General features: G+C 45.2%; 1 protein-coding gene across 2 annotated transcripts; it reads left to right on the plus strand.

The window, feature by feature from the left end:
* Positions 1-16,955: 16,955 nt before the first annotated feature.
* Positions 16,956-51,446, plus strand: SMAD4 (SMAD family member 4). Of its 2 annotated transcripts, none has more exons than XM_066602495.1 (12): positions 16,956-17,122; positions 31,326-31,619; positions 34,505-34,679; positions 39,770-39,799; positions 40,151-40,369; positions 41,631-41,750; positions 42,087-42,203; positions 43,750-43,800; positions 44,084-44,267; positions 45,759-45,927; positions 48,351-48,489; positions 48,572-51,446. In XM_066602495.1, exons 2-12 carry the CDS (start codon positions 31,380-31,382, stop codon positions 48,781-48,783), a joined length of 1,656 nt encoding a protein of 551 aa, XP_066458592.1. In that variant the 5' UTR covers positions 16,956-17,122; positions 31,326-31,379; the 3' UTR covers positions 48,784-51,446. The 2 variants fall into 2 exon arrangements, with proteins under 2 accessions (XP_066458592.1, XP_066458593.1); XM_066602496.1 differs by having other exon boundaries at positions 42,090-42,203.
* Positions 51,447-72,089: the final 20,643 nt, after the last annotated feature.

The following is a 72,089-nucleotide window of genomic DNA, read 5'->3' on the forward strand; positions in this document are numbered from 1 at the left end:
ACAAACCACTTCACGGTTCCTTGCGTTGTAGTGGGTCCCTACACTAATATAAATGCATCACAGAAGGGGAAATAAAAAATTAAAAACAATCACAGAAAATGGCCGTTACTTACTGAATGAAGAGTGCATATAGATGCATCCTCCTCTCACCATGCAGGTAGCTGACTACCAAATGGAGGAGCAAATAACACCTGTGCAGGACACCGATAAGACAACCACTTACACTGATAATGAGTGGGGTGGCTGCTTGGCGTATACTCCCACACATAGTGGATACAGGGTGCCAGACCATTCTGATATATATAGTTCACCATGCAGACCAGCAACCTATTAATGACGCCATGATAATTCGGCGGGTTGCCCTGCATTTTCATCAGTGAACCATTTGGTAGTCAGCTACCTGCATGGTGAGAGGATGCATCTATATGCACTCCTCAGTCAGTAACGGCCATTTTCGGTGATTGTTTTTAATTTTTTATTTCCCCTTCTGTGATGCATGAACGATTATAATCGTTTACTACGAACACGCGCCAATGACCGAACGATAATTGTTCACTTGTAGAGATGAGCGAGCATACTCGTCCGAGCTTGATGCTCGTTCGAATGTTAGGGTGTTCGAGATGCTCGTTACTTGAGACGAGCACCACGCGGTGTTCGAGTCAATTACATTTCCTTCCCCGAAAAATTTGCGCCATTTTCTGGCCAATAGAAACGCAGGGAAGGCATTACAACTTCCTCCTGTGACGTTCAAGCCCTATCCCACCCCCCTGCAGTGAGTGAGTGGCTGGCGAGATCAAGTGACCACCGAGTATATAAAGTGGTGCCGCCCACGGCTCGCCACAGACGCATCCTGGCAGACATTAGGGACAGTGCTGCTGCTGCTATTATAGGGAGAGTGTTAGCGTCTACAAGAACCGCAACGGTCCTTCTTAGGGCCACAGCTCACCTAGTGCACTACTGTTGTGGTTGCTGGGAGCAGTTGTGCATTTTCTTTTTGGTATATCGGGCGTACAGCCCCATTACAGCTATAGCGTTCTCAGGCTGCAGTCTGTACTATGTAGTATAGGGGAAGTATTGGTGAGGCAGGGACAGTGGTAGTGTGGAATCCTGTCTACAACAATCCCAACGCTCCTTCTTAGGGCTACCTGTGCATTTAACTCCGTGGTTGCTGGGAGTTGTAGTACCTCAGCATTGCACAGCAAGGCCTGAGTTCAGCCTTCAGTGTCATTTTTTTGCTGGGGGCAGTTAGTGTAACGTAAGCGCTCTCTGCCTCCAAGTGCACATTTAGAAAGCACTAATATTTTTCTCCGCTCTGTGTTACTAGTCAGCTGCCGGCGCGGTGTACGGTGCTAGACAGCCATAGAGGGAGAGTCCAATACACGCTCCATTGCCTGCGTTGCATTGGAAAAAAACAAATTTTAAAAAAGGAATCCTTTTTTACGGCTGCTTGTAACCCAGTGCATATTACTGCGTGGCCTGTGGGACTTGAGGTGAATCTCAACTGCATAGTGCACAGCAAGTCCTGAGTTCTGCCTTCAGTGTCATTTTTTTGCTGGGGGCAGTTAGTGTAACGTAAACGCTCTCTGCCTCCAAGTGCACGTTTAGAAAGCACTAATATTTTTCTCTGCTCTGTGTTACCAGTCAGCTGCCAGCGCAGTGTACGGTGCTAGACAGCCATAGAGGGAGAGTCCAATACACGCTCCATTGCCTGCATTGCATTGGAAAAAAACAAATTTTAAAAAAGGAATCCTTTTTTACGGCTGCTTGTAACCCAGTGCATATTACTGCGTGGCCTGTGGGACTTTTTTTCTGTGGCCCAAAAGACTCATATAACTTTTCTAAACAATATTTATACGTTTCAATTCTCATTAAAGCATTGAAACTTCCACCTGAACCAATTTTTATTTTGACTGGGCTGCCTCCAGGCCCAGTTACAAATTAAGCCACAGTAAGCTAAGCGATTAATGGGTTTCACCTGCCCTCTGTGTTGGGCATGGGCAATTTGTCTGGGGCACATTTGTACTCTCGGTACACCAATTCTTCGGGCCCTCACCTACAATGTAATCCAAGTAATTTTTTATGGGCTGCGCCTGCACGCATGGTACACCACTGTGTCTGGGGTGGGCCTACACTTTTGCTACAGAAATGTAACTCTGTTCTGTCTACCTATACTTCTGCCACAGTAATGCTAGAGGGGTCTGACTATGCTTCTGCAACAGAAATGTAACTTCGGTCTGCCGATACTTCTGCTCCTGAAATGTTACCTTGGTTTGTGTATACTGTTACTACTGTAATGTTACTGATACTGGGCTCTGCCCATACTGCTTCAACGGAAATGTTACTGGGGCAGGTCTATACTGCTATAACTGAAATGTTACAAAAGCTGTACTCTCCCTACCCTGCTGCAAGGGAAATGTGAATCTGCTGCTTTGCCCGTACTGTTTCTACATAAATGTTACTGGGGCCTGTCTATACTGCTACTACTGAAATGTTACAAATGCTGTACTCTCCCTACACTGCTGCAAGGGAAATGTGAATCTGCTGCTTTTCCCATACTGCTTTTATGTAAATGTTACTGGGGTCTGACTATACTGCTACTACTGAAATGTTACAAATGCTGTGTTCTCCCTATACTGCTGCAAGGGAAATGCGAATCTGTTGCTTTGCCCATACTGCTTCTACGTAAATGTTACTGGGGTCTGTCTATCCTGTTACTACAATAGAAAAGTTACTGCACTCTGTCAATACTGCTGCAAATGAAATGTTACTGGGGTCAGCCTACACTGCTGCAACGGAAATGTTAAAGGGGTGTGTCTATAATGTTACTACTACTGAAATATTACTGCGGTCTGTCTGCACTGCTGGAACTGAAATGTTACTGGGGCCTGTCCCTACTGATACTACTGAAATGTTACTGGGGTCTGTATACACTGCTGGAACTGAAATGTTACTGGGGTCTGTCTATACTGTTGCTACTGAAATGTTACTGGGGCCTGTCCCTAATGATACTACTGAAATGTTACTGGGGTCAGCCTATACTGCTGCAATGGAAATGGTAAAGGGGTGTGTCTATACTGTTACTACTACTGAAATGTAACTGGGGTCTGTCTGCACTGCTGGAACTGAAATGTTACTGAGGCCTGTCCCTACTGATACTACTGAAATGTTACTGGGGTCTGTCTGCAATGCTGGAACTGAAATGTTACTGGGGCCTGTCTGCAATGCTGGAACTGAAATGTTACTGGGGCCTGTCTATACTGTTGCTACAATAGAAAAGTTACTGCACTCTGTCAATACTGCTGCAAATGAAATGTTACTGGGGTCAGCCTACACTGCTGCAACGGAAATGTTAAAGGGGTGTGTCTATAATGTTACTACTACTGAAATATTACTGCGGTCTGTCTGCACTGCTGGAACTGAAATGTTACTGGGGCCTGTCCCTACTGATACTACTGAAATGTTACTGGGGTCTGTATACACTGCTGGAACTGAAATGTTACTGGGGTCTGTCTATACTGTTGCTACTGAAATGTTACTGGGGCCTGTCCCTAATGATACTACTGAAATGTTACTGGGGTCAGCCTATACTGCTGCAATGGAAATGTTAAAGGGGTGTGTCTATACTGTTACTACTACTGAAATGTAACTGGGGTCTGTCTGCACTGCTGGAACTGAAATGTTACTGAGGCCTGTCCCTACTGATACTACTGAAATGTTACTGGGGTCTGTCTGCAATGCTGGAACTGAAATGTTACTGGGGCCTGTCTGCAATGCTGGAACTGAAATGTTACTGGGGCCTGTCTATACTGTTGCTACTGAAATGTTACTGGGGCCTGTCTATACTGTTGCTACTGAAATGTTACTGGGGCCTGTCTATACTGTTGCTACTGAAATGTTACTGGGGCCTGTCTATACTGTTGCTACTGAAATGTTACTGGGGCCTGTCTATACTGTTGCTACTGAAATGTTACTGGGGCCTGTCTATACTGTTGCTACTGAAATGTTACTGGGGCCTGTCCCTACTGATACTACTGAAGTGTTACTGGGGCCTGTCCATACTGTTGCTACTGAAATGTTACTGGGGCCTGTCCCTACTGATACTACTGAAGTGTTACTGGGGTCTGTATACACTGCTGGAACTGAAATGTTACTGGGGTCTGTCAATACTGCTCTAAATGAAATGTTACTGGGGTCCATCTATACTGTTGCTACTGAAATGTTACTGGGGCCTGTCCCTAATGATACTACTGAAAAGTTACTGTGGTCTGTCTGCACTGCTGGAACTGAAATGTTACTGGGGCCTGTCCCTACTGATACTACTGAAATGTTAGTTACTGGGGTCTGTCTGCACTGCTGGAACTGAAATGTTACTGGGGTCTGTCTGCACTGCTGGAACTGAAATGTTACTGGGGCAGGTCGCAACTGATACTACTGAAATGTAACTGGGGTCTGTCTGCACTGCTGGAACTGAAATGTTACTGGGGCAGGTCGCAACTGATACTACTGAAATGTTACTGGGGTCTGTCCCTACTGAAATGTTACTGGGGTCTGTCCAGACTTATACTACTGAAATGTTACTGGGGTCTGTCCAGACTTATACTACTGAAATGTTACTGGGGTCTGTCCAGACTTATACTACTGAAATGTTACTGGGGTCTGTCCATACTCTTACCACTGAAATGTTACTAATTCTCGGCTCTGCCTATACTGCTGCTACTGCTATGTTACAGGGTTGTGGAAACGGAGGCTTCCCAAAGACATGATGGCGGCGAGGCCGTGCTACAAGGTCCCCAGGCGCGATAGCTTTTCAGCGACGCGGTTAGTGGGAAGGTGCATATAACCACGGACACGTGGACAGGACACCTACTGCCTCAAAAACCTCCCCCTCCTCCTCCTCCAACAATGAAAACATTCTTGGCAAATGCTTTCGCAGTGGTCCGTCTGGCGGCAGTCCAAGAATTTCATCTTAAACGACACAATAAGAAAGCCCCCCGCCACGGCCCACTTAATCCTGGCCACATTCCGAAAACCAACAAAATAAAACCGCGCTAATAGGTCCACTGTCGCGACCACTTTCCCACCAACGCGGTTACTGGTAAGGTGCATATAACCACGGACAAGTGGACAAGACACGTACTGCCTCAAAAACATCCCCCTCCTCCTCCTACCAAAAATGAAAACATTCTTGGCAAATGCTTTCGCAGTGGTCCGTCTGGCGGCAGTCCAAGAATTTCACCTTAAATGGCACAATAAGAAAGCCCCCCACCACCCTCCCGCCACGGCCCACTTAATCCTGGCAACATCCTGAAAACCAACTAAATACAACCACGGTAGTATTCCGTTATCCCTAGCTGAAGCTTTCAGCCGACTGGTAGAGCAATGGTGGCTTCCAACTTATTGGTACTGCTAAGTCCAAAGATAAGCGTACAGCTGAGGTCGGAATACAGGTGACTATAGAACACAGCATCCCTGCAGGGCAAGGGACAGAGTTGCAGCAGGTACCGACCCTAAATGGAAGCAAGCCAGCTGAGAAGCACATACTCCCTGAATGATTTTGGACTGACCGATGATGAGGCCTTAACTTGTGATCATCTTTGGTAATTCCTAAGAAAGATGCTTGCGTGGTAGTAGCCGGAAACTTGGATTGCTATTTGCTAACACTTTGAAATGGACAACTGAAACCATAGGAATGAAGCCTTTCCATTTTTCAGCCTGAGATGAGGAGGAGTGCAGACTTTCAGTACCTTGAGTATCCTTTTCATTGCAATCAAATGCCCCTCTCTTGTCTTAGAAAATACTAGCTTTTCCACATAGGTGTTTTCAATCTGTCTATACTGTTACTACTGAAATCCCACTAATACTGGGCTATGCCTATCCTGCTCTTACGGAAATGTTACAGGGGTCTGTCGATACCGTTACTACTAAAATGTAACTGATACTGTGCTCTGCCTATACTGCAGCTACTGAAATGTTACTGGGGTCCGTCTATACTGTTACTACAGAAGTGTTAATAGGGTCTCCCTAGACTTCTGCAACATAACTGTTAGTGGGGTGTGCGTATACCTTAGCTACAGGAGTATTACAGGAGTCGGTGCATACTATGGGTGCACTAAGTGTTCCCATCGCGGTGTTCCACGCACATGGCCCAAAACAAAATTACCCAGACTGACTAGGGCATGCAGTGTGGGCCGAAGCCGAACTGTATGTAATCAGACGTTAGCTCTGCTGTCCAGAGCACTGCAATGGGATATATTTATGTACCGCCGGTGGGTTCCAGGGAGCCACTCATGCTGTCGGTTCACACGGACTTCACATTAGGGAGTTGTACCTGCCTGTGTTTATGTATAAAAAACCTCAGTCTGACTGGGGCATGCAGTGTGGGCCAAAGCCCACCTGTATTTTATCTGACGTTACCTCAGCTGTGCTGGGCAATGCAATGGGATTTATTTATGTACCGCCGGTGGCTTCCTGGGACCCACCCATGCTGTCGGTCCACACGGACTTCACATTAGGGAGTTGTACCTGCCTGTGTACACTTATAAAAAAACCCAGTCTGACTGGGGCATGCAGTGTGGGCCGAAGCCCACCTGTATTTAATCTTACGTTAGCTCTGCTGTCCTGGGCACTGCAATGGGATACATTTATGTACCACCGGTGGGTTCCAGGGAGCCACCCATGCTGTCGGTCCACAGGGACTTCACATAGGGGAGTTGTACCTGCCTGTGTCTATGTATTAAAAACCCCAGTCTGACTGGGGCATGCAGTGTGGGCCAAAGCCCACCTGTATTTTATCTGACGTTAGCTCAGCTGTGCAGGGCACTGCAATGGGATTTATTTATGTACCGCCGGTGGCTTCCTGGGACCCACCCATGCTGTGGGTGCACACGCAATTCACATAGGGGAGTTGTACCTGCCTGTGTCTACTTATACAAACCCCAGTCTGACTGGGGCATGCAGTGTGGGCCGAAGCCCACCTGTATTTCATCTGACGTTAGCTCTACTATCCGGGGCACTGCATTGGGACAAACTACAGGAGCAATACAGCGCTAATGAGACGTGCACAGCTACGCTAGCATTGGAGTCCGCTGTAGGTCTGCGATTGCTGAGGGTTTGTGCAGAGGCCTATATCCTGGGTGCAGTGAAAGTACGCTTCCTGCCTACGATTGCTGAAGCTGTGGGCCGAGGCCTATGTCGTGGGCGCGGTGCAAGTCTGCCATGTTTGGCCGCTCAGATTTAATTTTTGTTCATGTCTTGGGTTGCCTAGGACCCACCTATGCTGCTGGTGCCCACTTAGTTCCCATCGTGGTGTTTGACCTGTGTGGCACAAAGACACTGACTGACTTGGGTAGGGGGCATAGTGCAGATGGCTTTCCCCTTGCGGTGTCAATTGAGCTATGCGACACCTTGGCAGAATGAATACTGTGTGGGCACATGGATTCCCCATTGCTATGCCCACGTTTGCAGCTCCTGACAGAGGTGGCACAGGATTGGATTTCTCATTGCTTCTGTACAGCATTGTGGGCTATCGTCCCGCCCCTTTTAACCCCTTCATGACATGGCCTATTTTGGGCTTAAGGACGCAACAATTTTTGGCGGATTTTCTTCTCCGTTTATCAAAAGCCATAACTTTTTTATTTTTCCGTCGACGCGGCCGTATGAGGGCTTGTTTTTTGCGTGGCGAACTGTAGTTTTTATCGATGCCAATTTTGGGTACATAGACTATATTGTAAAATTTTTTTTTTTTTTTAATGATAGCAGAGAGAGAAAACGCATCAATTCTGCCATAGATTTTTTTATTTTTTTTTTACACCGTTAATCATGCAGCATAAATCAGACTTTCCATTTTTTCTGCAGACCGGTACGGTTACAACGATACCAAAATTCTAACATTTTTTTTAGGTTTTCCCACTTTTCTGCAATAAAAACCCTTTTTTTTGGAAATCTTTTTCTATTCTAAATTGCTGCATTCAAAGTCACGTAACTTTTTTATTTTTTGATGTACAGAGCTCTATGAGGGCTTATTTTTTGCGAGACGAGTTGTAGATTTTATTGGTACCATTTTGGCGTACATACGGCTTTTTTGATCACTTTTATTGCATTTTTAGTGAGGCAAAATGCTAAAAATGAGCATTTTGCCTCAGTTTTTTAGCTTTTTTTTTAGCGTTTTTTTCCGTGCACAGTCAAAAGCATGTGCAACTTATTGTACGCATCATTACGGACGCGACAATACCAAATATGTGGGGTTTTATTATTTTTTTTACCTTTTTTTATGCTAATCTGAGAAAAAGCATAAAAAATGGGTTTTTTACTCTTTTTTTTTTACTTTTTTTAATTCATTTTTTAAATCTTTCTTTTTTTTACACTGCTTGTGTCCCTCTGAGGGACTTTAACCACTGCCCTGATGATCGCTGTCATAAGGCATGGCAGAGCTACTGCTCTCCCATGCCTTATCGCTCATACAGTGATCTCAGGCATAGGCAATACAGGACGCCAGTGTCTGGCGTCCTGTTGCCATGGTGACAGGCCGGGCTCTCGCGATGACATCGCGAGTTCCGGCCGGAGACACAGAGGGAGCCGCGCTCCCGCTGTGAACTCTTTCCCTGCCGCGATCTACTTAGATCGCGGCAGGGAAGGGGTTAACAGTGGCGGGCGCATCTCTGATGCCCCCCCGCTGTTGCAGCGAGACGCCGGCTGTGAGTGACAGCCGGCTCCCGCTGCGGGATAGCGCTGGATCATATGTGATCCCGCGCTATCTCCAGGACGTAAGTTTACGCCCTGTTGCGGGAAGTACCCCGCTCCCAGGACGTAAACTTACGTCCTGCAGCGGGAATGGGTTAAAGAGGGTCGCTGCCTGGCCCTGCCAACGCTCTGCAGTGTGTGCCTCCGGTTCCTCCTCATCGGAGATGTACTGAGAAATAGACATGAGGGTGGTGTGGCTATGCAGCCAGCGTGTGACATGAGGGTAGCTGAAGGCTGCGCAGGGACACTTCTGTGGACGCAGGGTCATGCGGGGGGGGGGGTTGGGCAGCATGTAACCCAGGAGAAGAGGCAGCGGTGTGTCCCGCCGGCAGTGATTGTGCTTAGTTGGAAGTAGTGTGGTGCTTAGCTAAGGTGTGCCTTGCTAATGAGGGTTTGTCCGAAGTAAAAATTGTTAGGGGGGGGGGGCACTCTTGCCGCTATTGTGGCTTACTAGTGGGACCTGGGAACCTGAAATGCAGCCCAGCATGTTGCCCCTCGTCTGCCCTATCCGTCTCTGTGTCGTTTCCATCACTTTCTTGGGTTTTCCAGACTTTCACCAATGAAAACCTTAGCGGAGCATGGGTCATATACAAAAATGTTCGAGTTGCCCATTGACTTCAATGGGGTTCGTTACTCGAAACGAACCCTCGAGCATCGCGGAAAGTTCGACTCGAGCAACGAGCACCCGAGCATTTTGGTGCTCGCTCATCTCTATTCACTTGTCATTTTATGCAGGCATAAAAATCATTGTTGGCTTATTCACTTATCGTTCGGTTTAACCCCTTAGTGACCATGCCTGTTTGCGCCTTAATGACCAGGCCAAATTTTGGAAATCTGACATGTCGCTTTAACATAGCATAACTCCGTAAAGGTTTTGCATATCCAAGTGATTCTAACATTGTTTTTTCGCCACATGTTGTACTTCATTTAGGTGGTGAAAATAGTCCGATATAATTTGTGTGTGTATAATATATATATATTAGTGTCAATATTGGGAAAATATTGAAAAAAATTATTTTTTCACATTTTCAATTGTAATATATCAAATATGTGCCATCATACTGTACAAACTTTTGCTAAGATATATATTTCCATCTATTTACTTTATTCGGAATGCACATTTTAAAAACTTTTTTTTTTTTTAACCATTTAGGAGACATACAAATTTAACATTACTTTTCAGCATTTTGAGGAACACTGTTTTCCTACACCAAGCCAAGATTGCAAAGGCTCATAGGTGTCAGAATGATAGATACCCCCATAAATGACCCCATTTTAAAAACTACACCCCTTAATGTATTCACTGGGGGGGGGGGGGCATAAGTATTTTGACCCCACGTTTTTTTTTTCACGAAGTACTTCAATTTAGAGGAGAAAAAGTTAAATTTCATATTTTTGCAAATATGTCATTTTAAAGACATATTTTTTCCCTATAGTTTACATGAAAATGAGGATTTACACACCAAAATGGATCCCCCTGTTTGTCGTGTGTTCAGAAATATTCCCATTGTGGCCCTAATCTTATATCTGGATGAACAACGGGGCCCAAAATGAAAGTAGTCAGTATCCTTCAGAACAGAAATTTTGCTTGAAGGCGTTTTAGACCCCATAGCACACTTGTAGAGTTCTTGAGCGCCCAAAACCATAGAAGACCCCCACAAATTACCCCATTTTGAAAACTAGAGCCCTTAACGAATTTATCTAGGGGTGAACTGTGTATTTTGATCCCACAGTTTTTGAATGAATTCAAATATAAATAAAGACTTTCACCCCAAAATGGATACCCCTGTTTGTGCCATGTTCAGAACACATACCCATTGTGGCCCTAATCTACTTACAGGACACATGGCTAGGCCTATAATGGAAGGAGCACCCGTTGATTTCAGGGTACAACTGAATAAATTCCAGGCCCCATTGCCCACTTGTAGAGCCATTGAGCGTCCAAAACGATAAAGAACCCCCACAAATGACCCCATTTTGAAAACTAGACCCCTTAACAAAATTCCTCTAGCAGTGTACTGCATATTTTGACCCCACAGTATTTGAATGAATCTAAGCAAAGCAGAAGGAAAAAATTACGATTTTCATTTTTTGGGCAATTTTGTCAATTTAAAAACAGTTTTTTTGTACAGTGTACATAGGAATGAAGACGTTCACCCCAAGATGGATACCCCCGTTTGTCCTGTGTTCAGAAACATACCCATTGTGGCCCTAATCTACTTACAGGACACATGGCTAGGCCTATAAAGGAGGGAACACCCGTTGGATTTCAGGGCAGAACTGAATAAATTCCAGGCCCCATTGCTCACTTCTACCGAATAAAAATCGACTCCCTGAAAATCCCTGCGCGCGCCCTTTTCGGCGTTCCCTAAATAAAAGTAATAATGTGAACTGTGTGGTATTTCCGAAGACACGGGTAATTACGGGGTCCTGGTTGGGATGGGTACATGGGGCAATAAAACCAGGTATCCCCCCCCCTCCTCTCATGCTTTTTGCGGGGTATTTTTTTTATCTCAGTGGCGGGTATGGGGTGTAAAAAGTGGCGCTCTGAGTCCTCATAAGCTTGCTGAGGTGCGGCGGTCTCACACAGAAGGCGCTCAACAAGCTGCTCCTGGAACTGCAGGAAGGCGAGCGTTCCCGGGGCTTCTTGTAAATTCCAAATTACAGGTAGCGGTCTGAATAACACCGGGCTTACGCAGCCGTAGGTAGAATCCGCTTGCGGAGGACCGCAGCGGATCACAGCTGTGAGGCCTGCGTACGGCCTACTCACACAAGCGGTCATGCGCAGTACACTTTTTTTATTTGTATTTCCTGCACCGTCGCTTAGCGATGACACGGGTACCCGCAGCCCGTATACAATGTAGTTGCGTATGGGCTGCGGGTATATCCACGACCATGGAGCACAATGGGCTCTATGTCGCGAATATCCGCAGTAAAATAGAACCTGCTGTGTTCTCTTTTCTGCAAGTGGATTACGCAATTCCGACCCACTAATGTGAGCGGAATTGTGTAATCCAATGCGATTGATCTGCCTATTACCGCGGATCAGACGAATGTGGAATCCGTAATTTCTATCCCGTCATGTGAGACCGGCCTAAGGTAGATCGCTACCTTTTTATTACATGACCGGGGACCGCTCAACAAGGTCACTGCTCCAGGCTCACAATGACTGTTGGTCGCTGGGAGCAAGGAGATTTTAAGTTTCTTAGACTCCCCGACACCTGCACATGTGTCCTAGCCAGGAGCAGAGGGATTTTGAATTTCCCAGGGCCTGAGCCCCTCTGTGCACGCGCCGGATGATTGACGTCAGGCGTGCATGCGCGGAAGGGGACTTCGGGTCCCGGAACACCGGGACATCGAGGAGGACCTGAGGTGAGTATTTTCACCTCCCCTCATGGATCCAATCCATGAGGGGAGGTGAAACTTGTCCTTTTTTAAACTTTTCAAAACTTTTTCGTGATCGCTGCTATCCATTGGATAGCAGCGATCACGGGCCCAGGGACCGCTCACCATGGTCCCCAGTGACATCTTCTGGTTCCCGGCTACCTTCAGGAGCCGGGAGATTTTACATTTGCTTCTGCGCATGCACGTGAAACCATCTATCTAGCGCGCATGTGCAGAAGAGCGGTGGTGGGTCGGGAGGACCAGATCTTCGGGGCACAACATGGGGGACGTGGGTAATTTCAGCTGCCCCCATGGATCCGATCCGTAAGGGCAGCTGAATCTTTAACTTTTAAAAAACTTTTTTGCACTTTAATGCGATTGGCGCAATCGCATTGCCGAGGGGGAGGGGGGGGGGACGACTGCCTGCAGCCCAGGATGACAGCTCCAAGCTACCTGCGGGCACCGACAGCATGGAACTGTCACGTGCAGAGCCCACGTGGCTTTATTCCCTGCAGGACACCTTTTTTTTACGTCCTCAGGGAATAAAGCCCACTTTGGCATGACGTAAAAACACTATGGGCTGGTCACTGGGGGGTTAAACAGTGCTTGTTCAAATTCTCAGTCAGTTATACTGCAAATGTGAATGACTGAACGATTTCTCGTCTGAACAAGCTGGCTATGCATCTGCCTGTATAAACAGGCTGCAAGAGAGCAACGAACTATCAGTGAGATTACGTCATTCGCTCGTTCAAAGGATAAAACTGCTCGTCTAAAAGTCTAAGGCCTCATGTCCACGGGCAAAATATGATTTAAGATCCGCAGCGGATCTCCCGCACGCGGATCCGCATCCCATAGGGATGCATTGACCACCCGCGGGTAGATAAATACCCGCGGATGGTCAATAAAAGGGATTTTAAAAAAAATGCAGCATGAAAAAATCTGGACCATGCTCCATTTTCGTGCGGGTCTCCCGCGGGCTTCTATTGAAGCCAATGGAAGCCGTCCGGATCCGCGGGAGACCTAAAATAGGAATTTAAAAGAATTACTCATCCGGCGCGGGCGGGGAAAGCCTTCTCTTCCTCACGGCTGGATCTTTCTTGCTTCGGCTCGGCGGATGTGCCCGGCACGTTGCCGACGTGCCGCCGGCGTGACGAATTCATCCGCCGGCCGGAAAAGAAGATCCGGCCGTGAGGAAGAGAAGGCTTTCCCCGCCCGCTACGGATAGGTAAATGCTTTTAAATTCTTATTTTCAGCGCTCATGTCCGCGGGGCAGGAGGGACCCGCTGCAGATTCTACATGGGGAATCTGCAGCGGATCTTATTTTCCCCGTGGACATGAGGCCTAAGACCTCATGTCCATAGGCAAAAGAAGAACTAAAATCCGCAGCGGATTTTAACTCTTCTCCTGCCCGTGGATCCGCATCCCATAGGGATGCATTGACCACTCGCGGGTAGATAAATACCCGCGGATGGTCAATAAAAGTGATTAAAAAAAAAATGGAGCATGAAAAAATCTGGACCATGCTCCATTTTCGTGCGGGTCTCCTGCGGGCTTCTATTGAAGCCGTCCGGATCCGCGGGAGACCAAAATCGGTATTTACTCACCTGCTCCAGATCTTCCCGTCGCCGCGGCTTCATCTTCTCTCCGTCGCGGCCGGATCTTTTTTCTTCGGGCCGGCGCATGCGCGGGGCACTTAACCGACGTGCCCTGCGCATCCGCCGAGCCGAAGAAAGAAGATCCGGCCGCGACGGAGAGAAGATGAAGCCGCGGCGAAGGGAAGATCCGGAGCTGGCGAGAGGTACATTTATTCTTATTTTTATGCCTCATGTCCGCGGGGCAGGAGGGACCTGCTACAGATTCTCCATGGAGAATCCGTAGCGGGCCTGATTTTCCCCGTGGACATGAGGCCTAAAACTTTTCTTCTCTCCTGGAATATCTAGAAAAGCATGACTGGCACTCTTCAGGGATATAGGCCACGATGCCTCCTGCTATTCTGCAGGCTGCTACGGTGTCACTCACGACTTGCAGTATGTCTTACTACACCCTCACTAACTACACAGGAACAGAACTGGATATTTAAGTCCCCTGGTACATGTTGGCAGTGTGACCTAGCATCTCCAGTGCCCCGATGTTTCCATGTGATGGCGTTCCTAAAGCAACCTGGCCATAATCCACCTAATCTGACAATTGTTAGCTATGCAATATTTACCAGATACATACTGTAATCACATTCATGCGTGTATTAACCCCTTAGTGACGAAGCCTGTTTGCGCCCTAGTGACGGAGCCAAATTTTGGAAATCTGACACGTTTCACTTAACATGGAATAACTCTGTAAAGGTTTTGCATATCCAAGTGATTCTGACATTTTTTCGCCACATATTGTACTTCATTTAGGTGGTAAAAATAGACCAATAGAATTTGTGTATATTTATTAAAAGTACCAAAAGTGGGAAAACTTAAAAAACTTTTTTCACATTTTCAACTGTAATATCTCAAATATGTGCAAACATACTGTACAAATTTTGATGAGGTATATTTTTCCACCCATTTACTTTATTTTGGAAGCACATTTGAAAAACTTTCGTTTTTTTAACCATTTAGGAGACGTACAAATTTAACATTAATTATTATCAACATTTTTTTTACTACACTAAGCCATAATTGCAAAGACTCATAGGTGTCAGAATGATAGATACCCCCACAAATGGCCCCTATTTTAAAAACTACACCCCTTAATGTATTCACTGAGGGGGTCATGAGTATTTTGACCCCACCATTTTTTTTTTCAAGAGTTAATGCAATTTATAGGACAAAAAATAAAATTTCATATTTTTGCAAATATGTCATTTCAAAGACATTTTTTTCTATATTGCACAGGAAGATGAGGATTTACACCCCAAAACGGACACCCGTTTGTCATGTGTTCAGAAATATAACCATTGTGGCCCTAATATGTCTGGATGCAAAACGGGGCCAAACTGAAACGATCCGCCGGTGGCTTTCAGAAGAGACATTTTGCTTGAAGGTGATTCAAGCCCCATTGCCCCCTTGTAGAGCTCCTGAGCGGCCAAAACAATAGAGAACCCACCACAAATGACCTCATTTTGAAAACTAGACCCTTTAATGAATTAATCTAGGGGTGTACTGTGTATTTTTTGCCAATTGTGTCACTTAAAGTTTTTTTGTACAGTACACATACAAATGAAGACTTGCGTCCCAAAATGGATCGCCGTTTGCCCCATGTTTAGACACATAGCTGTTGTGGCCCTAATCTTATGTCTGTGGGCACAACGGGGCTCAAACCGAAAAGAGCATTCAACTTCAGCTTTTTTTAAACTTTTATCTGATCGCCATTATCCGTTGGCTCACCGCCGCCTGCGGTCACTGCTCCAGGCTCTTGGCTCCCTTTAGTAGCCAGATTTTTAATTTCCATTGACTTTCAAGAATGCTACCTTCCAATAGGTGGCGCTGCAGAGGTATTGTTCCATCTACCTTATTTGCATATTTCCCAGAGGCGTATGGACAGCCTTATAAGTCTCCTCACCTTCTAGGCGCTCTCCCTAAGGGCTCATGTCCACGGGCAAAATAAGAATTAAAATCCGCAGCGGATTTTAACTCTTCTCCTGCCCGCGGATCCGCACCCCATAGGGATGCATTGACCACCCGCGGGTAGATCAATACCCGCGGATCGTCAATAAAAGGGATTTTAAAAAAAATGGAGCATGGAAAAATCTGGACCATGCTCCATTTTCGTGCGGGTCTCCCGCGGGGACGGCTCCCGCGGGCTTCTATTGAAGCCTATGGAAGCCGTCCGGATCCGCGGGAGACAAAAATCGGATTTTACTCACCCGCTCCGGTTCTTCTCTTCGCTGCGGCGCCATCTTCTCTCCGTCGCGGCCGGATCTTTTTTTCTTCGGACCGGCGCATGCGCGGGGCACGTCACCGACGTCATCCTGCGCATCCGCCGAGCCGAAGAAAGAAGATCCGGCCGCGACGCAGAGAAGATGACGCCACGGCGAAGAGAAGAAACGGAGCGGGTGGGAGGTAAGTTTATTCTCATTTATTCTTCTTTTCAGCGCTCATGTCCGCGGGGCAGGAGGGACCCGCTCCGGATTCTCCATGGAGAATCCGGAGCGGGCCTGATTTTCCCCCGTGGACATGAGGCCTAAGGCCTATTGCCCACGGCTGGATATATGCCGCGTTCCCCGCAGGTTCTATTGAACCTAATGGCTCAGTCCTCACATGCGGGATTTTGGCACGGAAAACAAAAATCATGCCATGCTTTATTTTACCACATTTTTCCAGGATCATCAGCGGGGACTTTTTTGTTTATCCCGGTGGGATTCCCGTGGCTTAAGACCACGGCCGTATCCTGCTCCGTCCGTGGGCAGGAGGCCTTCAGATAGCATTCTTGACCCAGTAGCCAGAGACAGGATAACATTTTTGTGCCCGTTTACTTCATCCAGTCTCAAAATCTCCCTGTTATTTCTCAAAAGCACACAACTATATTATGAATACTTTCTCTTACAGCTCCGAATAGAAATTGAGATACAAGTCAGATTCTATGAAGTGGCTTCCGAGGCAGGAGAGGCCGAGCGGTCCGGTAATCCCCACAATGAGCGACTCGTCCTCTGAGGTAAACTCTCAGCGCGTTTTTTCCCGCCCATCTCCCAGCTGGACACTCCCGTCAATCACTGCTCCTGTTGCCATGGAGATCGCAGCTCCCCGCCCTCCCTCGCATAGTCCTCACTTTTCGATTTCTAGCTGACCACATCCCCTGCTTCCCGCTAGCTCCTGGCCCCGCCTACCGTCCTGCTCAGTGTCCCGGATGTAGCCGCTGCTGGAACACTTGCGCACGCTCGGCCCGGGAGGGTTTGTTGTCTGCGGCCTCCGCCGCTCGGAGAATCTCGGGAGGCGAAGCGGACGTTCCGGCCTTCCCGGTGCGGCTTGGGGGCGCAGTAGCCTCCTGAAGAATCCGGTCTGCGGCACTGAAGAGGGTAACTGGGGAAGGGGTCGGGTCAGCGGGGCCTCAGCGCTCGGCCGCTATTACCTTGTATGATTGGCTGAGATCTGGTTGTGTGACGACCACATTGCTAGGAGATCTGCAGGGGGGCCTGGATTGGCTCTAGTCTAAGTGCCCCCTCTTGTGAGCACGCAGGACCCCTCATTATGTGGTGCACATGTAATGACTGCTCCTCGGAAAGCTGGGTGGCAGTGTGTGCAGCCCCAGGTCATCTCACAGGATTCTGCACTATTATTGCCCCAGGATAGTGAATGGCTCCACTCCTCCTACCCATAACATGCCCGCTGCCGACACAAAGTCTGTCTTGTACCACCGCTGGGCGCAGTATTGCCCACGTAAAAGGCGGGGGGGGGGGGGGGGGGGTCATCGTTTTTATATAGCGAAAAGTTCTCTAACTTTCGAATACTTTCCATTCATTGCTGTTTTCAGGATCTCTGCTTCCTGTCAGTGAATAGAATTGTTTACAGCTGAAGCCTTTTGTATACTCTTAGAATGTTTCTATGGCGCATACACATTCCACAGCGCAGTCCAGAGGCTGTCGTTAGCATCACCCTAAATGAACCATAGTGGAGTGTTGGAGAACCCCACACTGACGTGAGGAGGTCATACAAGCTCCATCTGGTTGTTGCTCTTGGTCAGATTTGAACTTAGAACCGCGGTGCTGCAAGGTGACCGTGCTGACCACCAAACTACTTAGGCCCCCTGCACACGGGTGGAAATTCTGCGGCGGGATTTCCTGCGGCATTTCCGCCCGTGCCTGCCTGCATAGGATTGCATTACAAAACGCAATCCTATGCAGATGGCCGCGATTTGTCCGAATGAAAATACACGCGGAAAACAAAATCGCGGCATGTTCTATTTCTGTGCGGATCTCGGAAAGGCTCGCACAGAAATGTCACTCCTGGCACCCCAGCTCCACTCCGTGCATGGGCCGGCCGGCAGATGGCAGATCACAGAGCCGGGGGAGCGGGTGAGAGCCGCACTGGCCACTGCATGGGGCGCGGGTCGGATCCCGCTGTGAGAATTCTTCCAGGGGATCCGACCCGGCCGTCTGCAGGCGGCCTTAGGCAGATTTTAGAGGGGTATTCCAGGCGTGTAAACCCCCCCCCCCACCTCAGGATAGGTAGTCAATAGTTGATCAGCGGGGTCCTCTGCTCAGGATCCGCTGATCTCGGCCCCCCGCACTTACTGTAGCAGGCTATGAGGTTTGCACATATAGGGCTGGCTGTCCACGGGTGATTTGTCATAGCGTGACCTGCAGCGATAAATCTCATGTTGAGCATCCATTATCTGCTTTCCATAGGATAACTATGGAACGTGCAGCCCAATGTACATGAAAAGAAAATCGATCGCGATTTTCCGCTCGCATCTAGAAATCGTGGCATGCCGCCATTCTGCGTGATAAACCTATCTTTAAGATAGGTTAATCGCAGAAAATCGCTGTGGCATTAGTGCTTAGCTGTCACTACTTGGCAACTTTGATTACAGTGTTGCCTAGCAACATCACATCTGATTATTCCCGGGGTCACGACCTAACTCAATAGACACACAAAATGCACAGCTGTAGAATTATTAGTTGCGAGTCATAAGTGACTTGGCATCATAAACTGCAGTGATCGTCCAAGTGATTGCAAGAGAAGCTGCCACGTGCCTAAAGCACCATAAACTCACTTTTGGTGCTATTGGGGCAAGAAGCCGGGTGCTGTATTTTTCGTACACGCCTGGTTCTAGTGGTGCCCGCTGCTGAAGTCCGTTCACTGGCTAAAAACCCAACTCTTAGGCGCTGTGCACCGCGGGAACCAGGAAGCTGGCGAGTATAAAAAAAAACCCAGCACCTGGATCCCTGTTACTGGCCCAGCAGCACAATAAGTTAGTAAGGCAGGTGACAGGTTCCCTTTAAGGGTGTGTTCCAATGTAACAGAAAAAGCATTCAGCTGAGACTTCGCTCAGCGGTGGCTGCCAACTGGCAAGATCGTGCTTCCATTGGCTGCTGTGGCTGGGCGGAGTCTCAGCTGCATGTGGCTTTTGTTACGTGGGAACGCACTTTTAACAAGTACGCCCTCCAGCATCGGGGTTTGTATGGAGCGGGATTGCGAGCCGATCTCGCTACATGCAGGGCGGGTGCAGGCTGTTTTTGACAGCTGAGACCTATGACCGACGCTCATGCTGAACACAGCTGTTAACCCTTTAAAGGCCGCTGCCAATTCTAACAAGGTCACACGGTGCAGTTCAATTGCTATGGCAGTCGGAGGCCTTCCGAAAGATGCCCTAATTGAATGCCATGGTTGCCATAAATGAATCGCATTATACCGCAATTTGCACAGGAAAGATTACCTGTGTCAAATGACGTATAATTTACTGCTTTGGTGTTACATTATGCATGAGCGATTAAATGATTGCAAGTTCAAGTCCCCTATGGAAACAAAAAAAAAATTAAAAAATAATAGAAAAACGGTTTTATTAATTATTAGAAAAAAATAAAGTTGCAGAAGTTGACCCCCAACCCCCTTTCCATTTTTATAAAAAAAACAACATATTTGGTATCGCCGCATCCGTGAAAGTCTGATCTATCAAAGTAACATTTTATTTTTCCCTCCTAGAAAATGTCAAAAAGAAAGATATGCCATTCCCGAATTGCACGCCCTGTTTCCTAGAAAAAGCTATGAAAAGGTTTTAAATGTAATCCAAAATAGAAGCCACAGGTTGTCCCACAAAACGAGACCTAATACATAGATGGAAATATATAAAATATATATAATATATAGATGGAAAATTATGGTGGTCAGAAGATGGCGACAGGAAAAAAGCTTTTTTTTTTCCAAAATGTATTTTATTTTTTAAAAGTAGTACAGGAAAAACGTATATAAATTTAGTATCCCCGTAATGGTACTGATGCACAAAATAAAGTTATGTCCTTTTTGCCACAGTGTGTATGCTGTAAAAATAATACCTCCGCAAAGATGGCAAAATTGCATTTTTCCCCCAAATCATTCCTCTGAGATTTTTAAAAGGTACTTTAAATAGTTGAAAAATACAACTTGTCCTGCAAAAAAAACAAGCCCTCAGACATCTACGTTTACAGAAAAATTAAGTTCTGTCTTTTTGAAAGTGGGAAAGTTGGAAACGAAAAAAAAAGTTACTACTTTGAAGGGTCACGTGACAACAATTTGCATACATTTTCTTGGTTGTGTGACTTTCCGAGACTTGATGTCTTGCTGTAATGTCTCACAGATGTTCACTACAATGTAGGTAAAATGTATTAGTTCAAAATCCAGCTGCAGAAGTTGGATACATTGTAGCAAATTCTTCAAATATTAGATCTGTCCAAGCTTTCTAGGTATTCAGACATAAAGAAGGAACATTCTGTTGTACAAAGGTTGGGCTAAATCTATGAAAAGTCAATTTATGGACCCATGTAGCCCCTCCACCTATGGGACCTGCACCTAGGTTAGGTTGTGTCCTCCCAGCAGTCAGGAGATACGGAAAAATCATTAAACAACTGAACAATTTTCAGTTAAACCAAAAGAAAAGCAAACTGCCAAACGATGGATTTAAAGCGGACTCAAAGACAATGATGAACGAATTACTAACGAAAAGTGCACGATGACGGATATTGCTCACTTTCACACTTTTAACCAATTTTGAGCGATAATTGTTGTGTCTAAATTGGCCTTTATGCTGTTTCTTTAACGCCCAACCACCCCAGTGGAGAATTTTCATGGCATCCAGTAATAGTGAACAACCTAAGAGATTGCGGTGTCTGCTAGACATTTATAGGAGGTATTTATATCTGTGTTGCACTGATAACCGTTGGATGGATGAGCATCTCTTGCTGGTAATGGGGTTTGAAGACCACGCCTCCAGCAAGAGATTGCTCTGATTGGCTGAGCCGCGAGCCATTCATTCACTGAATGGCTGTGATTGGTGCATCCAGTGCTGGCTGTGATTGGCACTGGATTAGCCAATCGGAGCAATCTCTTGTTGGAGGCAACTAGCAAGAAATCCTCTGAAAAGTGCCCAGTGCCCCGGAAAGCAGTACCAGGGACCCAGACAGCGCTAGCATCGGTGAGTATAACTTTTTTTTTTGGTAGTGCAGCTAGCGCAGCATTTAGCGCTGCCCAAAACGTGGGACCAAAATGTGCCGCATTTTCAACAGCGCTGCTGACGCTGCCCATTCATTTCAATGGGTGACGTAGGGCTGAAAACCGCCGAAGATAGGACATGCATTGCTGTCAAAGCACAGCCCCATTGAAATGAATGGGAGCGTTGTACAGCATTTAGCACTGCGCTGAAAAGGCAGCGCTAAACGCTGAATGGGAACGCCTTGTGTGTGGGAGGCCTAAGGGATTACACTTCCTGGCTGCTGTTTTCCAATGTTTGTAAAGAGAGAAATATATTCCTTGGATTACGTAGTGTAATGCAATCCTATGCAGGCGGGCACGGGCGGAAAAAGTCTGCGTGAAATCCCGCCGCGGAATTTCCGCCCGTGGTTTGGGAGCTTTAGGGCTATGTTCACACGGGGCGGATTTTCTGTGTGGAATCTCAGCATAGAAAATCCGCAGCATTTACAGTAGCAGAAAAGTGTGAGATCTTCAAAATCTTGTCCACACACTGTGGGAAAAAATCCACACAAATCCCGTGTAGAAATTGAGATGCCGTGTGGAATTCAATTTTAGCACAGGATACACTGCGGAATCACTTCTTCTAATTGAGGGGGACATTCCACACCAAAACCAGCATTAAAAACCACCTTAAAATCCCCAGGATGCTTCGGGTTTTGATGCAGACATTCAGCTGTGCATCTGCTGCAGAATATATGATGTGGACATTCTGCAGCAAATCTGACCTGTGTGAACTTGCCCTTTGGGGTGCGGATTCCACAGTACAAATTATACGGTACAGTACATGGTGGGAGGTTTGAAAACGCCATTCGTGTGAAATGGGCATTCTGTGAGTGTTGTAATTGGTGGCATAGTCTGTTGTGGAAATGCTGCAGATTTCAGCCCTTTAATGTATGGGGATGGCTGTCAGGTGTTCCAGCCGTCCCGTGTAAGAGGGCCTTCAGTAAGACTCCATCCGTTATGCTGCTACTGTAAATGCTGCTACAAAAAAAACCCTTAAAGTTTATGCCCATGTGAACAGACCCAAGGTCATTTATGATCAGCCCCTGGCAATGGTGTCAGAAGCTGCATGCGTGTAATGATCAGGAGAGCCGGTGTCTATGTAGCATGTTCTCCCTGCAGTCTGGGTATGTGTTCTTGTGACACCCCATGTTTACTCCCTGTACAGGGCTGTTTGTATGGCCTACTGATGACATTTGCTATTGTTTGTAGGCTGCATTTTATGACCTGTGATGATGGGACAGTAAATGTTCCCATAGGCACTTTTGGCTTTCCTTATCTCCTGTCTATTACTGGTATCATCTCATTCTAAAAGCCCTAATGATTGGGACTGTTGGAAGCTTTGTTCACCTGACCATTGTCCTGTGTAAAACAATGGAGCCATCAGGTGACAAACCAGCATTTTGTTGGCTGATCAGATCTTTTGTACTGTGAAAATCAATGTTGTCAGCTGCATATCTCTGTATAAACAGGGACGTGTACAGCGGCATATCTCTATATAAACAGGGACGTGTACGGCGGCATATCTCTATATAAACAGGGACGTGTGCAGCGGCATATCTCTGTATAAATGGGGACGTGTACAGCGGCATATCTCTGTATAAACGGGGACGTGTACAGCTGCATATCTCTGTATAAACGGGGACGTGGACAGCGGCGCATCTCTGTATAAACGGGGACGTGGACAGCGGCGCATCTCTGTATAAACGGGGACGTGGACAGCGGCGCATCTCTGTATAAACGGGGACGTGGACAGCGGCGCATCTCTGTATAAACGGGGACGTGGACAGCGGCGCATCTCTGTATAAACGGGGACGTGGACAGCGGCGCATCTCTGTATAAACGGGGACGTGGACAGCGGCGCATCTCTGTATAAACGGGGACGTGGACAGCGGCGCATCTCTGTATAAACGGGGACGTGGACAGCGGCGCATCTCTGTATAAACGGGGACGTGGACAGCGGCGCATCTCTGTATAAACGGGGACGTGGACAGCGGCGCATCTCTGTATAAACGGGGACGTGGACAGCGGCGCATCTCTGTATAAACGGGGACGTGGACAGCGGCGCATCTCTGTATAAACGGGGACGTGGACAGCGGCGCATCTCTGTATAAACGGGGACGTGGACAGCGGCGCAGCTCTGTATAAACGGGGACGTGGGCAGCGGCGCAGCTCTGTATAAACGGGGACGTGGGCAGCGGCGCAGCTCTGTATAAACGGGGACGTGGGCAGCGGCGCAGCTCTGTATAAACGGGGACGTGGGCAGCGGCGCAGCTCTGTATAAACGGGGACGTGGGCAGCGGCATATTCCCTGTATAAACGGGGACGTGGGCAGCGGACCGGTGATGGCCCCATTGTGGCTATTCCCGGCTCATGTCAAAGAAATCTAAATTCTAATTCTCAGTTCTCGTTCCCCAATCGTTAAGTATCTTACATTCCTACGTGAAACACTGAATGATCAGTATTTAAACTACCCGACAAGCGCACGACCAGCGCTGATTTCTATGTTGGCTGAAACTGAACGATGAAAGAGAAGCGCACAATTCTTGTTCATTGTTCAGTCGCTGGCTGCGTTTAAACTGAGTGCTAATCATTTAGTGAAAACGCAACTTTACCGATCTACACTAGGCAGGAAATGTAGTTTTTTTTCTGTTAGTCTCAGCTGCGAAACGTCAGAAAGCGAAAGTGGAATGTAAATTCTTCTCGCCATTTGTAAGTTCTAGGGCACATGGTGGTCATTTGGTTAGCTATGGAATATGGCCTTAAAGTACCCGATTATGAGGATGTACTTTGCTAAGTTTGCTTTGAATAAGGTGGTGCTATAGAAATAACAAGATTTATTTATTTTTAAGGTCGGACATTGTCTTTCCGGAATGCAGACTTCCAATTGTGGAGATTGTACCATCTTCCATTTGCATACCAAAAAAGGATGTAGCTGTATACACTTGCGTGGCTTCATCCTGTATATAGACCCTGCAGCTGATCACTTTCTTGCTGTCCAGTCCAGGTGGTAACAGGTTACACTTTTAGCCTTGGTCGGATTCCTGAGTTCTCGTTTCTCCGACTCCCCGGCATGCTGGGCCGTGTACAATGTGCAGAGCAGCAGTATATGATACTGCTTGTATCTGGGTCACAGACTAGTGCTGGTGTGTGTTGGAGCTGGGCAGCAATGGTTACTGATGCCTGTGATAGCACACCTCCATGGTACTAGTACACCCAGGGCATGACCACGTGTTGGTGTCTTAGGGAAGATACAGATGTAGTAGTTCTGTCTCCTCGATAAACAAGTATGCATGTATTGGCCTAAAGGGGATCTCCTGCTCAACAAAATAGATGGCGCATCCCTACCGTAGGCTATCTATATCAGATCTGTTGGGGCTAGACTCCTCGCATCCCACTGATCAACTAATTGAAGGGACCGCCACAACGCTCCACGTCCCTTTATTGTTTACCAGACACTGCGCCGCAGGATTATTTTTCCCGATAAACTATCAGCTGAAAAGTCACTCAAACGAGTAATTTTAAGCGATAGTTGTCCCATGTAAATGCAGCACCCACTTGGTACCGAGCAAGAAATCGGTCATTAGTCACGTCAGCGAGTTCTCACTCAGTGTAACGACTGTTCACAGTGAGTGGAAGCAGGCGGCTGAAAGATCTCCGATGCGCTTCCCCCCCCCCCACCTCCGTTTACTGAACTATCTGGCGCTTTTGCACCCAACAGTCATCCTGTGTAAAAGTCCCCTTCTTTTTAGTAGTGACTATTCTTGGTACTGCATCTCGGTCGCATTTGAATAGGGCTGAGTTGTAATATCGGCACAGCTACTACTAAAAATAAGGGTACTTTTATATGCGATGATTGTGTAAAAGTATCCTTTCGGACAGTGTTGCGCCTGTCCTGAAGGTGGTGTCTTCAGTGAGCTGATTGCTTGGAGTGGCGGTAGTAAGACCGCCATTAGTTTTCTGCCCTTTTCTTCTTTTGTTTTTTTGCATTAACATTTTTTTTCCTCCCCACTTTCAAAAAATCATAATTTTTTTTTTTTCTGGCAACAGTCATGTGAGGTTTTTTTTTCTGGACTAGTTGTATTTTTCTATGGTACCATTTTATGTATTGGAACACTTAAAAAAAAAATTCTAAGTGAGGCAAGATGGAAAAAACTGTTGACATTTTGGGTTGTTTTATGGTGTGGGTCAGTACGATTATAGCGATATCAAATTCATATTGCTTTTTAATAATGTACTAAATAGTTTTTTCTTAAAGGCTCTCTTCTTTGACCCCCATAAATTAATTTTTTCTGTCGATAGGGAATGTGGAAGGGCTCGTTTTTTTCCGGGACGACCTGTAGTTTCTTTAGGTACAATTTTGAGGAAAATTGAATGAAAAGTGATTAGAGATGAGCGAACGTGCTCGGCCCCGCCCCTTTTTCACCCGAATACCGCGATTTTCGAGTACTTCCGTACTCGGGCGAAAAAATTCGGGGGGCGCCGTGGCGGCGCGGGGGGTTGCAGCGGGGAGTGGGGGGGAGAGGGAGAGAGAGAGGGCTCCCCCCTGTTCCCCGCTGCTACCCCCCGCACCGCCGCGCCTCTCCCCGCCCCCCGGCGCCCCCCGAATCTTTACGCGCGAGTACTGAAGTACTCGAAAATGGCGGTACTCGGGTGCGTAAGTACTCATTACGAGTACGTTCGCTCATCTCTAAAAGTGATCAAAAAGTCTCATATCTGACTTTTTTTATCCCTTTTTATTCAATTTTTCCTTGGAGAGGAGGTGACCACAAAAACTGTTCTGGCATTCCACTTTTTTGACTGACAACGTTGACCTTGCTGGATACATGTGGTGTTTTAATGAATTGGATTTTTGCAGATGCAGCAATAAGTAATTTTTTTCCTGATGCGGGAACTAGAAAAGCTTTTTCTTTTTCTTTATTTTATTTTTTTTTTAACTTTTAATATTTCAAAATTCATTAATAAGACTTGATTCTTATTTTTTTTTTTTTTTTTTGTCCTTGTAGGGAACTTGAACTGGCAGTTGTCTGATGTACTGCAATGTAGACGTATTGCAGTATATCGTGTATAGACCTGCCACAAGCATGGCTTAATAGGAGCGATCCATGACAGGTCTGGTAGCTTTCACAAAGCCCTAGACTGCCATAGTAACCCAATGGCATTCCGTGATCTTGTCGCGCGGTGCTGTTCATATGACAGAGTATCTCAATCAGTGCTGACCGTAGCATTCGGGGGATTAGTGACTGGGATGGGAGTCCTCTCTGATCCTCGTCATTGCGGCTGGGTGTCAGCTGTCAGAGATGGCCAGCATCCACTGCATATGGAGTGGGCTCAGCTCCTGAGCCCCCTCAATTCTATTACACCACCATGTGCCTTACATGTATAGCGCTCATCAGGAAGGGTCTACACATGGAATTAGCATAGCTCATTGCGCTATGCGGTTTCTTTAACTGCCATTCATTTCTATAGGAGTTACAGAAAACGCATAGAACTGGGAATCCCCCTTTAATGTCCGTGTTGCTGTAGATAGCAGTGCAGATATCCAGTGTGTGTTAGAATTGACCAGTAATTCTAATGTGTACCTGCAGAACGGTTTAATTAGTCAATGGCTAAAGAGGACATGCATGGCGGATACAAGGGGATTCTGCGGTAGTAGCTGGGCATTAATGGCTCCACCACTCCTCAGCTAGAAGTGAAGATCCCAGCATACACCATTGCAGCCGACTCCAGAGTATCCTTCTGGGAAGTACAGATGCGTACGGTGTTGGTGGTGTTTTGGCCATAGTGGCCTTTTTGAAGCCCCTTATAAAGAAGTAGTAGGTAGTTCCTGGAGGACCGTGCAGTAATCTGTGAATATTAGTGCTGTTGCTGTCACTGAAGGAACGTTGGAGGTTTAGATAGCGGCGCAAACATTTTATTTTCCCAGTTTGTCCGCTCTGCTCCTGAGATGTGACATCGGCTCTCTGGCAGTTTTCATATTCCCATAGGATGCTACATATCTTCGGGCCCATTATGGTGTCAGGTTCTCTACTGTATATTACAGCTGCGTCTGTCCTCCTTCCGCTCATTAGAGGTCACTAATGTGCCTTCTGTCACCTGCCGCATCCAACTATCACATTAGCCAACAGGGCCTGGAGCAACACAGGAGCGTGCGAAGGGTTAACGTTCGCACCAAGCTTTGGTTTGACAGTCATTGCAGAATCAGGATAGTTTTCTGCGCTGTTATTTTTGCAGAGTTTTCCGTGTGTATGATGTTTGTTTACGGCTGGAATTGTTAAGAGATGGGAGGGATAGACGAAGCGGGCGCACGGGATCTTCATTGTCTTCTTGGATGGTTATCTGCAGTGCTGCTTGCAGATCAATATGTGCTTTGTATCGCTCATTTGCTATCACCTGTCCAAATGATAGGAAATCAATGAAGTCTAAAATGTATATGTGGACAGACTCCGTATGGTGAGAATTAAAGGGTCTTACTTGTAGCAGCACCCACTTGAATGCGGTCAGTCCTGGAAGTCACCCATGAGTGAGGCAGCGCTCGCTTCTCGCTTTTGGTCAGCCTATCAAAGAAGTTCAAATCCCAGGTGCCACGATTGTTCGACAGACCAAAATAGCTGAGCACTTGAACTCCGCTATGTTCGGCGGTCTCATTGAAATGAATAGTGATGGTGGAGGGTCATGCTGCTTGACGGTCGTGTGAGACCAGCCTAAAGCAGCAAACCTTTCGTAAAAAAACAAAATTTGTGTCAGTCTCTGTACAGTGATATGGGGGTCACTTATAGCACAGGGGTGTCACTGAAATCAAAGGAAGGCCCATATGGGGTCTCCTAGATGAAAAATGACACCCAGGAAGACAACACGGACCTACTCCAGGGAACTGCTGCTGGCTGGGGTCACGGGTCGTATTCTTGGCAGAAATCTTGCGGCTTTGATGCAGCGAAAAAACGCAAGATTTCCACCGGGAAAGTGCAGCTTCAAAACCCGCGGCACTTAGCCGCAGGTTTAGGAGCGGCTGCGCTGCAGGCTTTTCTGTTGCGGCCGGCTCTGCCGTAGAAGAGAGTGCGGCCGCAGCAGAACAAAAAAAAATTGGACATGCGTCCCAGGAATCTGCGCCGGCTTCTGGCTTTGCTGCGATGGATTTTACCCCTTCTTATGGACGAGATTTTTGACAAATCTCGTCCACATAGCTGGCTAAACCTAGGATTAGCGGCCGCAGCTGGATTTTCCACAGCAAAATTCCACACTGAATTTCTGCGACCAATCCACTCCGTGTGAACCCAGCCATAGAACTACCAAAAGTTTTGTTATGAGAGACAACAGGTGCGCTGCTTGTTTTAAAAGCAATGTCATAAAGTTTACAAAGGACAAAGTCTATCCGGTGAACAGAACAACCGAGCACGGGCCTTCTCCAAGGAAAGGATGTAGAGCTACAGATGGATGTTGTGCTTTAGAAAACTTTTGTTTTGGGAGGAGAAAATATGGCGGAAGCAGGAGCAGAACAGCAGCCATTCCACCAGCAACAACATCTTGAGGGCAGAGTGTGCTCCTCGTGGAAATGACATCGGAGGTCACAAACTAAGAACTGCAACATTCCCCATGCTAAAGCATATTGTGGCTGCACAGACCGCGTATTGTATAGGCATATAAACATGATGCTGCACTTTTCTCTGTCCCTTGCAATACAACCCCGGTATACAAGCTTCCACACCCAGCAGTAATCTATCCTCTGTAGAATATCTCGCCCTAACAGACCTTGTGTTACATAGGCATATAATCGTGATGCAGCTCCGTTGTCCTGGGCTTACACTGTGCCTATGTTATATATGGCGAAGTCATGTGATGCAGGCGTCCAATGAAACTGATGTCCATACAAAATGGAGGAAACATTTGGTGACATCAGTATGGCGTACTGGCTTCTGATTGGCTGCATGCTGAACCCTGCAGCAAGCATTATGGGAAATTCTAATTTTTCCCATGATTTTCACCAAGAATCAGCTCTGACTTACCTGACTTTGTGGTTTTTATTTTTTTCTTTATTGCCCAATTAAGACAAGCAACTTTACTACAGAACACATTTTAATGAAATTTGGTCAAAACATGCCTTAGTGAGAATCTGGAACTCCTCATAACCTGTTTGCCGAGCATTCCTTAACCCCTTAAGGACATGGCCTAGTGTGGCTTTAAGGACCAAGCCTTATTTTTCAAATCTGACATCTGTCACTTTATGTGGTAATAACTTTTAAATGCTTGTACTCATCAACACAATTCTGAGATTGTTTTTTCGTGACATATTGGTAGTTTTATTAGTGTTTACATTTTCATCAATAAATTTTGTCTTTACTAAAAGAAAAAAAAAACTAAATTTAATGAAAATTTGAAATAATTGCAATTTTCAAACTTTGCGTTTTTCTCCTTGTAAGACAGTCAAACGCCACAAAATCGTTACTAATATTTACAATCCTTTAAGTGTTCTTTTATTATACTCCACAAAGTATATACATTTAGTAGTAATATTTCACATTTACTAATACATTTCAAAAGCTGATTACGTTTTATTTTTTTTTAAGTACCAGCTCAGTTCTGACATGGATTTTAAGAGCCTATATATCAGAAAACCCCCATGAATCACCCCATCTTAAAAACTGAACCCCTCAAAGTTTTCTAAATGACATTTAGGAACTTTTTTTTTTACCCTTTCGATGTTTCACAGCAATTTAACCCCTTAAGGACCCGGCAGTTTTGTACCTTAAGGACCAGACACCTTTTAGGGATTTTACCCATGTGGTGGTTTTACTGCCCTGTCTTGTTTCCTTTAGCTAACAAAATTATTTCTGCTGCGTTTTTTTTTGTCTGACTTATAGGGAATTTTTTTTTTCTTTTAATATCTTTTTTTGTTTTATTGGGGGTAAAAAAATGATTTTTTTCTTTTAACATTTATAGTTAGTTTTTTTTAAAATTTGTATATTTATGCTGAAGTAAAGTATGGGAACAGGTTCCTCTATTTGTTTCGAACGTTTTGATATATAATATGTGTGGTTTTGGTTTACAGGGCGCATACTGGTTGGCGTCTGCTTTGGATTATTTTCTTATGTATATATTGTTTTATTCTGTAATTTCTGTTTACTGATGTATGTAATCATGTTTTTTACTATATGTTTCCCATGCCCCTGTCACATCCCTAGCTTCCTATTGGGTACAGTCCCGAAGGTCCTTGCAGCAGTGTCCAACAAGCTGCACTGGTGACACACGGCTCCTGGCCCGCTCACCACCACTCCCAAGTCTTTCCCTTTCCCCCCATGCCGCTACGGGCAACAAGCTCCGCTGCTGACACAGCGCTCCCGCCCACGCTCACCACCGCTCCCCAGTCTTACCCTTTTCCCCCGCGCCACTGTAGGAAAGAAGCTCCGCTCCTGACACTGCGCTCCCAGCAACGCTCAGCACCTGTGCTCAGTGTTGCCCTTTACCCCTGCGCAGCTGCAGCCAACCAGCTCCGCTGCTGACACTGCGCTCAAGGCCCTGCTGAACACAGGTTCCCACTGAAGTCCTGCGGCTGTCACCTTCGTGAACGGCCAGCGCTGAGCTGTCGCGCAGCAGCGCTGGCCACTGCTGAAAGGCTGCTCTGCCCTTCCTGCACAGGCAGCGCAGATACATGTCGACCGCAGGATGTCAGGGGCCTTGACGCACCCGTCAGCATCACTCAACGGAGGGAGCGCTACAAGCGCAGATAAATGCCGACTGGCGGCTGTCAGGGGCCACGACGCAACTGCCAGGCAGAGTCACCGGAGGGAGCACAGGCCATCACTTCCACTGCTGCAGGGAGGCCGGCGACGTCTAACAGGACCTACACAGGGAGACAGGCAGCCAGCCAATCAGGAACAGGGGGCGTCAACCACCTGCCAGACACACTGTATCTTGACTCCACCACTACTTCCGGTGGTGTCAAGATACACTAATACCTGCACTTTCTATCTATTTAACAACTGTAGCACCTTCACTGTAGTGTGTAGCTGAGAGGCCACTGCATATGGACTTTACTAATGGTGTGATTTTTGTTTTTAGACTCCCGAGCCCTAAACATTCAGGTGAGAAGAATATCCGGATCCTTATGACAATATGTCCATCACCAACACACCGACAAGTAATGATGCTTGTCTGAGCATCGTCCACAGCCTGATGTGTCACCGCCAGGGAGGGGAGAGCGAGACTTTTGCTAAGCGAGCCATTGAGAGTTTAGTGAAGAAGTTGAAGGAGAAGAAGGATGAACTAGATTCACTGATCACGGCAATAACTACAAACGGTGCACACCCTAGTAAATGTGTCACTATCCAAAGAACTTTAGACGGCCGGCTTCAGGTAAGTACTTGTGTTCTTTTCACTCTAGTCTTCCACTAATGGATGTGTGCTTCCCTGCCTGTTTTTGCTATGTTCCCTTCAGTGCTGGCTGCGGGACATTGGAGGTGTCTGATCTGCGCTGTCACCAAGAGAGGGGGAAGCCTGGCTATATTTAAAGAGATTGTACCAGAATTACAAGTTATTCCCTATTCACAAAATAGGAGATAACTTGCTGATCGGCTGGAGTCTAATCACTGGGACCCCACCGATCCCGAGAATGGGGGTCCTGTGTCCCTTGTTCTTACTGTGGGGTTGCTGCACCCCCCTTCCCCCCCCCCCCCCCCCCCCCACTCACAATGGGGCGACTGAATGGAGTGACGGACCACAAGTGAGCTGCTGCATTAATTTTCAGTGGGACTGTCAGATAGCCCTGCGGCAAGCACTCGGGTACTTCCGTTAGTCTGATTGAAATGAACAGAACGTCGACCGCACATCTTCGGCCAACACTCCATTTGGGGTGACGTCACTGCAGGTGAAAGGCATCCCTTAGTGATGAATAGGGGAACACGGGACCCCAGTTCTCAGGATTGGTGGGGGTCTCAGTGGTGAGGCCCACACCGACCAGCAAGGTATCCACTATTCTGTGGACTTGAACTTTTTTGTACAAACCCCTTAATGCCACAGGATGTAAGTTTACATCCTGGAATGGTGGTAGTTAACGCAACAAAACATTAACTTATGTCCTGAGGATCCCTACTCTTAACTCCTTACATACTATGGCCAATGTAGATCGCGACATGTAAAGGGTTCACAGTGTGAGTGCTATGTAATCGCAAAGGACAGATCAGAGCCTTTGTGGTTCAAGTCCCCTACAGGGATATTACAAATGTGTACAGCTAAAAAAACCAAAAGAAAACAAACACAAAAGAACTACATGTTCAGTATAATCATATCCATAACAACCTGTACAGTAAATTGAACACACTATTTATGGTGTGCGGCAAAAAAAAAAACTGAGGCAAAATACTTATTTTGTTTATTTTGCCTCCCCCCAAAACAGCAAAAAAATGTGATTTCAAAAAAAGACATGCGTACCCCAAAATGGTATCTCTTAAAAACTACAGCTCATCTCGCAAAAAAACAAGCCTCCACAGAGCTCTGTCCATGGGAAAATTAAAGTGCAATGGGACTTTGAATGTAATGCTGTAAAAAAAAAAAAAAAATCCTTTCTAAAAAAGGGTTTTTATATTGCATAAGTGGAAAAACATTTCAAAAAAAGTATCATGTCATTTATGCTGCATGATTAATGCTGTAAAAAAAAGTTGGTAGGATCGATGTTTTTTCTCCCTGCCATGCAAAAAATATAGTTTTACAAAACATATGTACCCAAAAAAGGTGCCAGTAAAAATCCAGTATAATGAATGAATAAAAAAATCTGGAGTAGCCCTTTAATGTGTGTGGGGGATGGATTCTTGCGGTTAATGGAGAGGGACTTGGACTGTAACTATACTGCTGAAGGGACGCTCTGGATGTAATCATTAGGTAATATTCATGTGCGGGGGATTTTGGTGCAGATCCCTGTCAAAATCCGCATGTTACATGTGCAATTTGATGTTTTTGGCACAGACTTTGCCACTTCATTTGGAGAGCTGAAATCTGCCCTGATCACTGACGGTATAAATTGACATACTGCAGGTTTAATATCTGCAGCATTTGTCAATCCCACACAGATTTCTCCACACCATGCGGATGAGATTTGTCCATCCCGGCCATTTGGCTTGTACTGTAAATGCTGTGGATTTTCAGTGCAGGAATTCCACAGGGATAATCTGTGAACACAGCCTCATACCACGAGGGAAACCCTATGTATATACTCGGACGCTGGATTGTGCATATTATACTGGGGTGCATCACTCTGGATGATTACTGGGAGGAGGAGAGCTTTCCATCATCTGTGTACATTATACTGCAGATGGAATTAATAAACAATAATTATACATGTACTTATATTTGGCAACTAAAAATTAAATTTGGCTCCTAAATCTCTGTTTAGGTAATTTTTTTTTTTTTAATTTTTTTTTTTTATTATTATTATGGAGCCATGCAGTAATTAAGGTGCTTTTCACATTTGTCATAAATGGAGACCACAACACAGTGGTGTTTCAGACAGCGATGGAACCTGGTGATTAAAGAGGTAATCTGGGCTCTTTAAACTGATGACCTGTAGTCTGGATGGATTATCGGTAGTTGATTGACAGGGGTCCGCCGCTTGGGACTCCATCCATCAGCTGATCATCCGGCCCACTGTCGGTGCAGCTTGCTGGATGTCATTAGTGGTCACAGCAGGCAGTGAAATCAATGGGACCACTGCGCTTCTCTTACACTTCCTGGTTCTGCTTTAGGCTGATAGTCGGGGCTCCTGAGCAATAGACCCCCATCGCTCAACTACTGATGACCGATCCAGATGATAGAACATCAGTGCAAAAAGCCCAGAAAACCTCGGAGTCGGTTAGGGTTCTTCTGTGGTCAGTCATCCCATATGGACAGCTGCTTGTACGCAGTATTTTTTTGTAGAAGTAGATGTAGAAACTTTTTTTTTAACATGCCTGCTTTTTTCCAGAAATTGTATTATGGTACCTGACTTGTCCATGGTTTGTAAACAAGTGAATGTGGCTGAGTTGTAATCTCAGACATAGCCTGTGTGTGACGCTATTTTTGGAATAAAGCAGCAGTGTTTTCCTAGTATAGCTACTTTTAAGAGTTATAACCTTGATTGTGGTAAAAAGGCAACAAAATAAACATTCAGATATTTTTTTCCTGGTTTTGTTCTGCGCTGCTGTCATGCTGTGATTCTTGAAATCGCATGTTGCAATTGTTATGACATGCAGTCCCATGCTCTCTTGCAGGTGGCCGGCAGGAAAGGTTTCCCTCATGTCATCTATGCCCGTCTCTGGAGGTGGCCGGACCTTCACAAGAATGAGCTGAAACATGTTAAATACTGTCAGTATGCGTTTGATCTGAAGTGCGACAGTGTATGTGTCAATCCTTATCACTATGAGCGAGTTGTGTCCCCCGGAATAGGTAAGATACCTGTGTGTTCTATCAATGCTTTGTATAATACGTCTGTCAGTAGTCAATTTATTGGAACCTAAAGCATTCAATGTTGGGAAATTCTGATGGGGAATCTGCCTCAATCCATAGTTCACTGCAGATTTTCACATGTAGCAACCATGATCTGTGAGAGGGTTTAACAAAGTTCAGTTGGACAAATCCGTGTGTGGATTTCCTGAAACAGAAACCACATCAAGAAGGGACATATGCTACCTCCTTAGCCTGTTGACCCTAAAGGACTTACATATATGTCCTCCAGTGTCAGGGTTTGTACAGAGCACGATCAGGAGCTGACCCCACTCCATACACGGTGGTAACGGCTTGTCCTAAGAGACAGAAATACATGATTGCAAGTTCAAGTCCCACAAGGGACTAAAGAGAAATTAAAACTAAAATAGTGTATGTGTATGTATGTATGTATGTGTGTGTATACATACATACACACATACACACACACACATACACTCATGGCCGTAAAAGTCAATTCTATCAAATTAACGCATTACTATTATTTATCCTTCATGGTGATCGTCAGCAGAAAAAAAAACCAAAAACACAACACCAGAATTGTTCTTCTTTGGTCGCCATGTCTCCAAGAAATTTTTTTTTAAAAAGGCAATCAAAAAGTCCTATATATATTCCAAAATGGGACCAATAGAAACCGCAAGTTGTACCACAGAAATGAGACCACACACAACTCTATTGTTGGAAAGATTTAAAACAATAAGTTATGGCGGTCAGAAGATGGCGGCAAATATTTTTTTAAGAGATTTTATTTTTTGAGTCATACAGCAAAAAAACCCCACTATATAAATCTGGTGTCATCGTAATTGTACTGACCCACAGAATAAATTTGTCATTTGTGCTGGTGTGCACTCCATAAAAACTGTGTAACCCCCCCCCCACCCCGCCTTCTTACAAGGACGGTACACTTTAGGATGGATGTGATGCTGATTACATGCAAATTCCACATGAAATCTGCCATTTGAATATTGTCAATAAGGTTCACTATTCTAATCCATTGTCCCTCCATTTGAGGAAAGAAGGCAGCACTATATGTGCCTACACTACTTAGAGGGAGCTAAGTAGTGTTGCTACAATATTTACAGGGAGGCAATATAATTTCTGCCTAGATCATTTACAATGGGGAAGCAGTGAGCTAGTAGTATAGTAGATATAAAGTCTACATACTCATCTTAAAATGCCATGTTTTTGTCATGTTATAAAAATCGACCAAGATAAATCATTTCAGATTTATTTCCACCTTCAATGTGACCCAATGAGAAACAGGGAGGCAGTACTATCTGTACCTACATCATATAGAGGGAGAAACGGGGAGGTAGTACTAACTGCACCTACATCAAACAGAGATAGTACTGCAGAGGTGTTTCTATTTGCACCTACATCACTTTGTAAAAATGTGTTCCTTAATGACAAGGTGGGCACCACATTACACGTATCCCAAAAAAAACTTTAATCATAGAATGATAGAGTTGGAAGGGACCTCCAGGGTCATCTGGCCCAACCAATATAGGGTTTACTTTAGGGATGAGCGAGCGTACTCGGAAAAGCACTACTCGCTCGAGTAATTTGCTTTATCCGAGTATCGCTGTGCTCGTCCCTGAAGATTCGGGTGCCGGCACGGAGCGGGGAGCTGCAGGGGAGAGCGGGGAGGAACGGAGGGGAGATCTTTCTCTCCCTCTCTCCCGCCCGCTCTCCCCTGCTCCCCGCTGCGACTCACCTGTCAGCCGCAGCGGCACCCGAATCTTCAGGGACGAGCACAGCGATACTCGGATAAAGCAAATTACTCGAGCAAGTAGTGCTTTTCCGAGTACGCTCGCTCATCTCTAGTTCACTTATATCATCGAAGACCGATATTTGTCCAGCCTTTGTTTGAACCCTTCCATTGAAGTAGAATCACCACCTCCCGCAGTAACCTGTTCCACTCTTTGATTACTATCACTGTCAAAGTTTTTTTTAATATCTAATTTGTGTCTCCTCCCTTCAGTTTCATCCCTTTGCTTCTAGTCTTTCCTTCTGCAAATGAGAATAGGGCTGATCCCTCTGCACTGTGACAGCGCTTCAGATATTTGTAGAAAGCTATTAAGTCTGCTCTCGGCCTTCTTTTTTGCAAGCTAAACCTTCCCCAGATCCTTTGAGGACTGGTTATAGGACATGGTTTGCAGACCGCTTGCTGTCACACTATTGGCTTATAATCTAGACCCAAGTCTTTTTCACAGGTGCTACTGCTTAGCCAAGTTCCTCCAATTCTATATGTGCTAATTATTTTTTTCTCTTCTTCAGTGTTAGCTAACCCTCCTAGCTTTGTGTTGCTGGCAAATGTGATACTTTTCCCTCAATTACCTCATCTAGATCATTTTATAAAAATGTTGAACACTGGGCCCAGGCTTGTGGTACCCCATTTAAGACATTCTTCCATGTGGATGTGCAGCCATTTATCGCCACTCTTTGAGTATGATCACTCAGCCAGTTGTGAATCCACCCAACAGTTGTCTTGTCAATCCCATATTTTCTTTTTTAAATAAGCGTAGTATGAGATACTTTGTCAAATACTTTAGTAAAGTCAAGATATACTATATCTACTGCATTTATCTGATTAACCTAGTTCATTAGTCAGTCATAGAAGGAAATTAGATTCATCTGGCATGACTTGTTTGTTACAAACCCATGCTGGCTCAGGTTAATTACTCCATTTGTATCCAAGTATTTGCACATATGCTGCTTAATAATTTGTTTAAAGATGTTTCTGGCTATAGAGGTCAGGCTCACAGCCCTGTAATATCCTGGGTTCACCTTCCATTTTTTTCAAAATAGGGCCAACGTTTGCCCATCTCCAACTTCTGGGCCAGTAGTTCAGCAAATACATGCGCCGCTTCCTTCAGTATCCTAGAATGTAATTAATCTGGACATGGAGATGTGAATTCATATAAAACCGTCTGCACACAGGCGGATTTGCATTGCGAAATCCGGAGTGGTGTCTGCCTCCGGATTCTGCAGCAAATCCAGCCTATAGCATGCTCTGACAATACGTGATTTCCTGCCTACATGCAGAAATATATTGCGATGTTCCGCTAGTGGGGAACAAATCGCAGTATACGGCAATTTTGTGCAGGCTACGCACAGACTGCTACCATTGAAGTAAATAGAAGCCGTCCGTCCGGCGGCCATTCTGCAATCATCGCAGAATGGTCGCGGGAGCCACGTCCTCGCCATAGCTACGGTGCAGCATCATCTCTACTGCGCATGTATACCGGCCGGCACATCTACAGCAGAGAAGACGCTGGAGAGGTACACTGGGATCGCCTGCTGGGCACTGGATCAGGTCCTGCTGTGAGATACCGCAGACAGTTCTAGTTCCCTCACCATCTTTCTGCTTTTGAATTGCCTGGATTCTTGTATTCCTCCAATAGCACAGGGAAGATCAGTTGTTACATTTACTCTCTGAACGAAAACAGATACACTAAGTTTCCGTGATGCCTATGACATCAGATTTCTCTTCCTGTGTTAGGAGCTACAATTCTCCTTGTTTATTTCTCATGCTCTGGGCATTTGTGTAGAAACATTTTAGTTTGTGATCAGTGTCTCTTGCTCCTCTATTTTCCTTCTGAACTTTTTATCTTTGTACCTTCTTTCTTCGTCTAATTGCAAGGTTCTCAATTGTGTTAATTGAGAACCTTGCTATAAGATGAAAATGTATATTTTTGCTTGGCCTTTCACTTCACCTCACATGTTCTAGTTTAAAGCTCTCCTGAAGAGTGTAGCAAGGCACTTGCCAAACATACCTGTCTTTGTAAGGTGCAGCCTGTCTCTAGAGAGCAGTCCATCATATAGGGAATTCACTACATGGTCTAGAAGTCCAAATCCTTGCTCACGGCACCAGTTGTTCACCTCTAGAATCCTGTTCCATCTCCTTGTTCCATGGCGATCCACTAGGAGGATGGATAAGAAGACCACTTGTGCTCCCAGTTCCTTCACCCTCTTTCTGAGGTCTTCAAAGTCTCTGCAGAAAGTTGCAAGGTCCTTTTTTGCAGTGTTATTTGTCCCTAAATGTACCAGTAGGAATGGGTAGTTGTCTATAGAACTGAAGAGTCTTGATAGCCTGTTGGACATATCTTTGATTTGTGCGCCTTGAAGACAGCACACCTCTTGTGAGGTGTCAGGTCTGCAGACAGCGGCCTCTGTTCCTCTATAGGGAATCCCCCCACAACCACCATTCCCTTTCGTCTTCACAACAACACTTATTTTCTCCCCATCCAAGGGTATTCTAGGTACTTACTAGACGGTTCCTTGTGGGCAAAGTAATTTCTTGCAGTACCTCTTCATTGTTCTGCGTGAGAGCCATGGTATGGTTCCAGAGCCGTATGGGTGCTGACTGACTCTTGATCCTCCGGCTTCTTTGGGTCACATGCTTCCATTCCTCTGCTTCTGCAGGTACACTCAAAAAGTCATTTCCTTTAACAGTTACTTCTGCTCGGTCAAGGAAATCCTCATCTTCCTTAATGAGTTTCAATGTAGCCATTCTCTTCTGAAGACTTTGCCCCTTTTCCTCCAATGCAGAGACAAGCTTGTATTTCTGGCAGGTGAAATCCGCCTTTTCCTCTGGTGGGTCTGTAAACATATAGCATACATTGCATGCCATTTGAGCCATTTCTTTGTAATGACCCCAATCCATTGTTGGCTTATGAAAAAAATGTTTCAAATACAAGGCTGCTTAATAAACGGGGAGGGGAAATGCTAAATACAGTAATTTATATGCTCTGTAAATAAGAGCTTTATGAAGGATTTGTTTGGAATTTTGATTTTTAGTAGTGAAAGTTACCTGAAATCGATTTTAATTTAGAAATAGTCTTACTTTAGACTTCCACAAGAGAGCACTGTATCTCCAACCTTTAAGTGGAAAAGTATATTTCTTCTGGATTTTAGTGACTACCAGAAATTGTTTGAGAAAAATGTATTCATCCCAAATAGAAAATGAGTTGTCTTCCCTTTTATTATGTTCTACTCTGTTATACTATATTGTAACCTTTTTTCTTTTTCAGACTTGTCTGGGCTAACCATTCAAAGCACAGGTAAGTACTTTCCTATAAAATGACAGTCTAGTTGCCTGTAATGGTAAAGCTGACCTCCATCATATCTGGCTTGTACGTTCTGTCTGAGGCCATTTGTATAGAAGTTTATTTCCACCTGCCGTAGGAAGATGCCAGCGTTTCAGCACAAATCTGGGACAGTTGTATCTTTTCTGTAGCTCTTTCTACCTCCTGTGTCATCTATCTATGTTCTGGAGCAATTGTGTGATACCGAAGGGTTCATGTGACTATTGTAGTAGCAGAAATGAAGACTAGATACTGGAATTATAGCTTTTTTTTTGTTATTTTACCATTGTAGCATGATAACCAATTGCCTGTAATTCTGTGTTGCAGCTCCATCTAGCTTACTGGTGAAAGACGAGTATGGCCATGACTATGTTGAAGGACAGCAGAGCATCTCCTCTTCTGATGGACATTCGATACAGACCATCCAGCACCCACCAAGTAACAGGTCCTCCAGTGAAGGCTACAGCAACCCTTCGCTGCTGGCATCTAGTGAGCCCAGCACACCCAATGCCTCTAGCTTCTCTAGCATCCCTGTCCCTTCAACTAGTAAGTATCATAGGGGTCTGTGAACTCTTTATGCATTCAAGAATTAAAAGAAAAACATTTTTGTAAGGTATATTTTATATTATAGAGCAATGGAAAGATATCCAAATGGATTGTGTTGTCCACAATTCATTGGGCTTCTTGTCACTTTCCATATATTAACCTATTGGAGCCTTTGCATGTACCTGCACTTTCTACTGGGTTCAAGGTACCTTTTACACATGATGACTGTTGAATGCCTAAGCGCCCAATAGCCATCCCACAGACTACCGGAAGACCTGTATTTTACACACCCTGCCTCCATTCACAGTAAACAGGTAGTTCATAGCTGAATGACTGCCTGTTTACATGGCCTAACAGTCACTTGGTTTTTAGTTTTGCTAAAAACCAAAAGCGCTGCGGAATATGTTGGCGCTATACAAATAAAGATGATTATTATTATTACTCCAACAGGCAAGCGATTTCTCGCTCAGTTCCCGGTCTGTGTCCCTGTGTACATGGGACGATTATTTGGGCGATAATCACCCTGTGTAAAGATACCTTAAGGCATTTGTTTGACAGTTGCTCTTGCTGGGTAGTGGCTATGATCTGAGTGGTACCAAATAGGCAAAGCAGGGTAAGGTTTTCCCTGTTTTATTAGCCCTGGGATCATAGCTGGGTCTGACTTTTATGAGGACCACAGGCCTATATTGAGAATGCCTGTTAGGACAGATCTGATGCATGCTCTAACAGGTGCCTTATGTTAGGGTTTTTTCCTCTGTACAGGCAATTATCCACTCTAATACATCACTTTTCAGTATATTCTATTTTCATAAAGAATTGAAAATTTCTCTAGTGGGCCCAAAATAAAAGTTGTATTCAGTGTATTGTTTATGGTGATTCTGCTTTAGTAAATGCAGCCGGCATATAATAAACTGCTTGTAGGTTCTTTTTAGCATTCATCTATTTATCAGTTGGTTTTGACCCTTTACCCTCTTGGGTACAATAAGTGTGCGCCGGCTGATGAGAATCAGATGCCGTCTGTTACTTTTGACAGCTTCTCTCCCAGTAGAACCATTTCCTGTTGGTTCTCGTCTCGGACGTTCGATGAACATCAGCATTGGCCTCATTACTGCTGTACAGGGGAGAAATTGATGAGTGACAGGAGATGATTGTTATTGTGAATTTGAGATTTGCTGAGCAAACTCTTTACAAACTCTGAGCTCAGAGAGAACTTATTGGCAGTATCGATCCTGGAAAACTGAAGATGTTTCTCTCCCCCCAGGTCAGCCTACCAGTTTATTGGCAGCATCGCACGGTGAAGGGCTGCTGCAAATTGCCCCGGTGCCGCCTCAGGGGACACAACAGAACGGCTTCAATGCTCAGCCAGCCACATATCATCACAGTAAGTGGCTGCAAACTGTCTAAAAAGTTTTCTAGTTTTGTAAAACACAATGTACCTGATTACATGTTGCATGCGGAGACCTGCACCATGTATATACTACCATTACACTTCTCAGATGTGCGCTAAATCATTTGCTGTGCTAATGATTCTGAAAAATGGCTACCTCCATTGTGCAGCATCCCTTGCCCCATTACTTATTCATTATGTCCTCATCCCAATGACTGAAAACTTTTCTGATACCCTATTAATGCATCCCGATCCCTGCCTGAGACATATTATAACCCAGCATCTAGATAAAGGGCCGGTATTGTAACACTCTTCTGTGTGATGTTTTAGTAGACAGTACCACAACCTGGACTGGAAGTAGACCAGCACCTTACACACCCAATATGTCTCACCACCAGAACGGACATCTTCAGCATCATCCACCCATGCCCCATCCTGGACATTACTGTAAGTTTTACCTTTCAATATTTAGTTTTTTCTTTCCCCATTGATCAGTCATGCACTTCTATTTTTCTTTATAGGTTTTGCCACTTAATTTTGTCATTTCAAAACTCGCTGCTGGTTTGATTCGCTGCTGCTATGTAGGGGCTGGACCTTAGTCTTAGGGTATGCTCACACATTGGGGTTGACTTGTGGTTTTATCATAATTTTTGCAGCATTTTATTTTTAACCCTAACGTAGCAAAAAGCTGATAAAACCTCAACTGCAGATTGTTCATATAGCCTTACAGCCGTTTGGTTAATGGAGAAAGCGCGGCATCTGTAAACCCTCTGAGATGGCTACATAAGAATGCTGGATTTTGAAGTGGAGTTCTCCTCTAAGCTGTCCTCTCACCTGGGTCCGCTCTGTGTTTATTGCTCTGATGCAGGTGGAACGTAACCTTTGCTTTAAAAGGGTTTTCCCGTTTAAAGATCCCCACTATCCACAGGATGTGGGAGAAAGGTCTAATTGCTGGAGGTCTGAGCACTGGGATTCCCAGTGATCCCTAAAACAGCAACCCTGAATGCCCCTTGTGACTGAAGTAATAGTGCTCATTCATGACCATTGCTCCATTCACTTCTATGGAACAGATGGGAATCGATGAGCCCAGCAGTCTACCTCCATCCAATAGTGTATCGTTCTCCACCTGTTCCATAGAAGCTAATAGCCATGCTTGTGCACCACAATACTCCATTCACATGGGGCATTCTGGGGTCACCATTCTCAGGATCGCTGAGGAATCTAATCGTCAGACCTCCGACGATCAGACATTTTATGCTATCCTGTAGATAAGGAATAAATGTTCTTAGTTGGAAAACCTCTTTAAGGCGCACGATTTAAGGTGATTAATAAGCTAGGAAGCCTCCACTGTTGTTCTAATTGTAGAGTCTCTGCTAAGAGCCTCTCTACCTCCCTTTGATGCTGCTCATTTGTGTGTTATAAGGATGATCCATTGATTTTTAGTCATCTCTTTGATGCAGAGGAAACTTGAGCTTTCCAGCCAATTTAGAGGATCAGTGTTTTTAGGGAGTGTTGCCCAGACACTGCCTTTTCCAAACCAGACAGTTACCTGAAGAATACATGAGGTACCTGGCCCAGGTACAGAAGCGGTGAAGCCGGGTGAGCCAGTAGGTAGAGAGAGAAAATCACATATCCAGGCAGAATGAATCTTGGCTGCTATGGCTAGTTACCTATGAGTGTAACATAAGCACCTGTACCTCACCCACAAGTCTCAGCCCAACCATGGGACTATTGATATAGGCATCTATAATCCGGTGGGCAGGCCAAGATGAGCTGTAATACAGGCGCACAAATGTACTTGTATTACGCTTCTGTAGAACTGGCCTTAAGCTGGTCATTTTAATCCTCCATATTCTGATGCATGTGCAGTTTATTTGCCTGCTGGGCTTTTAGGTTCTGTGATTACATAAGTGTTCGTCAGTCAGTTTGGCTTAGACACCAGTAATACACTTACTCCCTAAGTAATGATGATCCTGCCTTTTTTTCCTTTTAGGGCCTGTGCATAATGAGCTCGCATTCCAGCCTCCAATCTCTAATCACCCAGGTGAGTCTCTGTGTTGTATCCTTCATTTTCTAGTGTGGTGGTATTTTTTTTTAGGACATATGGAGAAAAGTCCAAGGCACCAGAGGGACCCAAAAATAAAATGCAGCCTTCATTTATCTCATCCTTTTAACCCGATAAATACCAAATGCAGTAAATATATGGCGCTGGGTCCTAATCTTCTGTACCCCGTTGCTCTATGTCGCCTGGTTGTAGCACCCCCTATAGATCTTGCTGTGTAGCATTTGTAGTAACATTTGCATCCATGCTACTTTTTATCCTGCAGCTCCTGAGTATTGGTGCTCTATTGCATATTTTGAAATGGATGTTCAAGTGGGAGAAACCTTTAAAGTCCCTTCGAATTGCCCCATTGTTACTGTGGACGGCTATGTAGACCCATCTGGCGGTGATCGGTTCTGCTTGGGACAACTATCCAATGTTCACAGGACAGAAGCAATCGAGAGAGCAAGGTAATCGCTGTAAAATCCTCTGTTTATCAGATGCTGCTTGTGGAGGGTATGTAAATTATAGGTAAGGTGCTTCCCCTACCACTCTTTCTGCATTGGTGATATACCTGTATACTCACATGACTGCTGCAGCTAATCGCTGGCCTCACTGTTTCCCTGCCTCTTATAAACTACAATGGAGCGAGCTGCACATGTTCACCTCCTGGAGTAGACACAATAGCTTCAATAGAAACGGCAGGTACCGCTATTCTAACGTTAGTTCTGAAATATCTGGGGATATAAAGGGGAAGTTATCGCTATAGGTTTTACACTGCCACTTATTTGCCTCTAATATCTTGGGGCTTGTTCACACCAGTGTTAACCCCCATTAGGAATTAACTTTTTTCTGTTCCCTTTTTGGAGCAGTAAAACTGAATTAAAACAATTTAAGCATTTTTTTAAACTATTGCTTTAATGGGCTTTTAAAAATGTAAAAATGTTCGTTTTACTTTTTCCTTCTTTTTTTCTTTTAAATGGGACAAACTGCCGTGCTATTTGAAATTGGTAATTCTGGTTCTCTGCTCCAAAAACATAAAAGAAACTAAATTCTCTAACTGGATTAGCAATGGTGTGATTGAGCCCTCAGCCTGATGTGGTGAGATTTGCTCTCATGGATCTGCATTTATTGAAACGATCGAGTGTGATTGTGATCAGTGAAAAACTGACCAACTTTCATGCTACTTTTGCATTTTCTGGATGTTTTTTTCATGTTGTCCCCATAGTAACATAGTAACGCATCACACTTGCATGGAAATCACATATCATGTGATTTGAGATGCGTTTTTTTTTTTTTTTATCGCTCCCGTAAAAAATTATGGGCAATTTTTGGAGAATCCAACCCACAAGCCTACATCGTAAAATATACGCTTTTTCATCACACTGTGCTTAGAAGTTTATATCTGTATCGGTTTCAGTAAACAGGCCTTCTAATTAATATTTATTTGACTGAATGCAGTGGCAGGTGTTTGGGTGTATACAGGGGGGCAAAATGTAAGGACCGCTCTGGCGTCTTTAATGCATCTGGGCTGTCTGTCATAGTTGGATACAGTATAGACTCTGATCACATTTTCTTGTGTTTTTTACATCCCCATCAGTATGTTCAGGTTTCCACATTCGGAGCAGGATTGTGGCTGCGATGGCTGCTCTCCTGCTGCGCTTCACTGGGTCATAACTGTCCTGTAATAATACATTGTGGAGGGACGATGCACTGCCTCGTGTTATGTACTATTACAGGGCAGGGCGACAAGAGGAATAAGCCAGAGTTTTGTAGCTGTATTTACTTGCAGTACAATTTCTATGGGTTTTCGCTTTGATGCAGTCTTAATATCATTTACAGTCCGGATTTTCACACGTATACTTTCCAGTTTGAATGTTCTCTTGGTAAATGGATTGATCATAATCATCATTAGCTTATGCATGAATTTCCTTTAACCCCTTGTGTTGCTTTATTCTCAGATTACACATAGGGAAAGGTGTCCAGTTGGAGTGTAAAGGGGAAGGTGATGTGTGGGTACGATGTCTCAGTGACCATGCTGTGTTTGTACAAAGCTACTACTTGGATAGAGAGGCCGGACGAGCCCCCGGTGATGCTGTCCACAAGATATATCCCAGCGCTTATATTAAGGTAATAACCACTTATGATTTAGTGTTGTGCAACCGATGCTCTACCATCTGTTAACATTACAAAATGTAATCCCAAACAAACCCCTTCCCCAAATGGATGTACTATTACAACCATACTGGAGTCTTCTAAACACAGTAGAACATAATGGAAAATCTGGTTTATGTGGGCATAGAAGGTGTTTCTGTCCGAACACAGTGGGAGCCTGGCTGTGATAAATATAGAATAGTAAAGTTTTAATAAAATAAAAAAACTACTTCCAAACAATTTTTCTAAACTTTTTTAATAAGTATTCTAAATTTGTTTAAAAATATATAACAGTATTGCTGTAACCGTAACCTGTCACAGAATAAAGGCAGTGGAATATTCAAACTGCCCGTCGCATAATAAAAAAAAAAAATGGCAGAATTGCAATTTTTTTTTTTTTCTACCAACCCCCTTAAGCAAATCCATATAAATTAAGTTAGGCACATATCAGCATTGTTTTGTTTTCCTGTTCCATCCTAAGAGAAAAGAAATAAATCAAGTAATGCCCCCCATTGATTTCAGTGGAACTTATTTCATTTCAGGTTGCTTCACTTTTTGCTTTTGTGGGTTTTTTTTTTTTTTTTTTTTTAACGAAAAAGTAAACATTCAGGACTCATTTTCTGTAAACCACCTCCCCCCCCCCCCCCCCACCCCAAAAGGGGGGTGGGGGGAGGAATTAAAACTTTTTTCTTTTACGTTGTACTCAGTGGGGAAAGTATTCCGGGTCGAATTCCAAATACGGGAGCCCGCAACATAATCCCACCCTGCCTGCAGCATAGGACCCTGCTTATCTGTCCAGGTCTTCTTTTTTCTGTACCGCGGATGTGTGCGGAAGTTCAAGCTGGCGCACATGCACAGTGCATTTTTTATTTCTTTCAAACTCCTGCTTTGTCTTTGAATCTGCGGCCCGTCTGTAGTGTCAGCTGCGGATGGGCCGTGGATCGGACTGCTTCCATTGACAGAGAAATTAAATTAGAACTGAAAATAGACGTTTTGTTTTCTGTTTTTCTTTTCCCCATTTTAGTGGGTTTTCAAAAAGTAAGAAACAAACCAAGCTTGCAGTTTGCTTCTGTTCCATTAAAGGGGTTGTCCCGCGCCGAAACGTTTTTTTGTTTTTTTTTTAACCCCCCCCCCCCCCCCCCCCTCGTTCGGCGCGAGACAACCCCGATGCAGGGGTTAAAAAAACAAACCGGGTAGTACTTACCCGAATCCCGGCGGTCCGGCGTCTTCATACTCACCTGCTGAAGATGGCCGCCGGGATCCTCTCTCTCTGTGGACCGCAGGGCTTCTGTGCGGTCCATTGCCGATTCCAGCCTCCTGATTGGCTGGAATCGGCACGTGACGGGGTGGAGCTACACGGAGCCGGCATTCTGCACGAGCGGCCCCATTGAAGACAGCAGAAGACCCGGGGTGCGCAAGCGCGGCTAATTTGGCCATTAGAGGCCGAAAATTAGTCGGCACCATGGAGACGAGGACGCCAGCAACGGAGCAGGTAAGTATAAAACTTTTGATAACTTCTGTATGGCTCATAATTAATGCACAATGTACATTACAAAGTGCATTAATATGGCCATACAGAAGTGTATAGACCCACTTGCTGCCGCGGGACAACCCCTTTAACCCTTTTCAATCCACTGTCTGACCTGTGAAGACATTATGATTTAAGGCTGTACAGCTCTGATGCTGGAAGACGCCGTCGAGGTTCTCTTACTGTATATTGCCAGCCTCTCTGCTGTTGGAGCCTATTCAACGTGTCACCTCATGCAGTACTGGCTTTTGCCAGCAGATAGTGCTGTTTTATACAGCAGAAAAAAGTAAGCCCTTTAGGAAAACCAGGATACAAGTTGGATTGGAAAGGCTTAAACTGAACAAATAGCGCGGTCTGCAGCGGTATTAGTTCTGTTAACAAAAAAAAAAAAAACTAATGGAGGCAAACTGCAAGCTTTTTTTTGTATTTTTGAAAGCGCATTGAAACCAATGGGGGGCGGGGTCTGATTTTTCAGAAACTGCTCCATGTCTGTCCTTTGGGCTCCGTCTGGTATTGAATGGAGCAGAACTGCAATACCTAACGCAACGTATGGAGCTATGGTGCTGCTCCTAGAAAAATATCAGACTTTTCATAGTCCTGGAGAAACCTTTTTAATGTCAAAATCATAGTTAAAAAAGAATGCAGCAGACAATGGTGGGACTTTTTTTTCCCCCTCCACTTTTTTTCTCAAAATAATATGTAACCTACAATTGTGGCAAAAAAACAAAAAAAACAAATCCTGTTTAAAAAAATTAAAAAATTCAACTTTACTGTAAAAAAAATTAAAAATGCTTGGTATAGTCGCAAAAAGTCTGCTGTACCTACTGGTTCTTGTCAGCGAATTAACATACTTTTTTGTATCTTGCTCAAGGTGTTTGATCTACGCCAGTGTCACAGACAGATGCAGCAGCAGGCAGCAACGGCACAGGCAGCAGCTGCAGCTCAAGCGGCGGCCGTAGCTGGGAATATACCTGGACCAGGATCTGTGGGTGGCATTGCACCAGCGATCAGTAAGTGGGATTCCTCATTCTGGGTAGGAAACAAAAGGAAGTTTAGAAAATCTGTTGACTTTATTTTTTATTCATTTTTCAGGTCTATCTGCTGCTGCAGGAATCGGAGTAGATGATCTCCGTAGACTTTGCATCCTGCGGATGAGCTTTGTGAAGGGCTGGGGTCCAGATTACCCAAGACAGAGTATAAAGGAGACCCCATGCTGGATAGAAATTCATCTACACCGTGCCCTGCAGCTCCTGGATGAAGTCCTGCACACCATGCCCATTGCTGACCCACAGCCTCTGGACTGATGAGTGGCAGCAGGACACCATCAAATGTAATGCTTTACATTGTCCAGATGGCGGACTGAAAATCACAGTCATTACTTGTAATCATGGAAATATATATAAATAGATATATATAAATATATGCACATATCTTCTCCTGCTATCTCCAAGTCAGTGTGAAATTCAAATTATTTTTTGTGCCCCCTATTTTGCTGCAAGACAGCATTTTTAATGTTTTTCTTTGCTGTGAAATCTACATAGTTTTGGGTACTGCTGGTTTCATGAATAAGATGCTTGCCATAAAGGTGCCATCTATGCCTTGTGCAGAGAAGAACGGCAGCAACAGCCTTCAAGCCGGAAAATACTTTTTTCTTTTTTAAATCCCCTTTTGTGCTGCAGTGATGCATGTTTCTGGAGCAATATTCAGAAAACTAGTGAATAGGCATCCGCAGTGACTGCATCGTAGTCCTTAGCAGGCTGTTCTCACCTGACTCCAGGTTATTGCTTTGCTACACTTTTTTTTAAATTTCCCATTTATTTCTGACTTTGTGTACATTTAATAAATTGGGAAATGTGTAGATTTAAAGGGACACTAAACCTTAAGTTTAACTTTTCTTTATTTGCTGTGCAGGTCCATTCAATCTATTGTTCCCTGTTATCTGCCACAGAGAAGCTGACTGCTGATTGATAGGGTGTCCGTAAAGGGGTATTTCCATCTCAGGAATCCTATTTCAGTTTGTTCGCAATCACAAAACAATGCGCTCAGCCATAAGATATTCATTTCTAAAATGCTCCGTTCTCCAGACGGTGCAGATATTGATTCATCTTGTTGTTGGGGAAACGCCGCCTCTTCTCTGGAAAGAAATAGCAGAGCACAACAATAGCTGGTGGTCTGGCTAAAAGCTGGTGCGCAAGCACTCCTTATATCCCGGCCATCAGATTTACGTGAAAGGAGTGCACAAGCGCCGGCCTCCTCTGCTATTTCTAAGAGGTAGTCTGTTTTTTTGGCAACAAGCAGTAAACAACCAGAGGGCAGAGAAATCAATATCTAGAGAACGGAGCATTTTAGAAATAAATATCTTATGGGCGATGGCATTGTTTTGCAAATTTGAACACCTTAAATTAGGATTCCTGAGATAGGAAAACCCCTTTAACTATCCCTGCCCCCATGATCACTACAATATCTTGCATAGCTCCTTCTCCAGTAACATTTGCATCTATAGGTGAAAGTTCTACTTTTTTAACATTACATTAAACTTTACATTATAGTATTAAGTTCATGTCCAAATCTAAAGGTGCGCCTTTTGTTATTTAATGAAATACACTAGATTCATACACTAATCCGATTTGCCCCACACCAAAAATAAAGATGTTCTAATTTTCTGTTTTTAACTTGTAATCACGAATTTCTTCCTAATGCTATTTGTATTCACATGTAAGTGGAGATTTATTGCTATAGTGGAGAGCCAAATGTCATTGTCGCCCAGCTTTCTCAATTATACCTGCAACTAAGAAATGGCTGACTATAATTTAAAGGGGGTTTCTAATTTCAGACAGCTAAGAGGGTCGAGAGCTCCAAATCAGTCCCCCAATCACCCCAAGTACTTTGCATTATCACTTATTCATGCTTCATGTTGGTTCTGATGGTATCACCAGGTTTGCTACGCTGCCCCCTTTCCAGTTCTGTTAGTATTCTGTATAGGTCAATACCCATGCTACCCTCCACTGGCCTTAGATATTTTTTGCACAGACATAGGGTCAGGTGGAGGCTGCGCATGCATGCAAATTGATTAGAAAGATCCCTGTGCACCTGGCCAGGCAATGTCCATGATGCTACGATTGACGAGCCATACATTGCCCCAGCCAGAAGAGAAGAAGCAAGACTGAACAGAAGGTCACCAAAAGTCCAAAAATTGCCTGGAGGTGTAGGTCATGTGACCACAACTCAAAATCTGCAAAGTTTTGGATAAGAAAATATAGTAGAGAGGTGACAGCAATTGCAGGTCTATTTCCGTAGGGATTGTTCCAGTGTCTAAACTAGGTAAACCCCTTTTAAGCTGCTGCTTTTTGCTTGTGGTTTAGGGTAACATTAATTTCTAATCTTCATTTTTGGTTGTATTGATAGGCTAGAAGGTCCCCTATTTAGGGACGGGCATAGGGCTTTAAGGCTTTGTGTCAGATCTTGACAGCATTTTGTAGCTTTATTCTCTATGTAGCACCTACAGACATTACAATCATTGTAAATTTCCCAAGTTTATGATCTTAAAACCTTCTTTTTTTTCTTTTGAATTTTTGTAAAACCAATTTTCAGATTTCTTGCAGACTATACTGCGTCCTTTTGTATATACTTTGTTCTTTTTAACCTGTCTTAATCTGTACTAGTTTTACACATGGAAGGCCTCATTCATGCTGAATACTATGTACACCTACCCCTCATACCATTGCAGGTCCAAACATTAAGCAGCGGCCTTGTATATATGAAATGGGTCCCAATGGTATGACTTATTCATCAGAGGGACTTGTATGCTTTTTAGATAGTAGCACCACATCATACCCAATTGCATTACGTGGTTTTAATTTTCTATACATGGACGGTTGTTAGTGTCTCCATTTGTTGACTTGTAAAGTAGAAAGTGACTTGTGTTCTAACAAATTACTAATTCTCAATAAACATTGGTTTATTACAAGTGGCTGATATTGTCTCTTTCTTATAACATGAGATAGCGAGGATGTATTGGAAATGTAAATTATAATGTAAGCTCTGGAGATCAGACTAATTGGCTAGTCTTAAGCTACTGTGGAAAAGTGAAATCTGAGCACTAATTGGTTGCTGTGGACAATATTCGGTACCATGTTGGCAGGTCGTAACTCATTATAGGATTCCCCGTAGCCACAAGGAGGTTGTAAAGCGTGGCAGAAACAAATTTCTCACACAACGTGTATTTCACCTGTCCACTTGGTTTTAGTTAACTGTAAGCTTAACTGGAGCAACCAGTGTCAGGCAGCTGCTGCCAAGCCAAATAGGTTCATGGGGTGCATCAAAAGAGGTCTAGGGGCACATGACGAGAACATTGTTCTTCCTCTTTACAAGTCACTGGTCATACCACACATGGAATATTGTGGGCATTGGTACTCAAGGACATATCAGAGCTTGAGCAGGTACAAAGGCAGGCAACTAAATTAATAAAAGGAATGGACGAACTACAATACTCAGAGAGGCTATTAAAAATTGGAAATATTTAGTTTAGAAAAAAGACAGCTAAGGGGTGACCTAATAACTATGTATAATATATCAGGGGACGATACAACAATCTCTCCCATAATCTCCTCATACCCAGGACTGTGACTGTAGCAAGGGGGCATCCTCTATGTCAAGAGGAAAGGTGGTTTCTTCACCCACATGGAAGGGGGTTATTTACTGTAAGAGCAGTGAGACTATGGAACTCTGCCTGAGGACATGGTGATGGCAAATTTAATAAGAGTTCAAGAGGGTCCTGGACACCTTTCTTGAGGGATATAATAATGTTATAATCATTAAAAACTTCAAAAGGGTTGGTGATCCGGGGATTATTCCGATTGCCAGATGGAGTCGGAAAGGAATTTTTTTTCCCTTTAAATGGGAAAAATTGGCTTCTACCTTGTTAGGTGTCTTTTTTTCCTTCCTCTGGATCAACATTAAGGGTTAAATAGGCTGAACTATATGGACATGTGTCTTTTTTTGCCCTTACATATTATGATATACCATAATGCAAAAAGGGACCACAGAGATTCTAGAAGAACAAGCCCTTTTAAAGGGGGTTATCTCATGAAGACAACCCCTGCCCATATGCCCCATTAGGGCATATAGATGTCAGTCTTGAGTCCCCATTATATGCTGTTTGTAACATGCTGCTAGTTTCAGACTTCACTCATGCAAGTTTCTCTCTCCTAATACATGCTGGATGTGAGGTCTGTGTGTCCAGGATGCTGCTGCCTTTGTTAGCTCATGTATCCGCATCGATCATTCGTGGACTGATTTCTCCTTCTACAGCCTATGAGGGATCCTTCTCCACTGTTCTTACACGCTGATGCTGAGGAGTGTGATTTTTGCCTCCCCTGTCGAGTCTGCCATGGGTGTTTTCCTCTTCATCTACAATCACACAGTCTGAGATTCTCTTCTTGCAAACTGCCTCAGGTGCTTTCTTCATTATCTACAACCTGTGTGATCTTACCCCCCTGCTGTAGTCTCTACTGCTAGAGAGGCAGGTGGGGAAGAGCAGCGGGACCTGGCCGCGGCACAGTCACCTAGCTGAAGGAAGTAGACTCTACAACAGCAAAATTGTAGGAAATGATTAATGAAGACTATTTAGGAAGGTGCTTAATTTTATATTTAGGAAGCAGATGAACAATGAAAAAAAAGGGGTTGCCATGGCAGATAGGGTCTAAACAAAAGCCCCAGGTCTGCTATATGTATGTATCTAATAGGTTGCCTATGAGGGTAACAATGACAGGCACATTACATTGAAATGTGTTATCAAGGAATGTAATAAAGTCTAATGGGAAGAAATAGTTTTAATAAAGTTTTATTTACAAACAAAGATTAGGGTTAAAAAAAGACTTATGTAAAGTTTTCAATATGTAAAAGTCTAAAATATATATAAAAATAAAAAAATTATGTATGGTATTGCTGCAATTATAGAGGCCCTTAGAAAAACGTTAAAACCTCTTGGTGAACAGCGGGAATTGCTATTTTATGTACTGTAAAATGGTGGCAATAAAAAACACTAACTCGACTTTGAAAAAAACAAGCTCTCCTTTAGCTATGTAGACAGACATATATAAAAAAGTTATAACTCCTGGAATGTGGCAACGAAAAATCTGTTTTCTTCCCTAAAAGTGTGTTTTTATTGAGGGAAAAATAGTTATAGGGGACATATCACCAGTTTCTGGCATACTAAGCCACCAGCACGTCGCTGAAGGGCTTCCAACATGTATTCTACCTATATCTTTGTTGAAGTTCCTGTTGTTTTTCTAATAGAAAAAAGTACTTTTATTCCAGTGCGCTTGGTACACTGCAAGCCTCCCGAATCACGCCTTGGAACACCACACCCATTCCGCCTTGGGTGACAGCGCATGCTCCTTTGCTCCAGTTTCTCCTCCCAGTCTGGTCATGTGCGGTGAACCAAGGCGTACGATGCCAGACCTCACACATTGCACTTGCTCTGAGTCTTGTGGATCTATGACCAGACTGAGGGAGGGAAGCCAGAGCGATGCCGCATGCATGGGATTTAAGCATTCATATTTGGAGATGAGGTGGTTGGTCAAGGGGAATTGGGTGCAATCTAAGCAGTGTCTCCATGACTTGAGGCCTGCAGTGGAGATGGACTTGAAATTGTGTGCCCCGACAAATCCCTAACACTTTAGCTGGGACTCATATATGGAGCATAAATACCGCTGCAGCAGCTTTTACAGTTTGTGTAGAGAAATAATATAAATTGTCCTATAAAACAAATGAACAGATTTCCAGAATCCGATCAGAATAATGTAAATTTGCAGCTTCTCCTGCTCCCCGTGTACTCCCTGGCAGCTTTAAGTGGGAAGATCTATACAGAAGGGCACAAGCTGAATGATTTCTCTTTAAAGAAGCACTTTCATGTTAGGTTATGATGGCTGGCCGGCTTCCCGGTGTAATTCTCCTGTATCGTTTAACAGTCTGACCCCGCACCTCAGCTGCACTGATAAAACCTTTCTCCTCCCTCCATTAAAACCCGCCATTAATAATTCTATTCTTTCTTGCCTTGTAAGTACAATATGTGAGCTCTAAAACCTTCACATTGTCACGGTTAATGCTGCTGTAAGCAAATCTTTCTTCTAGAACACTACGGTTGGTTTTATTCTCAGGCCCTGCAACAAAACTATACATCGTCAATCTTGTACATGTGTGCATATTGTATAATGTGCCCCCTACTGTATACATAAGGAGATTATCTTTTATATCTCTTATACAGAGGTAACGTCTAATACAAGCAGGAACATTATTTCTTATAATACACATCAATGGAAAGGGTTTGGGGAGTACTCCCGTTATCTCCATAGCAAGGACGTGGAAGAGTTTGAAAAGAGAGGCTGTCTAGCCTGCACCCCAAAGTCTATCATTGATGAACAGTGCCAAACGAGTGTAGGACTAGTTTGAGGCCCAAGGCACGGAGCTCAGGAAATGTCAGAGTTGGGCAATTTGCCAGTTTTAAAGGGGCTGAGGTGCTGACATAGTCAACAGTTTGGGTAGATATCCATGTGCAGAAAATGCTAGGCCCAAAATTTGTTAGAAAACAATCCATTTTGAAGTTGGGTATTTGCTGTTCGTTGGAAATGATGAATTATGTAATATGGCTAGTAATGGGCAGAAAGCGAGATCTGCAGTAGGGGAGAACCCGAAGGCCACTCTCAAGGTGAGGGTTATTGTGGCGAGAGCAGCTGTCTCCAGAGCAGTTTGCTCATCTACTATGGCATTGTTAGAAATAAAGTGGAAAAACAACATCCGCTTTACAGGCATGGCTTAATTTCTACACGTGGCTTAAAGGAGCTTTCAAGAACTAAACTACTGATGACTAGGGATGAGCGAGTATACTCTCTAAAGCACTACTTGCTCGAGTAATGTGCCTTAGCCGAGTATCTCCCTGCTCGTCCCTGAAGATTCGGGAGCCGCTGCAGCTGACAGGTGAGTCGCGGCGGGGAGCAGGGGGGAGAGGGAGAGAGAGATCTCCCCTCCGTTCCTCCCCGCTCTCCCCTGCAGCTCCCCGCCCCGCGGCAGCTCCCGAATCTTCAGGGACGAGCAGGGAGATACTCGGCTAAGGCACATTACTCGAGCGAGTAGTGCTTTAGCGAGTATACTCGCTCATCCCTATTGATGACCCATTCTCAGGATAGGTCATCAATAGTTGATTGATGGGGCTCCGACACTCTGGATCCCTGCCGATCAGCTTATTGAAGTGACAGCAGCACGCCGGTGATCGCCGCTGTGACTTCCGTTCATACCAGGCACTGCACCATATATTGTACAGAGATTGTGCTTGGTATTGCAGCTCCATCCCATTAACTTGAAGGGAACGGAGTACAGATGAGCGAGCATACTCGTTAAGGACAGATACTCGAGCAAGTATCGTCCTTTTCGAGTACCTGCCTGCCCGTCCGCAAAGATTCGGAGGGGGGGATCTCTCCCCCCCCACCCCCCACGCCCGCTCCCCCCTGCTCACTCCTGCAACCCACCGCTCAATCCCGCCAGCACCCGAATCTTTGCAGACGAGCAGACAGGTACTCGAAAAGGGCGATACTCGCTCGAGTATCTGTCCTTAACGAGTATGCTTGCTTATCTCTATACTCAGTTCCCTTCAAGTTAATGGGATGGAGCTGCAATACCAGGCACAATCTCTATACAATATATGGTGCAGTGCCTGGTATGAACTGAAGTCACAGCGGCGATACTCGCTTGAGCATCTGTCCTTAACGAGTACACTCGCTCATCTCTAGAACGGAGTTGCTCTCAGGCCACATGACAAATGAATGTGATGTCATTGGCCTGAGAAGAGGCCATGATGCTCACTAGACTAGAGCACTGTTGTCTCTTCAATTAGGTGGTCGAAAAGGATCCTGAGCAGCGGACCCTCACTGATCAACAATTGATGAGCTGTCTTGAGAATGGGTCGTTAAAAGTTTAGTTCTGGAAAACCCCTTTAAAGATAAACTTCAGTAATTATGTACTTTATATGTAGATGTTAACTTTTCGTTCTGTTTTACATGAATTTGCCATTTTCACCTCCCAGGGACCGTTGTATTGATGTGTACAGTGTGTGGGTGATCAGTGATGAGTATGCGCTCCAGTGAGCGATGATAAAGGCTGACTTATTGTTACGTATCTGATTTTTGATGTATTTCATTCAGTAATTCCTCTATTACATTTGTCAGTACTGTACACAGCATTGAGATCTCTTCATGCAGAAGTTATCTTCCCACGCAGTGTGGGGGATATATAAAACCCTTCTGGTATTTTTGTTCTGTCGCTCAGTGAAGGCTTTAATCAGCCATAAAGCAGCCGGGGACCTGATTACTCCAGTGATCAATACTAGCCTCATGTTTCTGATCTAGTGATTATTTTTTTGGTTCCAAACCTGTAATTTAATTCAATGTTGTAGAATGTGCTCGGCCTTAATAAGGGACTGATGGAAAGTGTCAGGCTATGGAGAACAGACACTACTTTGCAGGAATGAGGTACATAGGGGAGGGGATAGACAGCCAACTACTTTTTGATCCCATCTCTTCCAAATTCTTTGCAGGAGGGGGAGATGGCACAGACCAATGCATCTAGTGGTCCCATGTTTGTGGTCAAGATGTCCTGGTCACTTTGTTAGGCCTCCTTCACACGGGCGACACGGCATCGCTGCGAGAAAATCGCAGCGTTATCACATCGCTGCCCCGTATGATAGCGCTGCAATTTTCTTGCAGCAATACCGCGTTTTTGTAGCGCTACAAAGTCGCATGTGATGCTACAAAATCACACGACTTTGTAGCATCTGCTACTGTCAAAGTTGCATCGCATCGCATGCAAACCGCGTTTTCATGCGATGCAACAGAGAGGAAGGCTCCATAGGGAAACATGGGCTACAAAACCTAGCGTGTTGCGGGCATATCGCCGGACCTGTGAGGTTTGTGTGTCGTTTTGTAGCTTGCTACAAAACATATCATGTGTGAAGGAACCCATAGGAAACCATGGGCTTCTCATACATGCGATTTGTAGCAACGCTACAAAATCGCGCGACTTTGTCACTCGTGTGAAGGAGGCCTAATGCTGATGGAAGTCATAGGGCCAGTATAGAATGTATCTTACCCAAGATAAAAATTCTGTATGTCTTCTATAATTCAAGAAAAGATAAGATAAGGCTTTGCTCACCTGGAAATAAGCAGCATCTTTCATATCACAGAGTGTAGCAGAAGAGGCTTGTCGGCCATTGTGAGTAGTAGAAAGTAACAAAATGATCTCCTGCATTTCCAGTGTGGAATTTCCAGAGTTCTTTTTGTTACTTTCTATGACTCCTACAATACACCCTCAACACTCCAAGACATACAGTTGCATCCTGGGTAGGGTTTGTCTGGAGGGGGATTGGGAGCCAATCGCGCTCCATACTACGCGGGTGCCAGCTGTTTCTTACACCTAGCACCCTCCAACAACAGCCGCAATTAGCATGAACGTCGATCGTGGCTGTTAACCCTTTAAATTCTCTGCTTGGAGATCAGGGGTCCTGAGCTGTCCTTGCATGATACTGTTCAGTTCCCATGGCAGCCAGGGGTGGTCTTAAAGCCCCCAGGGCTGCTATTGCAGATTGCCTATCAAATGTGAGTTGATAGACTGCCTGTGTATTACATAATACTACAGGGGCGATAAAAAAAATTGGAAAAATCTGATCTAAGTTTAAAAACACACTTTTCCCATATTTATAATGGATAAAAACAAAAATAGATTTAGTATAGAAACGCCATAGAAACTACCCACCCCCTTCAAGATGGCAGAATTGCAATATCTTTACAATTTAACTGCACTTAGAGATTATTTTTTCCTTACATTATATGGTATATTCAATAGTACCATTGAAAAATACAACTCATCCCACAAAAATAAGCCCTCAGGCAACTATGTTGACAGATAAATAAGAGTTATGATTTTTTTTTCTTAAGTGGGGAGGAAAAGCCAGAAAAAAAATAGGGCCACGTTCTTAACGGGTTACTGCACACAACCTTGGAACGGGTGGAATGGTTTTTAGAAGGCACTGCAGCTGGCCCCATTGAAAACAATGGGATGCAGGCAACTCCCGCAGGGATTTTCGGGGAAGACCTTGAAATATAAGTACTTCACTGAAAATCATCCCTAGCTGGTGTAAAAAATATATACATCACCTTCTGCCGCTGTCGGAGCTCCAGCGCATCTTCTCTCTTCCATGCTGGGACTGCTCCGAAGCACTTTCTGTTGGCCGAGGATTTAAAAAAATCACTGCCTCAAGAAAGTACTGGTCTGATTGGCTGAACACTCAGCCAATAATAAGCAGTGCTCAGCCATTCATTGAATGACAGCTGAGCACTGCCTGTGATTGGTCACAGCACTCAGCCAATCACAGGCAGTGCTCAGCCATTCATTGAATTCAAGCCCTTCCCCAAAATTCACTGAGGGGGTTGCCTGCGTCCCATTGCTTTCAATGGGGTTGGCTGCAGTTGCGCTAGTCCTATTGTAAACAATGGGTACTGAGCTGTGGTCACACGCATTTTTAACATGCGTGGGGAAGGGTATTTTTGCACACATAAGTGTGCAAAAAAACGCTCATCTGACTGAGCCCTTATTTACTATATATTAAGTATTTTTTTTTTATTTCCCCACGTGTTTGCGATGGGTTTATTTTTCTATGTATTCTTTTGCTTTTGATACCAGTATGTAATATTTAAGATTTCATAATATAAAACTTGGTTTTGGATAATATGTAATTAATACGGTATATGAATGGCTGAGCGCTGCCTGTGATTGGCTGAGCACTGTAACCAATCACAGGCAGCGCTCAGCTGTCATTCAATAAATGGCTGAGTGCTGCCTGTGATTGGCTGATCTCAGCCAATCAGACACAGCCCTTTCAGCAGGCGGGGATTTTAAATCCCTGCTGCTGAAAGAGCTTCAGAGCAGTGCAGGGGAACCAAGCGGCTAGATGCGCCTGTGCACCGACAGCTAGGGATAATTTTCAGGGAAGGGCTTATATTTAAAAATCACTGCAGGGGTTGCCGGCAGCAGCGGCGGCCCCATTGAAAGCAATGGAAGAACATCGTGATCCTCTGCTACAGCTGTGGCAGGGGATTCTTTACTCCCTGCTGCGATTGCCATTACTGAACACTGTGACAGTGCTGTCACAGTGTTCAGTGACAAGGGAACTCCCCTAGGGATATTGATGCGCAGCACGGATGTATGGTGCACACATGTCCTGTCTTTTGCAGGTGCGCGCATTTGCATGCCTGTAAAACACAGACATGTGAACACATCATAGAAAACCAATGGTTCTAATAGATGCGCGGTTTTGTGCACACGTATGTATATTGAAATGCCGTCGTTAGAGTTAAAAGCAGCATTTAAAGAGGTCACAGTCACATTTAGCGTGAGTGCTGCTAATATACTCATGTTACATGCGTTGCGTATTCACTGTGTATTTTACACAGGTGCTAGGAGACCTGTGAGGGACAGTTCTGACATCCTATCGGCCTGCTTTTTGTACACATAAAATATGCACTTAATACGCAGGCAATAGACGTGCAAAAAAAGCATAAGCATTAAATAAGAAGCAAATTCATATGTCCACACGCAGTAAAAATTCTGTGGATTTTGTGCAACAAATACACATGTACTAGTGTGAGTGAGCCCTTAGGGTATGTCCACATGGGCCGGATTTGCTGTGGAGCGTCTATAGCAGACATTCTGCAGCAAATACCACATCATTTGGTGCAGAATTCATAACTTCATTTGAAGAGGTGGAATCTTCACCAAAAATCCGGTGCAAAAATTGACATGCTGTGGTTATAAATTTTACACCACGTGTCACATGAGATTCTGAAAATGTCATCTCCTTTGCTGCTACTGTAAATGCTGTGTGCAGAAAGTTTGTACGAAGAACCTGATGTAAATGTACCCTTAAAATATCTTAGTTCATCCAATGGAAGATGTAATGTAAAGGGGTGCTTATCTAGTTGCACATCACACAAGGCTAATTGTATTCTCACAAGCATGCACTAGATGGCAGACACACAGCACGGATAATAAGAGCTGACCCCTCTCAAGGAGCGAAAAGTGGAAATGAGATTGAAGAATTCAATTTAAATGCAGGTTCATGTTTCAGCACATGCAAATATTCAGTGAGCAAATGAGTCTGGACTCATTTAAACTATAGAGATGCCACTAGTCTTTATTACAGCCTGGAGCACTTGGGAACGTATTCGATTCACAGAGAAGAGAAGAAAAAGATTTCATTTGAACTGTTTGGGCCATGGTGTCAGGCTCAAAGTCTTGGCAAGTTTCTTATTTCATTTGAGCGGGCCGCTGTGATCAGTGCAGACACATGTTACGCATTCTGCGCTGTTCTACGAGGTCAGGCAATCTTCTGTCAATTGTACTGGAGACAGTGAGGTCAGGAATCAATCAAATTGTGAATAAGAAGCTATTATCGCTTCACCACAATGCAAAATGTAGGGCCATTCAATAGGCTGCATGGCTATTAAAAAGCTTCTCACCGACACTTTGTTATAGATAGATGTGTGCAGATGCATATCAAACACAAGGAGTTTTTATTAAAAAGTAACAAAAAAATCCTTTTCAGGCAACTTTAAAGCATATGCCAACCTCTGAACAGCACATTACAGAGTAAATGCTGAATAAATATACTCTACACACAGAGATAAGTACTGTATGTATATAGAGACTCATCTTGATCTAGTCCTGAATTACATCCTGTTTTATACTCCAAAGCTGCACTCACTATTCTGCTGCTGGAGTCACTGTGTACATACATTACTTATCCGGTACTGCTCCTGAGTTACATCCTGTATTATACTCCAGAGCTGCACTCACTGTTCTGCTTTTAAGCGATAATCGCCGTGTCTAAACTCCTGCCCATCGTGCACTATTCGATCATCTCAGACTTCAAGCCAGCCTGAAGTCAAAGATGAGCCTTATCAGCGCCGCATGCTGAGTTCTCAGCGGGATAGCGCTGATAGTATTCTCTCAGCTATTACCTCACTGGGTGTTCTCAGCGGGATACGGCTGACAGCTCCGAGAACAAAGCAGCTGTTTGCAGATAACAGAGCTCCTGCTGTCATCTGCATACACCAGGAGCCTTCATTTACACCCTAATGAACTCTTAAGTAGCTATTTAGCTACTTAAGAGTTTATGTAAAGTGATCGCTCCAAACTAACACTCAAACTTCCATTTGAACGAATTTTGAGCGATCATCTTTCAGTGTAAATGGGCCTTTACCTATCCTGTACTGATCCTGGGTTACATCCTGTATTATACTCCACAGCTGCACTCACTATTCTGCTGGTGGAGTCACTGTGTACATACATTACTTATCCTGTACTGATCCTGAGTTACATCCTGTATTATACTCCAGAGCTGCACTCACTATTCTGCTGGTGGAGTCACTGTGTACATACATTACTTCTCCTGTACTGATCCAGAGTTATATCCTGTACTACTCCAGGGCTGCACTCACTATTCTGCTGGTGGAGTCACTGTGTACATACATTACTTATCCTGTACTGATCCTGCATTCCATCCTGTATTATACTCCAGAGCTGCACTCACTATTCTGCTGGTGGAGTCACTGTGTACATACATTACTTATCCTGTTCTGATCCTGAGTTACATCCTGTACCTCTTTTATTATAAAAGTAGAAAACATAACAATAAAGCCACACTGTAAAAATTTGAATAGCAACGTAACCATATAAAGCAATATAGGGCCCTTTACCCACAGTTTATGATCCACAAATAAAATAACTATCCATATCCAGACTTCCTCCCCTCCGTACACTCCCACACACATACACACCCAACATATAACAATATACAACAGTATACCTATAAACATAGAACTATAGAAATTACAACTACAGGTCCAGCCGTACCATACTGTACCCACACAAGTAAAATGTAAACAATAACACAAACAGCAGCATAAATAACCAAATACAAACAGAAAGACCAAGCCAGCTGGCATAAAAAAACAAAATATATATGCATTTTTGTTGGGTCCCCAGTGCAGCTCGGATGCCAAGCCTGCTCCACCTGTCCATGCCCAGAGTTCAGTTCAGGACGTGCCAAGCCACACCAGGGTTTTTTTTCTTAAATAATACCACACTGTGCCTGCCGCAGCTTGGGGACCATGCCCACTCCACTAGTCTGTGCCCAGAGTTCAATGTTCGGGACATGCCAAGCTACGGCTCAAGGCGTTAATCCCACTCCCACTCAACCTACCTACCACCCAAAACGTGAATATATACATATGAAAACAATGCAATAAGCTCCAATAAACCAACATATATATCATACACTATTCACATAACCCAAAAGCCTAAGGTCAGCTCACCTGCAGCCATACTTCATTCCATTTTGCCCAAATCAAAACAAAAGGCTTCATGGTGCACTCACAGCCCACCCACTGGGACTGGAAGTGATAAGCTGGGCACAGACATGACAATGTTCTATCCCTTGAATTTAGAAAAGGTCTCCCTATTCTTTCCCTAATTTGCCCTAGACTGTCCTTAGTCTGCCTCTCAGTCTGTCCCTTCATAGAAAATATCCCTGCCCTATCCCTCCTCTCTCCCTATCCTAACCTTCCTCTCTCCCTCACCTTCAGAGCCAAGGTAGCGTAAGTCAGGTGACATTGTGCTGTGTGCGAAGGTCCTTGACTCACCCTCTTGTCTCCCATCCCTGGAAGAAGGTCCAAAACCATCCCTGGCAGGAGAAGACCTACGGATGAGCCCTCTCTTGCCAGAGGTTGCCTATGTTGATCTTAAAAAAGGTGTCTACAAGAAACACCACAGGGTTCACCATAGATAACCCCCCTAGTCTCCTCGTGCGGTATGTAACATCTCTCCTGATTAGGTTCAACCTATTCCCCCACAACATTAGGAAGAACAAGTTGTAGACCCGAGTCCAGAGAGGTTCAGGCAAATGCATACGCTGCCCAGGTAGATGGATAAAGGGAGCAGGTATGTTTTGATCAGGCTAACTTTTTCCTAAAGGGTCAAAGACCAACCCTTTCACTGATTAACCGTGTGAGTGGCACCATCCAGCCTGTCTACCCAATTTTGCATGAAGTATTCCCCCTGGTCAAATTTGATGCCAAGAACTTTTGCTGAAGTCTTGGGCACCAGAAGAGTTTCCGGTAGATCAAACACAGGATCCCCCCTTCCTAATCAGAGACTCTCACACTTATCCCAGTTGACCCTAGACCCGGATGCCTCCGAGTAGCAATCCACCTCCGACACCAAAAAATCCGCCTCCCCTCTTTCTCTCGAGGACACGAAGAGCGTGACATCATCAGCGTATGCCACTGCCCTCGGGGTAGCCTCCGGCACCACCAGGTCCATTCTGACCCCTGCTTTAAGTCCACGATCAACCCTGCTAAGGAAGGGATCTATCGCAAACATGTACAAAAGGGGACTTAGAGGACAGCCCTGACAGACACCGGAACCCACCTCAAAAGAGCGGTCAAGCCAGCTGATCACCAGTGGGAAAATCTCAGCCCCTGCATACAATGTTCGCAGCTAATCAACAAACCCCACTGACAGACTGTATCTCAGAAGGACTGACCAGAGGTACTCGTGATTAACCTGATCAAACGCTTTGGCCTGATCCAACGACACCAAGTACCCCTCCTAGTGATCAGCCCTAGCCTGCTCCACTGCCTCCTGGACACTGAGAACAGCACTAAAGGTGCTACGACTTGGAACAGAGCAATGCTCTGAGAGGAGCCGGGGTGCAAACCTCACTGGCTGATTAACCAGCACTTTTGCAAGAACCTTCCTGTCTGTATTGAGAAGCGTTATGGGATGCCAGTTCTCAATACGACACGAATCTTTACCCTTTGACAGAATGATCAAGGCTGACCTCCTCATTGACCTAGGCAGAGTGCCGGAGGAAAGACACTCATTTAATTCCTCAGTCAAAAGGTCCTTGAAAGTCTTATAATACTCAGATGTTAAGCCATCTGGACCTGGCGACTTTTTGAGCCGAAGCCCATCAATAGTATAACTTCATCTTCTCTGATCTCCTCTGTAAAAACACCAAGAAAGGTGTCTACTCCCGCCTCAGGGATAGTTTCAGCCAGGAAAGCTGACATCACTTCTGAATCTAGATCCCTCTTTCCCAAGAGTTGTGAGTAGTAGGATCTGACGACCTCAAGAATCCCTGATCTGGATCGATTCAGGGACCCCGCACTGTCAATCAGTCCAATGACCACTTTACTGTTCACTGACATCCTACAGTTTTTGTAAGGGTCGGGCAAGCAGTACTTCCCGAAATCCCTCTCAAAAAATCAAGGATGCATGTCTATCATACTGTCACTCCTTGAGCAAAGATTTCACTCTGGAGATCTCCTCGCGGGTACTTCCAGTCCAAACAAGATGATCAAGTTTCCTCCTCAGGCCTCGATACAGGTGGCACCTGTCCTGACACCTGAGGTTAGAGAGCTCTCGGAAGAACCTCACCGCCCTCCTCTTAAACATCTCCCATCACTCTGACTTACTTCTACAGAGATCCAGTAATGGTACCTGGCTCTGCAGAAGATCCTTAAAGGACCATCTTATCTCTGCTTCCTCCAGGAGTGACGAATTCAGTCTCCACAAACCTCTCCCCATCTCTGGAACATTCAGAGAAAACAATATTAGGCAGTGGTCGGAAAATTCCACCTCAACAAAAGAGACTGGTGAAGAGATGGTTTCCTCCTTCAAAAAAAACCTGTCTATTCTAGACATACTCATATCTCTATAAAAGGTGAATCCCTCGTGGCCTGGGGTGTGCCAAATATGGACATCCACCAGGAGAGCTTCGCTAGCTACTCTATTAAGTGCGCCGCTGTCAAAAGCCAACCGCCTGTCTCCAGAGCATCCCCTATCACGGGCTCTTGTGACTGTATTACAGTCACTTCCAAAGACAACTTGGCAGCTGGTAAAAAGGCAGGGCTTGATCCTCATGAAGAGACTCATCCTGTTCTTTTTAGAGTGGGGACCATAGATATTAACAAGTCTTAATTCTTGTCCCTTCATGAGAACTTCTAAGATCAGGCACCTTCCCATTTCTAATTCAATAACTTGTCAACATTCCAACGCTGCGGTAAAAAGGACCGCCACTCCACTATACGGCTCAGCCGCAAGAGACCAGTAGGAAGGACCCGACCTCCACTCTCTTTTTGCCTTATGCAAGGCTGCCAAGTCAGACAGCCTGGTCTCCTGCAAAAATAAAATGTCGGCTTTAACGTGGCCAAGAAAATCAAAGGCCACAAATCTAGCAGTATCTGACTTAATGCTGGCAATGTTAATTGATGTCAGAGTCAGCGGAGTGGGTGCCGCCATCATGAGTGATTAAATTAGACAACTTTCTTCCTCACACCCGCTTCCTTGGGGTCAGAGGAAAGCTGCTTGCTTCTTTTTTGGACACAGATGTGTCCATAGCAAGGGATCCCACAACCCCATCGTCCTTGTCTCCAGGTTCTAGAGTAGCCCGGAAGAAACTATGCCTCCACGAGGAGGAGACCCAGTGCCCCCTGTTGACCCTTTCTTTGCCTTAGGAACCTTGCACTTCGCTCTCCCATCAGAAGAAGAGGTGGAGATGTCTTGAAGGGCTTGGAACCTATTGGAGAATCCAACTGGAGGTGAGCAGGCTTTTCCTTTCAGCACTTGGCCCAGGGTGGGAGAAGATTTTATATCTCCCCTTCATTTCCTCCTCATGGCACCTAGCTTACGCCTTTTCTCTAACCACCTCTTGCCATCCTCATCCACACTTTCATACTGGGAGAAATCTGCAGAGTTGGTTTCATCTTCCTCCTTTTGGATCCTCCTGTCCTCTTCATGTAACTCGCTGTCCCTCAAAGCCTCAGCTACAAGATTCACTTCTGGAACTGGGGTCACCATTGACCCACCTGACACGTGGGCTCCTGTCAGCTCCCTGCTCCGTCTGCATTTCTCCTGTTGCTTCTGCTCAGCAGACGTCTTTTGCCGGCTCTTCCCTGGCTTTTGAGCTCCCCCACCTCCGCTGGTACTTTTTTTTCCTGCGTGGGTGTCGGTAGGAACCATACAGTTTCCCCCCATTGCTCTCAGAAGGTCCTATCTATCCAGAGAGATAGGTCTACCTCTCTTCCTCCAACTGTAATTGAACCCTTCCCCTTCCACAAAGCCCCCAGGAGACGCTGTTGCAAAGCGCCCTCCCTAGAGCCCAGAAACAAGGAGCACCCCTTCCCCTCCAGCGGTGACACTGGAATAACTCCTACCAAGTGTTGTCGCCGCTGAAGGGGCGACTGACACCGGTGACCCCCCCGCCCCCGCCTTACTACATTACTTTCCCTTGAAGCTCCACCCAAACCAGCATCCACTTGTGTGGCATCACCGTTACCAGAGGCACTCGAGGTGCCCGAAGACACAGCAACAACAGAGGCACAACCAGCACTCCCAGCATCCTCTCCCCCATCCCCAGCATTCTCTCCCACATTCACTCCTTTAGCTGGTTTTGGACTTTGGCTTTTGGCCTTTCCAGAAGTAGATGGTAGCACCTCATCAGTTTTGTTTTTATTCTTATTTTTGTTTTTCTCTTTTTGGCCTCTGCATCACTGGACCCTACTTGCCTAGCAGCCCCCTCTGCATCACAGACCCCTCTTGTAACGTTGCTTGTGGCACCACTGCCACTTTCCTTGCCATCACCTCGGTCACCCCCAGCCGTACTGGCCCTTTCTGCTCCCTTCTTTCTGACCTCTCTGTCCCCATTACCAACTAACACAGGGACAGGGGGTCTGACCAGCTTGGCCCTTTTCTTCCCAACACTCCGCTCCAGGCCCACCTCAGAGCCTGAGTTAGGGGGTTCTTGGGGTCAGAACCCTGATCCGACTTTTCAGCTGGACCAGCGCTCTCATGGACTGACACAAATACCAACCTCTCCTGCACCTTCTCTGGTTTCTTTTTCTGCCTTTTGCCGACCACCGAGTCTTTTTCTGGCAAATCATTACCAAACACAATGCCCCCAATATCAGGAGAGGCTTCCAGCTGTGGGGTCTTCTGCACCTGTACCACACCTGTTTTCTGTTTCCCCTCCACCTCAGACTCCTATGATGTTGGTGGCAGTTCTATCTGCTCAGGGACTTCTAGCACTTGTAGTGCTGCTCTGGGTTAGTAATTGCTCACCAGAGTACACAGGCTGCTCCCCCAAACACTCCTACACATCCTCATACTCCTCCTCATCCGAGCTCTCACCATCACTCGATGAATCAGTTTGCACGTGGTCATTGCACCCTGCTGCCATTTTTGCAAACCGATCAGTTTCTCCTAATAGGGGCCGCTCTGCTCCAAGATTTTCTCTTTCACTTCTCGCAACATGTTAATCTAGTCTTTGCAGTCTCTTATTGCCCCCTCCTGGCTACTGCTTTATCCTCCTTGGACGTCTTCTGCTTGTGTATTATTCCAGCTCATCGCAGTTTTCCTTTCTTTAGGACAATTATCTTGCCTGCAGTCTCGTAGTCCTGCATATGCTCTGCCAACCGGGAAGCCAGGTCTATTACAGATGCCTCTTCCCGCCTAATGCTCAATTTTGACAGTTTTGTGGCTCACCTTTAATCTTGCGGGCCTGACTGCGGGTCACAACCTCGCCTCCCGTAATGTCCATTGTGGCTGCGCTGCCAACCCAGGGCCGCATCACTGCGGCCAAGACCATAACCCGCTCTCCTCACCGTATTGCTTGTATCTCTTAGCCTCCTCTTTGCTGATGACATCGCTGGCTTCTTTGGCACTTGTAGTGAAGCTGTTGCTGTCGGGAGTGCCGCTGCCGTCATCAATGTCCTCCCTCCATCTGACCAAGATCGGAGGGAGGAGGTGCGGGACTCCATCACAAACACGCAACCAGAGAGTGCACTCTTCCTAGGGATCGCAGCACACACACAACCTTGAGAGTACACTCTTCCTGGGATGCCAGCAAGATCTCCAACTGGGACTCCTGACCACACCCTGGATCCTGCAGAGCTCTCCAGCACACAGCCTACTCCAGAGCTGCACTCACTATTCTTCTGGTGAAGTCACTGTGTACATTGTAAGCAGGATCCACAGCGGGTATGTTTCCGCTGTAGGAAGTCAGGCGGCAGCAGAGGCAGGTGATGATAAAGCAGGGTGGTTTATTGCCAAACTCTCAGTCATAAACAAGGGTTTTTCCAGCCATATAATGTCCATAAGGCACCCAAAATTACAGTCTTTGTAATCTGATGCAGGGATTCTCACCCAACCCATTCCTCAGGGTTTTGCTTCCCTCAGCTCTCTATGTTCTCTTCACCCGGCTTTCCAGGGACACTGCGCACAGTCTGTCCTCTCTCTGGTCTGGCTGAACACCCTCTGCAACAATCTCTCTCTTAGGCCTCATGTCCATGGGGAAAATCAGGCCCGCCGCGGATTCTCCATGCAGAATCCCGCAGCGGGTCCCTCCTTTCCCGGGGACATGAGGCTGAAAATAAGATTAAACTCACCTGTCCGGACGCTGCGGATCTTCCCTCCGTCGCGGCCGGATCTTCTTTCTTTGGCCCGGTGGATATGCTCGGGACGCCGGCAGCGTGTCGAGCGCATGCGCCGGGCACATCCGCCTAGCCAAAGAAAGAAGATCCAGCCGCGACGGAGGGAAGTTCCGCAGCGACCAGACAGGTAAGTTTAATTCACGTACGGGTGTTCCGCGGATCCGGACGGCTTTCATAGGCTTCAATAGAAGCCTGCGGGAGCCGTCCCCGCGGGAGACTCGCACGAAAATGGAGCATGTCGCGTTTGTTTTCCCGCACATGCAATCCGCGCCTGAAGGGAAAATGACATCTGCAGGTATTTAACTACCTGCGGGTGTCCAATGCATCCCTATGGGGCGCGGATCCGCGTGCGGGAAAAACGCTGCAGATTTTAAATCACAATTATCCCGCGAACATGAGGCCTTACTGAGCTTTTCATGCTCCTTTTTCAATTATGTTTCAGCTGTGTTCAAGGTTCAGGTACTTCCTGGACTGGAATATACGTGTAACCCCGAAAAGCCCCTGTCTCATGCAAACTCCGGAGTTATATCGGAGTTTGGAGTTTAGTAATCTCCGTGGTATATACACACCATACAGGACTTTAACTCTTACTTCACTACAACATACATTTCTTATCTTGTACTAATCCTGAGTTACATCCTGTAGATCTTTTATTATAAAAGTAAAAAACATAAAGACAAAACTGTAACAATGGGAATAACAATGTAACCATATAAAGCAATATAAGGCCCTTCACTCACAGTCCATGATCCACAAACAAAGTAAATGTCCATATACGGGCTTCCTCCCCGCCGTACACACCCACACACATACACAGTCAACATATTACACAATATACAACTATATACCTAAAACTTAAACCTATGGAAACTACAACTACATAAAACCTTTGAAACTATAACTACAGGTCCAGCCGTACCGATCTATACCCACACAAAGCAATAACATAAACACAATATAAATAACAAATAGCAGCATAAATAACCAAATGCAAACAAAAAAACCAAGCCAACTGGCATAAAAGAACTAACTAAAAATGTTTGTTTGTTTTTTTGGGTCCCCAGTGCAGCTTGGGGGCCAAGCCAGCTCCACCAGTCCGTGCCCAGAGTTCAGTTCTGGTCGTGCCAAGCCACACCAGGGTTTTTTGTTTTTTTTAAAATAATACCATACTGTGCCCGCCGCAGCCACTCCACCAGTCCATGCCCAGAGTTCAATGTTTGGGACATGCCAGGCTACGACTCAAGGCATGAATCCCACTCCCCACAACTTCCCCCCTCAACCTACCTACCACCCAAAATGTGAATATATACATATGAAACCATAATAAACTCCAATAAACCAACATACATATTATATAGTATACATATAACCCGAAAGCCTAAGGTCAGCTCACCTGCAGCCCTACTTTACTCCATTTTGCCCAAATCAAAACAAAAGACTTCATGCTGCCTTCACAGCCCACTGGGATTGGAGGTGATAAACCGGGCACAGACCTGACAATGCACTATGCCTTGAATTAAAAAAAAAGATCTGCCTATTTTTTCCTTAATTTGCCCCAGACTGTCCTTAATCTGCCCCTCAGTCTGACCCTTCATTGAAACTGTCCCTGCCCTATCCCTCCTCTCTCCCTATCGTGGCCCTCCTCTTTCCCTACTCTTCCCCCAGAAAATTAAGAAAAAAGTGTCCCTAACGAAATACAAGCCCTTTCCATAGTAGAGAAGCCTTAGACGTGCCCAGCCTTTCATACTCCACAGAACGTACCTTCACCAGGTCACCTAAGATGTTCCTACATACCGTATCCAAGGGGAGGACTTTCAGTTCTGTCGAGATCAAACACAGTGCACTCCAGATGTGGAACCTGACCACTAGGCTAACTAGAAATAAAGTGCAGCGGTCCCTGCCACCAAGACCTCTGAAGGCTCCTTAAGCCCACTCTGCATAGGAGAGGTGTGCCAGCTGAGGCCAGCCTATGGAGACCCCTACCCATTGGTATACCTCTGTATTAAAGGGGCACTGAAGCAGGAAATGCTCCATGCTTTCCAGCACGTTGCTGCACTCCTGACGGGGGCAACCCCTGTCAATCAGAGGCCTGCTCTTCAAGTTACCCCTTACATACAGTCTCCCGTGAAAGCAGCGCCAAGCCAAGTCCCAAAACTTCAAGGGGACCAGGGTTGAATTCAGTAAATGTAACCCTCCCTCCAGGTCCCGACTCGGGCAGTCCTTGAACGCCAGGGGCTTCTGGAAATGGGTCAACAGGACTCTTTCGTCGAGGAGCCTCCTCAACAGAGTCCTGATCTCCCACATCCCCAGACCTGACCGGCAGATCACCTTCAGAACCAAGGTAGCGTAAGCCGGGAGATATCCGTGCTGCTTGCGAAGGTCCTTCACTCGCCGTCCTGTCTCCCATCCCTGGAAGAAGAGTCAAAACCATCCCCGGCAGGAGTAAACCCACGGAGGAGCCCTCTCTTGCCAGAGGTTGCCTATGTTGATCTTAAAAAAGGTGTCTACAAGAAACACCACGGGGTTGACCATAGATAATCCCCTTAGTCTCCTCGTGCGGTATGTAACATCTCTCCTGATTAGGTTCAACCTATTCCCCCACAACATTAGGAAGAACTTCCCGACCCCCACTATAGGTCCATGATCAACCCTCCTAAGGATGGGATCTATCGCAAACACATACAACAGGGGACTTAGAGGACAGCCCTGACGGACGCCAGACCCCACCCCAAAAGGGTGGCCAACCCAACCGATCACCAGTGGGAAAGTCTCAGCCCCTGCATACAATGTTCGTAGCCATTCAATAAACCCCACTGGCAGGCCATATCTCAGAAGGAGTGACCAGAGGTACTCGTGATTATCCCGTTCAAACGCTTTGGCCTGATCCAAGGACAACAAGTACCCCTCCCAGTGACCAGCTCTACACTGCTCCACTGCCTCCCGAACACCGAGAACAGCACTAAAGGTGCTATGGCCTGGAACAGAGCAATGCTGGGCCCCAGAGAGGAGTC

This window comes from Eleutherodactylus coqui, chromosome 5 (assembly GCF_035609145.1).
Source record: "Eleutherodactylus coqui strain aEleCoq1 chromosome 5, aEleCoq1.hap1, whole genome shotgun sequence".
Classification (NCBI taxonomy): domain Eukaryota; kingdom Metazoa; phylum Chordata; class Amphibia; order Anura; family Eleutherodactylidae; genus Eleutherodactylus; species Eleutherodactylus coqui.

Coding starts and splice junctions, on each gene's coding strand:
- SMAD4 (XM_066602495.1), top strand. CDS start 31,380: ATGTCCATCACCAACACACCGACAAGTAATGATGCTTGTCTGAGCATC. Junction 31,620..34,504: donor CTTTAGACGGCCGGCTTCAG/GTAAGTACTTGT, acceptor GCTCTCTTGCAG/GTGGCCGGCAGGAAAGGTTT. Junction 40,370..41,630: donor CATCCCTGTCCCTTCAACTA/GTAAGTATCATA, acceptor CTCTCCCCCCAG/GTCAGCCTACCAGTTTATTG.